Genomic DNA, 72,089 nt, shown 5'->3' on the forward strand with positions numbered 1-72,089 from the left:
TCAAAAGTTTGTATCTAGCTCTTATGCAGTATGAAAGAAAATTTTTTTTTTGCCTTTCAATGCAGTATTTGTGGAATAAAGCTTATTTTTAAATGGATTATGCCTCTACCATAAGTTACCTGAATCCTGTATCTGTGCTCTATATAAACATATTGAGATAAATTAGTTTAATAAGTTTAATAATAAATGAGTTTGAAACACGTATTATTCACCTTTTAAGCTAATGAGATAAAATTTAAAACTGACAAAAAAATAAAAAGAGGAAGAGCTGGGAAGTCACTGGTCTGAGGAAGAAAGACTAGGCTGGGAATCAGGAAGCTTGGTTCTACCACTAATTTTCTAGGCAATTTTAGCAAGTTATTTCACCTCTCTGGGCTTTAGCTTCTTCAACTGGATACAGGAGTACCAAGCTCATAAGTTCATTGCAAGGCTTCTGTGGGGGAAGGGGTCAAAGCCTGTGCCTGCCTGAGGTCTCCTGGAAAGTACACGCTCTAAGACAGAGCGTTAAGCAATTGTAACTTGGACCAGTAATGGTACCTCAGAAGCTGAAGGTACAGTCTCAATGGACTCCCCCGCTGCATTCTAAGAGGAGGAGACAGCAAAGAAAATGAGCAGAGCTCTGGAGCTAAAAATCTATAAAACATTGGGAGCAAAGTCCTACTGGTCTACACCCATGAAACAACACGGCAGTGAAAATCAGGGGTTTCCCCCAACTCAGCTGAGAGGCCAATTCAGGGCAGCCCATTGAGGGACTCCCACAGTGTGCACAGAAGAGGCAGGGCAGTGTCAGCTCAGTGTGGGCCTGGGCTCTGCAGGCAGCGGCAGCAGCAAGGTCCCAGATCTCTGTGGGCATCAAGCATTGAGAGTCAGAGAACCCTCACCAGAAGCCCTCACCACTGGCTCACCAGGAACCCTTACCACTGGCTCACCAGGAACCCTTACCACTGGCTCACCAGAAGCCCTTACCACTGGCTCACCAGAAGCCCTCACCACTGACCAGAGTCAGAGCAGGATGCAGAGGACCCAGGGGACCCTCAGAACTCGAGCGGATGAACTCCAGGGAGGCAGAAGGACCTGCCTCTGCAGGTGAGGACAACGCCTCTGCAGGTGAGGACAACGCCTGAGAAATACAATTTCGATTGTTACCTTTCTGTGAAAGCCCCAGATGTTTGTGGCCTGGCAAACGTAGGTAACAAACACAGGTGCAGGCAATGGTTTAAGAGAAGAATATGAAAATGATCCAAGGCAGACTATGGTGAATGCTGTGCCTTCCCCGAGTTGCACAGATTTAATGACTGTCCTGGCACATAGCAAGAGAAGAAAAACTTCCCCTGGGTTCGATAGGGAAGCGGCACGGGGAGGTAAGCTCTGCCTGGGCCTTGCAGGGTGAGGAGAATTGAAAAGCTTCCAGGCCAAGAAACAGCATGAGCAAAAGCACCAAGGCAAACAGTGGAGATACTTTCTTAGGAAACGTTACAGGCCTAGCCAGCAAATCAGCCAACAAAATGGGTATATTATTAGTTTCCAAAAGTAAAAAAAATATTAAAAGTTAATCTAAAATGCTAGGGAGGTTTAGGTTTAGAGCAGGGGTGGGCAAACTTTTTGACTCGAGGGCCACAATGGGTTCTTAAACTGGACTGGAGGGCCGGAACAAAAGCATGGATAGAGTGTTTGTGTGAACTAATATAAATTCAAAGTAAACATCATTACATAAAAGGGTACGGTCTTTTTTTTTTTAGTTTTATTCATTTCAAACGGGCCGGATCCGGCCCGCAGGCCGTAGTTTGCCCATGGCTGGTTTAGAGGATACATATGCCACACTTAAGTTTACAAAGCTCAAGCATATTAAAGGGTTTTACTTTACCCTCAAGTATCTTCCCCACCCTTGGGCTATTTCTGCATAAATGCCTTTTCACGAATGTCTGTCTCCATGGCTGCTGGCCAGTGCTACCCATTTTCTTTCTCTCTCTCTCTCTCTCTCTCTGTCTCTCTCTCTCTCTCCCTCTCCCCAACACAGTTGAAGAAGTGGAACTTCCCAGAATTCTGGAGAACTCTGGCGGCTGTACCTTGAGAGAGTTCCCGAGTGCACCTGTCAGGTTATTTCCCACTGCCAAGATGACGGAGTACCCATCACTCCAAATAAATGGAAATGGAAGCGCTGCAAAGTAAATAGCTGCAAATTTCACGTGTCATTCCCCATTCACAAAGACTGTTTTTAGACAACATAATAATCCACTACAACATTTATTCTGTCTGCAGGATTATTACAGCACAATTTTACCTTTCCATCTTCCATGGTGCAGTGTGATTTCTTTAATAGTCATTCTTTGTCGTTCCCAAGTTTTGGGGTCAGACTAATCCAAGTGATGACTTGGGGATATTGGAGAGGGGTTGTTGGCAGCCTGAAAATTCATGAGAGACTTTCATGCCTTCAGCGTTCCTGCACAATTTCAAATGAATGCTCTCTAACCGACCTTTTCCTTAGCATGATCTAGGGTTATTTACGTGCTCTGTCTCAGGCCTGCAATATCTCCCCTCTAGCCATCTCCCAAGAAAGTTCTCGCTCTTCCAGGAAGCTTTGCTTGACAACAGCAACTTACATTGCTCTTTCTCTTTTGAAAATCCCTATGGTGTCATTCAATGAGAGTTAATTGGGCTCCTACGGTGGGCCACGTGGAAAAAACATACCCTAAGACAGAAAGTTAAGCAATTGTAACTTGGACCAGTAATGGTACCCCAGAAGCTGAGGGTACAGTCTCAGCTTGTTGATATGGAAAGAACAGAGATCAACTCAATCTGATTACTGCGGGGTGGGGCGTTGGGGGTTAGGGGTTGTTGCTGCAAGAATAAATAAGAGGTAAGGAGGAGACAGGGATATCACAGGATCTCACTGACACTGAGCCATGACACAGCAGTCCTCACGGGATGGGAACTAAAGCCTTAAGGTGTTCTGGATTTGAGGTGTCTTTTAAAGACATTAGCAGCAGAAGGTCTCAAGCTCCCCCCTGCTGCTGTTACTCTCCATACGTCTGCTTCTTTCCACACCTCCCCAGCTGGACTCCCCTACTCACTCACAGTTTTGCTGGCTTCTCACTACAGTGATTTATCCATGATTTGGTTGGCCAGGGTCCTGGAACTACCATTTAGCATCCTTTGACATTCTTCCTCTGCTATCAACTGGCAACATGTTTCAGTGTTTTAAACTTCAAATTCCAAGTAAGAGCATCTGATTTGCCAACGTAAACTTTTGGGGACCGGCCATATAGGTCATAGGCAGCCAATGATTTAGTGGTCTTAGGTCAAGTGGTCTATCACTAGGTTGGAGATGCTGAGAAATTCTCCATGTAGAGACCCACCAGGGATTTGGTGAGGGTTCTAAGATTATGTTTGACCTTCAAATTCCAAGGATGGTAACAGCTGTAGGCTAGTAGCTGCATGGGTCTTCTTCACTCCCAAACCAGAGTAGAGGTGAGACTAAAGTGGTCCCCTAAAAACCTCTCAAAAATAGACAAATGGCCATTTGAAAGAATGCCTATTTCTGGTAGACTGGAGGGGACGTGTGCTATTTCCATTCGAGTAAAATAGGACGTATACATTGGCACAGGCTGATGAAGCCAGAAACTTAGAGGCACAGGTTACTTATAGATGACCAAGACTTCATGGAGTGAAGTTGCTGTTAGCCAGGTTTCTCCAGAGAAACAAAACCAATAAGATATATAAATAGACAGATACATATAAGAGGATATTTATTATAGGATCTGGTTCGTGCAATTATGGAGGTCAAGAAATCCTACAATCTGCCATCTGCAAGCTGGAGACTCAGGAAAGCCTCTGGTATAATTCAATCCCAGTCCAAAGGCATTAGAACTGGGGTGGGGGGGGTGGGGGGTGGTCAATGCTGTAGGTGTCATTCTGAGATGGAAGGACCAGGAGTGCTGGTGCCCTAGGTCTAGAGAAGATCAATGTCCCAGCTCAAGCAAAAAACAAATTCCTCCTTCCTTCACCTTTTTGTTCTATTCAAGCCCTCAATAGTTTAGATAATGCCAACTCACATTGGTGAGGGCTATCTTCTTTACTCAGTCTACCAATTCAATGCTAATCTCTCCTGGTAACACCTCTGCAGACACACCCAAAAACGCTGTTTTCCTAGCATCCTTTAGCCCAGTCAAGATGACACCTAAAATGAACCATCACAGAACCCCATCTAGAAGGGAATGTTGATATATAAAGAAATATATTTCAAAACAGGACAAGGCATTGAGGTAGCACAAGAGAAAGAGTGAGTAATCCTCTAAGAGGAAGTGAGATTGTGAATAAAATGTAGTAGGCAAGGAGAGCAAGACACCCCAGGCAGAGGTATCAACAAGGAGGAAGGCATAAAGAGCTGAAGTGTAGCACGCTCCAGGTCAGTTATTATAAAACAGGAAGGGGGTAGAAGTAGAAATTGAGGCTGGAGAGAGGTATACAGGGACCAGATCATAAGACATTTTCCTCAAAAAGGATTTTTCTACCAGAGTTTTAAGGAGAGAGGTAGAATTTTTTTTCCTCTTAGGACAATTACTGTGGCAGAAATGTGGAGGACATATTAAATTGAGGAAAGATTAGAGGCAGGAAATGCAGAGAATATATTAAGGAGAGATTTGTTATAATGCTATTAGACTTGTACCCAGCATTGGCAGAGGAAATAAAGAGGAGAATAAGGATCTGGAAGATCAAGAATGTAGAACAAGTTTGGGTGAAGGGAGATAATGAATATAGTTTAGTACATATTGGGTTTAAGATGCATCAGGGCCACCCAAGTAGATATTTCCAATATAGGTTTTTGGACAGATGGTCCTGGAGTTAAGGAGAGAAATTGGAGCTGAAGATAGAAATTTGCAAGTCCTGTGCATCCAAGTGGAGGCCAAAGCCATGGGCTTGAAGGAATCACTGAGGATGGAGGGTAGGAAGCAGAGGGGAATAGGAGGATGGAATGCTGGCAGTAATGCCAATAGATTATACAGTATCTTGTAACATTTTCTGAAGGTTTCTCTTCCCAACAATTAAATTCTCTATGTTATCTTCCTCCTGTACTGTTATCCCTGTCTTTTCAGCCTTCCCCATCCCAGGCCACTGTGAGCCTACTCAGTGTCTTTGTGCAAATTAGACAAGGGCATACCCTCTGGGCACTTGGCTTGGCAATCTAGCTTTGTGTAAATTAGATTAAAGTGCCCTTCCTTTGGGCTGAGGCAGCCTCAGATCAGTACAGAGGCAAGTAAGTAGAGCCAGGCTTGATTCACCACCTCAACCTGGCTTTTGTACAGCGCACAACGTGCTCAACCTTATCGGGCACTTCAGGCCCCTGTTCAACAAGGTCTACACAAGAAGATTCCAGACAAGGCCCATAAGAACTACCTGTAGATGACTCTTCAATTTCCTTGTAATTTAAATTTTTGAAAGCAGCATTTTATTTCCTCTCCTTGCACTAGACTGTGATCTGGCAAGTTTTGTTAAGGATGGTTCTTCAAAACTGTCCCCAGTTCTTAACAGGGTTGAGAAATAAAAACATCAGACCAATATCTCTCTCACACACACACACAGATAGCTCCTGGTCCTCATCCCTGGTTCTAGTGAAGAAAGGTCATAGAATCCCCCTTTCAAAGGATGGCAGCTCTGTGATGCCAGCGTCTTTAGACCCCATGGCTTTAGCTTGGCCTGCTCCCAGCCACAAGCCACACCTACCCCATGTCTCTTTCAAACCTTTCTTCAAAGCAGCCTCTTTCTTGCCTTTGTTCTCTGTCCTTTGGGGATGGTCTTTTTTTTGAAAAATTGATTTATATTATTATTGAACATAATTGAAGAATTCTCTATCTTTGAGATCCAACAGTCATCTTATCTAAAGGGATTTACTCGTGCTGCATATTGACCTGGAATAAGCACATTCTAACCCTTCAGGCAAGGTCCATACTTCTGCAGATGCTCCACCATGTTTAAAATTATGGTGTAAATAATTACAGGTTTCATTTCACTGATTTTATTAATAATAAATTTCTGATGTGAATTAGACTCTCAATTGCCTGGGGTGGTTTTGAATGAAAAAGAGAGATTAGGGGGAACTTGAAAGAAGACAGAACATTGGAATCAGCAAACTTTGAAATTAGAAAAAAAATACATTTAAAAAAAGGAAATTGAGAATAAAGGGGGAGAAATGGCTGTCAGTTGCATTGAATATAACTAGACTTCAGTTAATTTTATTGAATTGCCAACCTTAAATGGCGTCTAAATAAAAGAAACTCACCCATAGTTCTGCCAACCACCAAATTAAATTCGTATTTCTGTGTTCCTTTCTAGTGTGTGTGTGTGTGTGTGTGTGTGTGTGTGTGTGTGTGTTTGTACTGGGTTCAAGTTTTAGTACAGACCCTGGCTAATTTCACTAGATTTCAAACCCTGTGACATAAAATTGAATTCAAGTTAATAAGTCTGAATTGAGCATTTAATATCATTTAAATCTCATCCATAGCGAGAGCTACCAGGCAAGTGTGTCCTGTAGAGTTTATCTCCTACACAGGGGTACTAGAGACCAAAGCAAGACAAAATATAAAGGAGGCAGCTGCTAGGAGAGAACACCAGCATTGGGAATCTGAAGCTGTGCGTTCTAATTATTTCTCTGGCACAGATATGATCTTGGGCAAGGCTGCCTCTCAGGGTGCCTCAGTCTCCTCATCTGTAAAATGAAGGGATTGGACTTGATCAATGGGCTGCAAGAAGAGGCTGGGGCAGGAGTGTGGTGCTACAGGACTGATCTCTGCCCATCTCACTGCAATCAGAGCAGCTCCATCTTCGTCTATTTTTCATGCCCAGTATCTTGAGTCCAGTGTGTCTGACAACAGGACAGATCATGTGCTTTCAGGGCTCTTTCTGAGAAGCAAGAACATAAGATCACCCTGCTTATCAGCAATCCAGGCAACCAGAGTGCAGAGAAGGTCAGGGAGGCAAGAGCAGAAAGGGAAAGCCTCACGGAGGAGGCAGAGCCTGGGCAGACCTTGAGGGAAGGCGGTATTTGGAAAGACAGAGGGAAGAGGGAAACAGAGCATTGAGGAAAGGCACAGTGGTATGTTCAGGCACCCAGAAGACAGGACCCACTTGGGCTGGAGCTGGGCCTGGGGGGCAGAGAAGATTTTAGAGTAGGATCGGAATAATGGCCTGAGTGCTTAAAGGCAAGTAGATAAATACAAAGTTGACAGGGTAAGATCTAGTGAAGATTTCTGAGCATGCTGATTGACATGCTGAAATTGGTGCATAAGAAAGATTAGTCTGTCAGGTTTTCACAAGGCAAACATTTCTTGATGCTTATGAGGTGCCTGTAGGCACTGAGAATACAAAGCTGGAGAAGGCAGCAGCTGACCTTGAGGAGCCTGGCAGAGGGGAATGCAGAATGGGTTGGAGCAGAGGAGAACACGAGGTGGGACTGTATTAAGAAACTGGAACGGAGAAGAAAGGAGAAGGACAGATAAGAACCATCACAAAATAAAAGCTAGCAGGACTTGATGGCTGGCTGAAGGTAACTCGAGGAGAATAAGTAACAAATGACAATATTTTTTAATCCTGGAGCTCCAGTGTAGCTTCCTCTTCCTCTTGGGGCCACAGCTACAACACTTCCCCAGCCTCCCTTGCAATTGGGTGAACCTTGTAATTGAGTTCTGAGCAAAGATTATAAACAGAAACCATGTGTTCCCCATCCAGGCCTGGCCCATGAAAACCTCCGTGTGCTTCTCCACTCTCCTTCCCATCTCCTGATGAATGAAGAAGGCTCTGAGCCCGAAAGAGGAGGCCAAATCCACAAGACTGAAGAAGACCTAGGTCCCTGAATGACTACATGAAGGCACCTGCCAAACAGGAACACCACTTGGGTTTCACATGGCTTGTTATGGTAAATTACTGACATTCTGGACTCATTGGTTATGTTGTTAACAATAGTCATGCCATTTTAACAACAAATACAGGAAGTAGAGATGAGTTTAGAGAATGGATTAATAAATTCATTGTTTCATTTGGAGTTGTTTTGCTTTGAGGTAACATAATACCTGACCTAAACTAATTTAAAGGGGGATAAAGTGTTATTGACAATACTTCTGACTTTAGGCAGCTTAGAAGGTAGCCTTTTCCGCAGTTAGAAGTTTCACTCTGATTGGTCCAACTTGGGCCATGTGCCCCACGTAGGAACTAATCATAAAGGCCAAGAAGTGTGATGCCTGGTTGACTTGGGTGGAGTGGCATGCTCTTCCTTTGTACTAGGAGAACAATAAACTCTACCCAGAGCAAGGGTAAGGGTAATTCCCCAGAGGGAAATCAGGGCACCACAGCTAAAGAAGGGAAATGAATGTCGGGTATTTAAAAGCAGTAAAAGTGCTTTACTTTCTGTTATGAACATGCCTAAATATTTGGAATATCCAAATGGAGAGAACTTTGCAAATGGTTTGAAATATAACATTCAAACGTAGGTAGAATAGAACTAGCATGTAGTTTAATCCAGGCTGTCTGAAGAAGAGATTTCCTTCCTTTTTCTGACTTCCCAAATCATAGAAGATAGATGGGGGGAAAAATAAAAGAATTCCTTTTAGGAATCCCATTTGATAAGGTGGTTTCATTGTGTCCCTTGCCTCTCCTTTCTCCTGGGTCTTTATCTGAGATGTTTGGGAAGTAAAGAACATATTTTAGGGACACAGTTGAGGAATACAAAAGAGATCATATATAATTTTGGAGATTATACTGAAAACCTCACACTCCCACAGGCTTTTTTAAAATGTGATTTTCAGATTCCATCGATGAGGGCCGCCAAGTTGAGTCGCACAACTCCACAACTCCAGAGACAAGCTTTAACTGAGAATTCAGAGAAATATGCCATTGGATTTGTACAATATACTGGATTCAGGCATTCTTCACGTGAGAAAAGTCTTTACCTGGACATAGGAAATCTGACTATGGTCCGTACCCTACTTCCACAGTTTGGGACATTCCAAAGCCTTCCCCATCCTATTGTAAAATGTTTGATCTTACTTCAGGCATTCTATATTCTACTAACTTTCTTCTGGATCTTACTATGTCCTCCTGATATTCCATGCCCCCCAACTCCTCTCCTTAATCTGAGTTTGCCATCTTGGTTCTACCCTCTGTGGCTTCCTATGAAAATGATGCTGAAACCAAGCATCCTCTGAGCTTAACTTAACTTCACTGAAAAGTTAAGGTTGTCACTGCAGAAGAATTACATCACATACCAGACAGTAAACAAATTAATGAAAATCCCCATTAGATTTTTTCTTCTCGCCCCACAAATCCCTCTTTATAAGCTCAAAGCCACGATTTTGACACTCTTCCTTAAAGGTTTTCCAAAATCTTGTCCTGCTCCAGTCTTTCTCCAGTATCTTCTATCTAGACTCTTTACACCAGAACCATGCCATCCTGATTATTGTAACTTTAAAATAAGTCTTCAAGTTAAGTCATATAAATCTTTAAACTTTATTCTTCTTTTCAATATTGTTTTGATTACTGTAAATGCTTTGTATTTCCATTTTCAGGTTGTCATTTTCTACTCCCCCAAAAATCTGAGGAGAAATGACACTTTAACAAGATCAAGTTTCCAATCCATATGCACAGTATATATTTCTCCACTTATATAAGTCTTGACATTTCTCTCAGCAGTATTTTATCATTTTCAATGTTCAGATTATACACATACTTTGCTAAATTTAACACTAAATATTTCATATTTTATGCTGTTATAATTGGTGCTTTTTAGATTTCTAGTTCTCATTGTTTATAGCTATGATATAGAAATATAATTGATTTTTATCCAGTGACCTTGCTAAATACGATGCAAAATGATATAGTCACCTTGGAAATAGTTTGGCAATTTCTTATAGAGTTAAGCATACATTCACCATGTGACCTAAAAGTTTCACTTTCAGGAAGTGGAAATGTGCCCTCACAAAGACAAGTATGAAAATGTTCATATCACCAAAATTGAAAACAACCCAAATGTGTATCAACAGGTGAGTGGATAAGCAAATTGTGATGTACCCCTATAAAGAACACTACTCAGCAACAAAAAAGAACTAACTAGTGGTACATGCAACAACATGGATGAGTCTCATGGATGAATTTCACACTGAGTGAAAGAAGCCAGAGAAAAGAGTGAATATTATATGATTCCATTTACATAAAGCTCTAGAAACTACAAATTTAATATATAATGGCGGAAATCAGTGGTTGTCTAGAACAAGGGTTAAGGGAGGAATGACTGGGAAGGGGCACGAGGGAACACTTCAGAAAGATCTCAAAGTTCTGTGTCTTGATAATGGTGGTGACTACACTGTTGTTTACATTGGTTGAAACTACTAAATTGTGCATCAAAATGAATGTATCTACTGTTTGTACATTGTACTTCTTTATCAAGAAACTAAAACTGCTCAGGCTATCTTTTAGACAACACGAAGCATGGACACACCAAGAAACAACTGAACTTCAAAAACAGCAAATAGGGCAGAAAAGATGTTTCCTTAAACATCCCTAGATTGTTAGCCTCCATACAGTGTCGCTTCTAGCCAACAGAAATTGCTGATCTGTCACCAGGCATATATGGCTACTGACCACTTTAAATGTGTCTGGTGCAACTGAGGAACTGACTTTTACATTTTATTTAATTTTAATTAGTTAAAATTTAGCTAGTGGCATGTTAGACCAGTGATTATAGGAAATGTACCTCTTATGTCTCTATGTGTCTATTACCTCATCTTACACTTCACAGTTCAATAAAGGTTGAAAAAGGAAAAAAATATAAAAAGATCTAAACAACACACTGTATACATTAGCGTCCCCAGGCTCTCCCTCTGCTGTTGTGTCAAGTACTATAGTGGACAGAACACCAGACTTGGTCCTTTGTTCCTCTTTTGTGAAAATGGGGCATTTACTCTACAAGCTGTTGTTGTGAGGCTAAAGTGAGACGATGCAAGTAAGCTGGCTAACCTAACTGCAAAGTATTGTGCAAATGGGAGGGACTGGATGCAGTAGCGATGTGGTGGCCACATCTGGCACCACCTATGATTTTAAACTGAAGGATCAAGAGGGTCATGCTCAGGGCCACAGGAAGAGACTGCATCTATACCTTAGTTCCATTTTAGCTTTGACATGCTAATTCTGCAATCTCCAAGGACTATAAGCCACCTGCGCCTCATAAACCTTTCGATTTACATACACACGTGTGACCTTTCCTATCTCGGGGCCACTTTACCAGTATTGATCGCTGATTTGCAAGGGAGCGTGCTTTGCAACTGACAGGAAATGATGATGGCAGCGGTGGTGGCCTGCAAGGATAAAAAGAGAACCCCACGGTGAATCCAGGAGCAGAACCTGGAGTCCTCGTTTGCACTCTCCTCGTTCAAAAGTTCCGCTGTCTGCACTAACGGCTCGCTCCTCCCTCCTCGGCTGTCTTTTGTCTTTAAAAGCTGGAGACCGACAATGGATTATTATCTGTGCTTGCAGGTGTTGTTGAAGAGACCAATTTGCGAACAACGGCCCTTCCCACGTTGTCCAAACAGAATGATTGCTCCGCAGCTGTTATTTGCAGAACCCGTCACTATGCTCCTTGCTGCCGCTGAGCTGCCAGCTGTCCCGGAGCTGCTTCTCCGGGCACCGCCCACCACTGACAGCGTCCCCTGGCCCTCCCTGTGCTGCTGCCCAACGTGGCCAGCTCCTCACTGCCTGCTCTGCTCACCGGGCAAAGCAGGCAGCCTCCCAGCCGTGGTCTTGGCCTTCCCCCAGGGCTGATCCTCCCTTCCCGTTCCATATTCATTAGGGGCATGAACACAGAATCGATGGACGAAGTTGCTTAAGCAAGCCTGCTAGGACACAAGTTTAAAGAACAAATATCCATTTGGACATTATTTTAAAGATGTGACCCAGATGTCAGGTGCAGATCTCTTTGTCCTGTAAGATCTGGGTGAAGTGGTCTTGAATTCACCAGTTCTACCGTCTAAGGAGGTTCAAAAACCTCCCCCAAGACTCCCAGGGGGTCTGATGTCGTGCTGCCACCTGAATCCACACGCCATTCTTGTTCATTCCCCCACCACCATAATGCAAAATGCAGCCCTTTCACTGTTCCCAAAATAAATCCGCTGGCATGAAGCAGTTCCTGAGAGATCTCACTGAAAACAAGGAGGGGGTTTCCACCAGCAGGAGGGACACATCCTGGCGGACACTCTCAGCTATTCTCCCCACCCCCTTCCCATCCCTACATCCCTTATGTTTCACCCTGGAGAGCTCCAAATTCCAACCCACCAATCTCCAAAGCTTTGCTACCCAATTCCCACCGAGGGCCTTCCAGCACCGGGGCTCATTCTCTTTTAAGGAGGAAGCACTGTTTTCTTCCTGGTACAAAGACCTTCAGTTCCAGCTGGTTTCTTGCCGGTGTCAGCATGTCTGCTGGGCTGCCAGTTTCTCAGAAAGCTCCCTGGCCTCCTTCACTCCATTTGTTTCATGTTGTGAGAATTCACACAGAATGGATGGGGTGCTACCCAAGTAGCAGTATTTCATAATAGCTTTCAACCCTGACCTTCCAACAATGGTCTTAAAAACATCAACTGCTGAATCTTGCAGGATGAAGCAGCCATGTTTGCTGGGCAATAGATACCTAGATTAACATATTTACGCAGGCTGAATTCAATCTGCCTTATGCTTCTGCAAATCCCCGACAGGTGACGTCAGTCTTCCTCAAGGCTGCCCATGCAGTTGTGTGCCCATTACAGACATGAGCATATAGCACTGCTTAGGTTAGAGAACTATCAGTACCTTACAGTAAAGAATATGTCGAGTCTGAACTGAAAACATTTCCTAAATTTATTCACACACCAATTTCTAAGATGTCTGCCATCGTCAAGTATGGAGCTATAAAATAAATTAAATAGTCCCAGACCTCCTCTTAACCCCGTTTTATGCTAATCATAATGTTATCTAAAATGACTAGTTATGGAGTAACCTTAGGCCTACTTTCCTAATTTGTAGTTAAATAAATAAAACGAATATTAGAAGCATAAAATACTCTGTAGTTTCTTCTTCCTTCACTTTTCACCAAGAAAGGAGACATGGATCAATAATTTTAAAAAAAAAAGTTTTTAAATCCTGGTCTTAATTACATCTCCTAGTTTGTTTTGCAATGTTACTAAGGGTCTGAAGAAGAAAAATATTTTTTTAAAGTTCAAATCAGCTCCCCAGAAAGAACACTGAGAATTCAAGAGATTTCTCAGGACTCTTGAGAATTATGTCCTCTACAGCTGAATTCTCTAACACTTGGACAGCAATGCAGATTCACACAGAAGAGATGGGGCCTCCTGCACTCAAGGCAAAACTCATCCGGTCCAAGTTGGTCCACTCCTCAGCGGCATGTGGTTGCTTGGAATAGCAACAAGCTGGCGCCTGCACTGAAGTTCTAAGCTGGGGACGTGGCTGCTGCCCAAGCACTTGTCACGGAGGCAGGTTAGACCATCACTGCTGCCTGGACAGGAGAGCAGCTCTGTGCACGTTAACAAGCTCAGTGAAGAAGTCAAACCACTCACCTCAGCACCACATTAGGCTGGGGAAATGCAAACTGGACCCCATGCAAATATTTATCTTTGGGGACCTCCGAGAGACCTCTAGGGGAAAGCAAGTCAATCTCTATACCTGTTTACTCATAATGATTTCTAACAGTCCAGCATTTCGTTAAACAGACCTCTTCAATGGCCACGGAGCTGTGTAAATACATTATAAATAATGGCACAGACCCCCTTTGCAGTGGGGTTGAAGGTGTAACGTTTGAATACATGATCCCTGTCTCCCAAATTGATCCTTTCTCTGAGGGCCCAGGAAACAAGGAGTTTGCTGAAGGATTTTATTTTCATTTTCAATAGAGTTGTTTGTGGAGGTACTTCCATTTTAAAGGAGTATATGCTCAGTATATGCACAGTTTCGGAAAAAAACAGAAATTTGAAGAAGGGAAAAAGACCTGAGTGAAGGATTTAGTGTACTTCATGCTCACCCTTGACCTACCCAAGGAAGGAGCTAGGATTAGTAAGCTGAAAACATTCCTTCAACATGATTTGAAAAATGACTTCCACAGGGTCTGTTTCCTTATCTGGCGGAACAACAAAGCTAATGTTGGGCTCCGAGTTGACTCCAAGAAGGAAAAGAGCATGACCTCAGAGCACCCTCCCACAGCAAGGCCCCAGGTGATGCTGAGAAAGCACTTGCTTTTGGACAAGGCTCCAGCAGGCACACGCACGCACACACACTCCTTCTACACAATGACTTGGTATAAGGAAGGCAGGGAAATGGTTCTCCGGGCTAGCGATTCTCCCTTATTAGTCACCCTTCCCTCCTCCTCCCAGCTCTTACTGGCAGCTGGGCGGGGCAGTGACTCAGGAAGGCTGGCAGTGGGGAGAAGCTAGTTCACCATCACGGCTTAAAAAAATACTGAGGCCCTTTACAAGTATAATTAACTTGTAAGCTTATAGTCATCTGGGAAGAGAAGAAGGGGGCCAGTGAAGGGCTGCAGGTGTGTGTCTGGAGCAAGATCGGGAGGAGAGGCATTAGGACAATAGCAGGAAAATGGTAGCCCCTATCTTCATGAAGACGGTTCCTGTAAGCCAGGGAGTGACATTCTTGATAACCTCTGCACACTTCTCCTCCAGCTGTTCTGCGGTGGGAAACTCTTCAGTGCCCAACAAAGCCCCCTGTCACTGATGAAGCCAAGTCCCCTTAGCGCCACACATCACCTCCTAGAGGAGGAAGTCAGCAGCGTCCTGGAATACACTCGACCTCTAGAAGAAAAGGACAGTTGGCAGCACTTGCATGAAACTCAGACCCAAGCCAGCAGTGAGAGCCCAGTGCCAGGACATACCAAGGTCAGGTGCGGGGGGGGGGGGGAGCAACCGCCAAACCCCAGCATTTCTAGGACTAAAAGAATTCTTCCTGAGCATGGTGGGTCCTTTTGCTGAGTGTATCTCATGTGAACATCTTGAGGGATGACACAGGTCCAAGGGAAACCCCACTTAGAGCATCTGATTGTGTTTGGGGGCGACACGTGTCATTGTTCTGCTCTTTTTTGTTTTTGTGCATAAGGCAAAATACCTCTGCCCTCCGTCTGCACTGCTTAGCAGGGCAAACATAATCACATCACAGAAAGACCTCAGTGTCTGCCACCCTGACCCTTGCCTGGCCCTCCCTGTCCCAGCTGGCCTCTCACACCAGTCGTAATGACGTCATTGCACCACCACCGCTCCCAAAGCGAACCTTAGGGAGGATAACACCCTAAGATTCTCAACACTCAATCACATGCTCCCCAGTCCTAATGTTCCAGACCATGAGCATCCGATCAGCATGATTTGTAACTAAATTCTTAATCCGTGGTTGGCAAACCGCCGCTCGAGAGCCACATGCGGTTCTTTGGCCTCTTGAGTGTGGCTCTTCCACAAAATACCACGTGTGGGCGCACACGTACAGTGTGATTGAAACTTCGTGGCCCTTGCACAGAAGTCGGTATTTTGTGGAAGAGCCGGTATTTTGTGGAAGAGAGCCGCTTGTGGCTCTCGAGCCACGTTTGCCAAGCTGCAGTTTGCCGACCACTGTGAACCCCACTGCTTCTGGCTCTTACTCAGGCCCAAATACAAAGGAATGAGTAAAAGCCATTTTCTCCACAGCAGTATCTCGCCTCTTTGGTGGGTGGCTGGCATCTCCTCCCGCTCCTTGGAAAGGAATTCAGCACACACCACTTTAGTCAGCCAACCCACCAGTCAGCTGACTCTGGAGGCAGCCCCAACAAGGCTGGCCCCAGCTGCCAGGTGGAGGGGAATAAGCCCGACGAGGCAGGGGGCTGCTGCATTGGCTCTGCCCCCTCCTGGAATCCAAATCTGTGGCCCATGGTCTAGGCTTCCGCCCCCAAAACAAGCCTCCCCCATCCTTAAATGTAATCAATTAAAACATCACTGGAACTTTCTCGTAACGTCCTTTCTAAAAGCCTATCAGGTCCATTAAAGCCCGCCTGTCACACTTGGTGTCTCAGACACTTTTCATCATCTGGCCCCATTGTGACTCCCAAGGTTGTGTTTTGTTGTTTGTTGTTGTTTGTTGTTGTTTTGTCAAGCCTCACCTGAGGACATTTTTTCCATTGTTTTTTTAGAGAGAGTGGAAGGGAGGGAGGGGAAGAGAGAGAGAGAGAGAGAGAGAGAGAGGACATAGAAACATCAGTGTGAGAGAGACACAGAGATTGGTTGCTTCCCACATGCAACCCAAGTATGTTCCCTTGTCTGGGAATCAAACCTGAGACCCTTTGGGGCACAGGCCGACACTCTAACCACTGAGCAACACAGGCCAGGGTGATGACTCCCAAGGTTGAGAGGGGCCTGGGCTCAGTCTGACTGGGGAACAAGGACTTGTGTGAAGTTGGCTCTGCAGAGCACATACACATTGTGTTTACTTAGATTTAACACTGATGTGAAGAAGTTTAGACAGGAGCTCATGAAATCATGATAAGCCTCCACGCTGGAGTTGCAGCTGATCAGCCTGAGTGTAGCCACTGATTATGGAAACCCCAGAGTCTAGAAGGAGACTCAGAGGCTGGCCTGCCAGCTTTCTGCTTTCAAAAAGGAGGCAGGTAACACATCCCATTTCCACGGCACAGGGAAGTTTTAAGTGAGATCGGACTGACACACACAGGTGGGCTGAACTACGGTGTGCGGTGTGGATGTGGCGATAAGCACGTTCATCACTATCTGAATGCCTGGACTATCCCATCTCCCTTAACCCTCACTACAGCCCGTGAGGTAAACATCACTATCATTTCAGAGATGAGGAAACTGAGCCCCAGCCCCACGATCCAGCAACTAGCAGACCCAGGCTTTAACCCAGGTCTGTCTGGCTATAAAGTTTCCCCGTCACAATAGCCCGTCATATCTCCCAATGGCATAATCTTCACACTGGATTCCTGATTTCACTCCTGTTATCAGCCCTCAGCAGGAAGCATGAGGGCCATTTCCCAGATGAGGAATGTACAATAAACAGCTCCCTGCACCAATGAAGGACATTAAGCCAGGCCATAGACAACTGGCCAAAGCTAGTAGCGTTGATCCTCTGAGAAGAAAACGCTGGTTAGAGAAGGGGACATTTTCATTGCCCCCTGAGGAAGGAACGCAGGGGGACTCTTCATCAGGGATCAGCTTCTTTCTGCTTCCAAACACACTCCTTGGTGTCTTCACAAGCCGCCACACACACACACACACACACACACACACACACACACTCACACACACACACACACACACACACACACACACACACAAGGGCCAGGAAATGAACCCTGCCATCTTCCTGGAATTTGCTACTTCATTCCAGCTCAAGTCACTGGGCCCCATGGAACTAGGGTTGCCAGATTTAGCAAAGAACAAACCAACAGAATAAAGCCCCAGTTAAATTCAAATTTCAGATAAGCAAATTTTAGTGTATATCCCATGCAATATTTGTGAATAGTTAATTTAAAAAATTAAATTTGCTTAACTTGAATTCAAATTAAACCAGGGTCCAGTATTTTATCTGGCTCTACTCTCTTAAAAAATAAAAATAAGGATGTTAATAGAGGTCAGAAACTATCTCACAGATGAAGACTGGGATTTAACCAAGTCATCTCGGCCCTGAATAAGACCCAGAGAATCCTTACTGCACCCTCACCTTGAGGCTTGGTGAGAGCATCTTCCCACCAGGAAAGGCTGAGCTAAGAAGCCCGGATCCCTAAATACCCCAAGAGAGGTAAAGGAGTCGATGGTGCAGGGATCTCTTTGGTTGCAAGCGCACAGTTCCTGTCTCCTCGGTTCCTGTCCATGGGTGAGTGTCCCTGTAACAGTCTCCCCTTCTGGAGACAGGAAAGCCCTTCCCTCTCCTGCCCGGAGCCCATTTTTAACAAAGCAGCTAAGATCTCCCAGCTGGAACTCCTCTGCCACAAAGATTTGCTTGGGGGAGCAGATGGGAAGAATGGTGGTTACGTAGCCAAAAAAAATTACACTGGATGCCAGAGCAAGTTCACACTTGAAAACACCAGCTCTGTCCAATGTTTTCCTTTTTCAAGTGCAAGCATGTTGCTGAAATCTAGATGGCACTTCAAAACAAGATTCTGAAAGAGCAGCAAGTGGGTTTCACTGGCACCAATTTCTTTCCCTTCTTCCCTGCTCTATAGTGAAACAAACCTCACTGTTTCCACATCACCATTGATGGGAAGCCTGTTCCATCCTCCCTGAGAAATCCAGGGCCCAACCTACCAGGAGACCAGGCTCCCCAATGTAGTTCTGAAACCAAAATTCTGTATGGCCTCTCCTACCTGGTTCTTATCTCTACGTCATCTGGATCACACACCCACAGAAAGCGACAACTGGTTTTACAAGAATTTAGGACCAATAGCTTGAATTCAGCTTCCTCTGGACAAGACAATCACGCCCCCACCTCGGGCCAGGCTACCCCACCAGTTTCCTAACAGCTTGGCTCAGTGTGTCTGAGCCCCATTCCTGGAGGAAGATCAGGGTGACCTGTGACCTTGGCTAACCTTGAGGCAATTATAGTTACTCTTTTCTGGGTCCAGGACCAATGATTCTCGGTAGGATGGGGCTGGGGAGGGGCGGTTAGGAGGATTAGAGGGGCGAGTCTGCCCCCAAGAGGAGCTTAATGAGAATATCCAGGAGGCTGCTGGCTGGTGTAGTGGTTAGAGTGTGAACCTGCGAGTTCAATTCCTGGTCAAGGGCATGTACCTGGGTTGCAGGTTCAATCCCCAGCTCCGGTGGAAGCACATGTGGGAGGCAGCGGGTTGATATGTCTCTCTCATATCGATGTTTCTCTTTCTCTCCTCCCTCCCTTCCACTCTCTCTAAAAATCAATGAAAAAAAAATATCGGGTAATGATTTTAAAAAGTATAATTAGTATGCCATTTTATATTGAAAAACTATTTATTATTTTTGCAATATAAACTACAGAGTCTGGGGAAAATGTTGCCTAATAAAAATCCTAAGTGAACAACTATAGCAGAAGGAGGGTAAATTACCAACTTCTGGTAAATAATTATGTCCAGTCTCCATGTCTACAAAGAGAACATACACCCTAACACACTCTTGGCCTTGAATCTTCAGTTCTATCTGACAATCTAGATCTAATTGCTTGGAAATGAGCTTTGGTTCTTACATTTTTTATATATCAAAGACACTTTGGTTTAACTGATTTGGGTCATGTGTTCTATTATTTAGTGAGAATTTATGGGTAAAGATGCAAATAACTTGGGAAATTTTTGATACACCAAGTTTTAAAAAAAGAGTTATATATGTGCAATGGTATTACACTGCAAGTGTTATGAGTAACCAATAGGGTTTGATATACTATGTGCATTTCAAGTAAGGTTTGCTATATTATTCAAACTATGTAAAAATGGTGATGTGCAATTTAAAACAGGTGCCATGGTTTAGCAGAGTATGACAAGATCAAACAGCAATTTAGAAAGAGTGATGGGGAGAAATAGATTATTTTGATGGATTCTATTTTTAAAGTTATCTAATCAAAATCTAAGCCAGCTTTTTATAAAACCCTACCTAAGATAAGTTGCAATGAAGAACTGGCCAGTGAGCCTCTAACATATCCTCGAGAAATATAGTATGATTCAGGAATATTAAATAAATGTACTACTCAGCAAGAATGCCTTAGCTCTCCTATAGATTAGAAAATCGAACATGTTCAAGGCCATTACGGACAGCCCAGAGCAAAATAAAAGACAGTAAATTCTGGTACTACTGGGCTCAGAGACACCCTCCTCCTTTCAAACAAAAGGCAAATGGAAAAAGAGGAGTTTTCATTTGTACTTTAGCCCTGGAGCAAATACTGGTGAGGTTTGCTTTACCCCTCTCTCCCCTGGGGTAGGTGGGTACGAACAGCAGAGCTCCCCTGGAGGGGCAGCAGTGCTGAGTCCAGAGAGAGACTGAGGGGCAGGGAGGAACCACGGATGACAGGGCCCAGCGGAGCAGGAATAGAGTGACCGGCCATCCTGTGTGTCCAAGACTGAGGGATTTCCTGAAACCAGGAAGGTCCCGGGCACACTGGAATGGTGGGTCGCTCTCAGAGGCTGGAGGGACCGGCAGGAGTGGCTCTTGGGGGGAACTGAGCAGGTCAAGGGTTAACTACCCCAAACTGGGGGGAGAACCAGGACTGTGGAACTTGGCTTGGTCCCCCAGGCATCTGTGACATAGTTTGGCTCCCCAAGGGAATCGACTCAGCTCTACCTCTTACTTCCCTTGCAGTCCAATGGAAAAACACAACTTCACACCAACACGCATAGAGACACACACACGCAGACACACATACTATATGTTTTAGTTATGTGCTAGAAAATAAAAGAGCAATCTAGGATATATACCAGTAAGGGAAAGTAAAAGGAATGAACATTTCATTTCCTAGCCACGGAATCAAATTTCTTTTGATTAAAAAGGATTTTAATTACAAAAGCAATAGCCTCATTATAGGAAAAAAGATTATAGAAATTTTTAAAAAAGAGCAGACTCCCATTCTACTCAGAGACAACCACTCAATACCCAGGTGAACTTCCTGCTCTGCTCCTGGCCCACATCCTTGGCAGCACATGAGAATAACCTGGGAAGCTTTTAAGGAGTGAAGCCTGGGACACACCCCCAGAGATTCTGATTTCATTGTTCTGCCATCAGTACTTTTTAAAGGTGCCTCCAGGGATTCTGAGATTCAGGGAAAGTTGGGAAGCCCTGCTCTGGGCCCTTTTCAATGTGTGAATCCTCTCCCTGAACACAGTCACATGCACACAACACAAACACGCCCAGGCACACATGTTTATATGATATCTGGCATACTATTATATTTCCTGCTTTTCTCACTCAACAATATATTGTGAATAGTTTCTATTGTTAATAAATCAGTTTTGGTTTTCCAATGTGTGATTTAATTCATTTAACAAATTCCTATTGTTGCAACATTTTCATTGTTTCCAAATTTTGCTCTCACCTCATAATGATTAAAAGTCAGGACTTGGGAGTTGGACTGCTTTGGTTTGAGTCCCAGACGCTAGTGACATTGCAAGTGACATCAGACAAATCACTTAAGCTCAGGTTTCTCATCTGTTAAATGGGACAATAGTGGTGCCTAGCTTTTAAATGAGGTAATACATATAAAATACTAACCATGAGCTTAAACAGTATTCATTATTATATTACTATTCATCATTGCCCACTTCCCAAATTATTTTCTTAGGATAAATAATCATAATTTCAATTTTGAGTCTCTATGTCTTGTTATTGTTGAGGTGTAAGAGTTCTTTATATATTCTGCAAACAAACCAGATATATGATTTGAAAACATTTCCTTCCATTCTATGGGGTGTCTTATTACTTTCTTGACAGTGTTCTAAGAAGCACCAATTTTTATGCAGCCCAGTTTATCTTTTTTCCTCTGGTTGCTTGTGATTTAGGTGTCATGTCCTAGAATCTGTTGTTGAGCAGCCTTAAAGACCACAGCAGTATGTAAGTGTTGTGGCAAAATGTATGCTCGCACCTGGAACTTCCTTGTGTTTTTGATGCTCACATTTCATTGGCCATGCATGTCACATAGCTTCGTCTAATTTAAGCGGGCAGAGAAGTGCATTCTTACCATGTGTCTGAAAAATGTGGAAAATCAGAAATATTTGGTAAATAGCACTAATGACCACTATGATTTAACTTACACTTGAGAAACACCAAATTTGGGATTACCAAAAAAACAGCCAGATTTTATGTCTTTGCCTTTTCTCATATATGAGAAATGGTCACATGAAAAAGTTTTAACATCTTTAGCAAGTCTGGGCCAAACTATATTGTTGATTATGTTAATGGTGGCTTTTACATAAGGAAATGAATGTAATTCTTCTTACCTGGTAGACTTTAGTTAACAGGAAGACCTTTATTTATAGATAAACTAATGCACTTCCCTTTTATTTTGGAATAAGAAATGTTTCTATTTTTTCTTGTGTTGCTAGGAAGCTCAGAGCTGAAATTAATGACCGCCTCTTTTCCTCCCAGTATAACTAACACTCTTTTTCAAATAAGATATTTTTTCCAAATGTTTATTTTAGCCATCTTGTGTCATGTTCTTTTTTTTTTCCTGAACTACCTCACTTTTTCCAGGCAGTTAGGAGATAAATTATAAATAAATTGCAGATTTTTTCCAAATATAGTACTCAGGGGAATATTATGCTTAATTTTCTAATTTTACAGATATTTCTGTCTTGTTTGTGCATCAAAACTACAATATCTAATATCGTAATAAACTAATGATATCAAATTGGTGCAACATGAGTAAGGGTTTCAGAAAATGGATGAAGGTTCCTTTTTACTCTTAGAGTAGACACATTGGTAACTGCATGATACTCTCCATTTACACTATTGTGTGAGGGTAGTATGGATATTAAATCCCAAGGCTCAAAAACACCCAACATAAAAATATACAAAAGATTTAAAAAGACATTTCTCCAAAGAAGATACACATATGGCCAAAGGCCCATGAAAAGATGCCCAGCATCATTAGTCATGAGAGAAATGCAAATCAAAATCACTTCACAGCCTTGGCCAGGTAGCTCAGTTGATTAGAATGTCATCCTGATACACCCAGGTTGCAGGTTCGATCCTTGCAGGGCACATACAGGACTCAACCAATGAATGCATAAGTAAGTGGAAAAGCAAATCGGTGTTTCTCTTTCAAAATAAACAACAACAACAAAACCCACTTCACACCCACTAGGATGGCTATAATGAAAAAGAGAGACAATAACAAGTATTGAGGAAGATGTGGAGAAATTGAAACCTTTGTGCACTGCTGTATATAAAATGGTGCAGCCACTGTGCCAAACAATTTGGCAGTTCCTCAAAAGTTAAACATTAAGTTATCTTACAGCCTGGCAATTTTTCCCCTTAGGTGTGTACCCAAAAAATGAAAAACATGTTCACACAAAACTTACACAAGAACGTTCATAGCAGCATTATGCACAATAGGCAAAAGGTGGAAAGAACCCAAATGTCCATCAACTGGTGAATGATAAACGAAATGCGGTATATCCACTTTCAAAGGAATATTGTTCAGCAATAAAAAGGGAATGACGTTCTGATACATGCTACAACGTGGATGAACCTTGAAAACATGATGTCAGTTCAAAGAAGCCAGACACAAAAGGCCACATGTTGTATGATTCCATTCACATGAAATGTCCAGAATAGGTAAATCCACAGAGACAGAAAGCATATTAGTGGTTAACGGAGGCAGAGGGGGTAGGGAAATAGAGAGTGACAGCCAATTAGCACACGGTTTGGGGTGATAAACATGTTCTCGAATTAGGCAATAGTGATGTTCGCACAACTGTGTAAAATACTAACAACCACTGAATTGCATACCTTTAAAAAATATGTTTTTATTGATTTTAGAGAGAGATGAAAGGAGAAGAAGAGAGAGAAACATCAATCAGCTGCCTCCTGCACGACTCCCCTTCCTGTACACCCCCTACTGGGGATAAAGCCTGCAACCCCAGCATTTGCCCTGACCAGAATCAAACTGGTGACCTTTTGATGGATGGAACAATGCTCAACCAACTGAGCCACACTGGCCAGGGCTGAATTGTATATTTTTAAGTGGCATAATGTGGTGGATGTGAACTATATCTCAATAAAAAAAAATCTTTTAAAGGATGCTAAAATCAAAATGAAGCCTCATTCAGTTTAGGTCACTGAGCAATACCCTCTCAACTATTGTTGAGTTAAAAGACTGAGATTTTAAAAATATTGCTGTGTAAGTTCACCTATACTTACTTAAATTGCTTTTAAAAGGAATAAGTTTGTATGGACTCCAAAGTTAATTTACATTATTTCCATTATTATGTTACGTAGATAGATGCAAATATAAATTTCAGTTACGGTCCTTGAGCTTATGTATACAAACAACAATAAAGTCAAAACAAGCTTACAGATTAAACACATACAAAATTACAATTATCAACAATAAATCAATGTGGGAGATGATGCTGTTTGCTGAAACTGAATCACACTTAAATAGACATTGACGCCAGGGTGCAAGTCTCTCAAGTCTGACAAGCATACAGTGTCATACCATTTAACACTTCAGTTCTCCATCACTTAGCACAGATGCCTCTCATTAACCAGCAATTCTATATTACACCAACACAAAAGCAAATACCACACAAATTATGGGAAAAGAAATATTATGGCAATATTTATTTATAAACTGATAGTGTAGGTTACCTAGAATATAGCTATATTCGCTTTTTTGGATTTTCACCAAAATAAAACATTTCATTTTTTATTCTCTTAGCAAAATCTCACGTCTCCAAGAATGCATTTGCTGACCCATAGAGGCTTTATAACTGCTATAACCTAGGCCTGTGGTTGGCAAACTGTGGCTCTCGAGCCACATGCGGCTCTTTGGCCCCTAGAGTGTCGCTCTTCCTAAGCCTTAGGAGTACCCTAATTAAGTTAATAACAATGTACCTACCTATATAGTTTAAGTTTTAAAAATTTGGCTCTCAAAAGAAATTTCAATCGTTGTACTGTTGATATTTGGCTCTGTTGACTAATGAGTTTGCCGACCACTGATAGGCCACTGGTTTTCAAATTTGAGCGTGCATCAGAATCACCTGGTTGGTGGGCCCCACCTTCAGAGTTTCTGATCCTGCAGGTCTGGGGTGGGGCCCAAGAATCTTCATTTCTAACTGTTCCCTAAGTGTAATTGATGCTGGTGCTCCAAGGACCACTCTTTGAAGTTCACTGCCCTCTATCTTTCAAGTATTAGGTGGCTCTCTAATAACCATCAGTTCAAAACAGATTTCTATGGAAGGAACCAGACAGCAATCAATTCAAGGATACACTCTCCTTTGAGGCCTGAAAAAAAACATTCTGTAATAGTTAATTTTATGTGTCAACTTGACTGGGCCACAGGGTTCCCAGACATTTGGTCAAGAAGAGTGTGTCTGTGAGGGTGTCTTTGGATGTGAGTAACATTTGAATCAGTAGACTGATTACAGCAGGTTGCCCTCCCTCATGTAGGTGGGCCTCATCTAATCAGTTGAAAGCCCGACTAGGACAAAAAGCCCTCCCCTTAGTAAGGAGGACTCCTGCCTTGAGCTGCCTTGTCCTGCCTCTGGACTCAAACTGCAAGTGTCACACTTTCTGGGTCTCGAGCTTGCTGGCATTCAGGCTGGAACACCATCCCTCTCCTAAGTCCCCAGATTGCTGACCTGTCCACCTCCATAGTCATGTGAACCAATTCCTTAAGAAAAAATCTCTTTATCTATATACATTCTATTGGTTCTGTTTCTCTGGAGAACCCTGACTAATACAAAAACTAATGGGCCTTGCTTGGATTTTCACTCAGACTGGGCCCAGAGGTAGAATGGGAAAATTCTCATTAATAAACCTTCATGATCCATTCACCTCCCATCAAAGGTTTCTATAGCAACCTGAGTTCCCAAGCAAGGCTCAGGCCACATTTTCACAAACTGCAGCTAGATGAGTGGAAATCAGTAATCCCTTATGATCAACCAAGAAAATGGGGATTAATAAAAGGCTAGCCACCAGTGCCTGAGTTGAATTAAATCACCAAGATTTAGGGCTACAGAACACAGGGCACACACCACATGACTACCTAATTTCTTGAGGTAAAACAATGACTTCACACCACTACCACTGTTTTATACATTAAAAATATTTCTCTTCTTCCTTTCTCTTAATTTTTCCAGTCTGAGTGGCCACATAGTGTCATTCTGAATATCAATTTCATCATTTGCTAGCTGTGATGACCTTGAACAGGTTACTTTACCTAGATAAGCCGTGGTTTACTCATCAGTTCACTAGGAATAAGAATTACAACCTGCCCGGTGAGGTCGAAACGGCCCTGGTGAGGTTGAATCAGACCCGGTGAGGCTGAATCGGCCCCGGTGAGGTTGAAACGGCCCCAGTGAGGCTGAAACGGCCCCGGTGAGGCTGAATCGGCCCTGGTGAGGCTGAGGCGGCCCCTGTGAGGCGGGGATGGTCCCTGTGAGGCTGAGATGGCCCCTGTGAGACTGAGATGGCCGCTGGGAAGCTGAGAAAAATACCACATGAACTCACTCATTTACGGATAATAAGAAACATTATAGACTGATGAACAAAAATGGATACAGAGGCAGAGCAGCATTGAGCAGAATGTCAAACTACAGTGGGAACCCTGGGGAGGGTTGGGGGGAGTAGGAGATCAACCGAAGGACTTACATGCATGCATATGAGAATAACTAATGGACACAAGACACTGGGGGGTGGGGGAAGCCGGGGGAATGTCAAGGGGGAGAAAAAAGGAGACATGTGTAATACTCTTTGTAATGCTTTAAGAAATTTTTTTAAAAAAAGAATTACAACCTGGATCTAACCCACACAAAAAAACAACAACACAAAAACAGAAACCAATTTTAAGCATTCATCACAGAAAGAGCTTAATGCAGGGAATTATTTCCACAGATGAAGCAGGAGCTGAGAGGAAGGAAACCACAATGACCCTGGGGTGGCAGACCAAGAGAGGAGATGAAATGATGGAAGTTCAGGGTCACCTCAGGAAGCTGGGTCTCTGAGGGCTTGTCTGGCAGCTGCCGCCAGTGCAGCCACCTGAGGCAGAGGCGGAAGCGAGGTCCTCTCTGACTTCTCCCATCCCCTTATCTTTCAGTCCTACCAACGCCTTCCACTGGGCACACCATCCAGATATAGCCTGGGAAACACATATACGAGCTGGCTTTTCTATGACACAGAGCAGGGGCTCCATCTGAGGACCAACAGGCACAGGGCCAGCAAAGCCTGCAAGGATTAAGTGACAAAACACGTAAAGTCCCCGGTCTACTGTAGAGGGCAGGGTCCTGTAAGTCATGGATTTTAAATTGGGGTTCTTATGTCTTACTTGCTTTTTTCTTCACCCCCTTCCACAAATTTTCCATCCTCACGGATTCTTTGTCCTCCTACTCTCATCACCCAGTGCTCTCCTCCCACCTCCTCGCCTACACTCAGCAGCAGACAGCAAGTTGGCTGGCCTCCCAATGAGCCTACAGACTCCATGAAATCCTAGGGATGGAGGATTCATGGTTTAGCTGCCAGATTCAATGATGTCCTCCTTTTCTCAGAGCCTGAATCCCCTGCCTCCACACACGAGGTCACAAAGGCATGACCACCACAAACAAGGCAGTGGGATGTGTTGGCCCTTTATCCTGAAGTTCTCCCTCCACCTGGACCCATCACCAGTTGCCACATTGGACTGTGCAGTTTGCCACTGAGTCACCTCCTTCCAACACTCTGGCTGGGTCTAATTATCTGAAGAAGGGGCAGAATGAGAGAGATGACCTCTGGCCCAGGTGACGTGGCTCAGTGGTTAAGCATCAACCTATGAACCAGGAGGTCACGGCTCAATTCCCTGTCAGGGCACATAGAGCACATGCCCGGGTTGTGGGCTCCATCCCCAGTAGGGGGCGTGCAAGAGGCAGCCGATCAATGATTCTCTCTCATCATTGATGTTTCTATCTCTCTTTCTCTCTTCCTTCCTCTCTGAAATCAATTTTTAAAAATATTTTTTAAAAGAAGATGACCTCTGAGTCCCCTTCCATCCCTATCATCCTATGATACTACTGATAAAGTTAAAAGGCAACCACAAAATGAAGGCCACCCCAGTGGCCCTGCCCATGCCCCAAATCGAAGCCTAGTCAGCATGTGCTTACCAGAAACACCTCAGTCAAGGAAATCTAACACCAATTACAATCCTGCAACTCAGCTTTAGCTAGAAAATAGGACCTGCTGACCTTGGAGGAAAAATATCCGCCCTCCTAGCCAACCACGCTGTTTCCCCGTTGCATCTTCTAATTCACTATAACACTTACTCTTGTCCCAATCCCTCAGGGAGAGTCCTCCACTGCTTGTGAGGCACTGTACTCCCCCAATCCATGGAACGGTTTCCCTTGAAGAAAGGACATCAAGCCTGCTATTTGGGTTTTGTCATTGGATACTACTCTGGTTTGCATTTCTGTAAGGCTGGGCTGAGGCATATTCCCTGCCTGTCTGTGTGACAGCCAGAAGCAAAAGTGCCAAAATTCTTCGACCTGATGCACAGTGATTTTCTGTTAACTGAAGAGGCATTTAAGAACAAAAGATCACTATGCTTATCCGAGGAGCAGCATAATATTCTCAAGTCCAACCCTCCTTATGAATAATCTGGAGACCCGGTGCACAAATTCATGCACCAGTGGGTTCCCTTGGCCTGGCCTGAGGGATGGGGCTGAAACTGCCTCTCTGACATCCTCCAAAGGGTCCGGGATTGGGAAAGGGTGCAGGCCAGGCTGAGGGACCCTACTGGTGCCGAGGAGGGACACAGGAAGGCTCAAGGGCATGTCCGGCCCATCTCACTCAGTCCCGATCTGCCAGACCCCAGCAGCAAGCTAACCCACCAGTTGGAGTGTCTGCCCCCTGGTGGTCAGTGTACATCATAGAGAGCAGTAGAGCAGCCTTAGCATTCATTAGCATATTACATTTTGATTGGTTGAACAGATGACCGGACGACCGGATGACTGGACACTTAGCATATTAGGCTTTTATTATATAGGATTATTTGAAGATTCAAATAATTTAAAATTATGAAGGGAAAATTAAGGCAAGAAAAATTATTCCATTGCACAAGGCCTATAATGAAATTTTGTGCCAATTTCTATCTTTACATTCTCAAAACCCTTGCACATTTTGCCTTCACATCTCCTCCCAGAGGTATATAAAAGAATCATCCATCTGTCCTTATCTTTAACATTTGGAACCCAGATGTTGATCAACTTGACCAACAAACACCAGTTGTTGTGTTAAGTCCAACGAGGAAATGGCTGGGCAAATACTCAACTTTTTGCTTTGTGCCAGATTTGATACAAATCAGGGCAGCTTTATAGACACCTAAACCACCCCTGCTCCCCCTGTGGTTCTCCCAGTGTAGTCCCTGAACCAGCAGCATCAGCAGCACCTGAAAACCTGTCAGAAATGCAAATTCCCAGGCCCCATCCAGCTCTACTACAATAGAAACTGTGGAGGGTAGGGCTCTGCAATCTGTGTTTTTTAAAATATATTTTTATTGATTTCAGAGAGGAAGGGAGAGGGAGAGAGAGAGAAACATCAATGATGAGAGAGAATCATTGATCAGCTGCCTCCTGCACGCCCCACACTGGGGATCAAACCCACAACCTGGGCATGTGCCCCAACCAGGAATCTAAACCATGACCTCCTGGTTCATAGGTCAATGCTCAACCACTGAACCATGCAGGCTGGGCTACAATCTGTGTTTTAACTAGCCCTCCTGGTGATTCTGATGTATGTAAGGTCTGAGAAACACGGTTCTAGGGGGGGAGAAAATCAGACAGAAATAGACAGATTCAAGTGAAACATATTATTGGTTATTTTCTAATGACCTAAATTTGAATTTAAATCCCAGATCTCCCCACAATCTGAAATCTACAGTCTTTCATATGCCTATTTTATTCAGTGCTCATTGTACTGGGAAGGCTTTGATTATTAAGGGAGGTAATTTCAAGTAAGAATACAATGGGATTTAGAACACGGCTACTATTGTCCTGTCAAAAGGAACAAACCCCCCTCTCCCAAACTGCCATTTTATGTTTGGGAGGAGAGGAAGGTTGTATGCCTTTTCCAAGCGTGCCTCGCTTTTGCTGGTAAATGCCTCTCTCCTATAATTGGATGAATGTGCACAAGAGCCCTCCTGTACCCACCGAGAAATAGCAGGTCCTGACGTGGAACGGAGCCATATTTCCTTGCTCTTTTTTCCCCCCAACCTTGTAAAGCTCTTCATTCTTTCCAAGTAGAGAGGAGTTTGGGCAAAGGATTCTGCAGGGTGACAAAAAGCACTTTCTCTTCACTCTTTTGTTGTGCTGTTAGGTTTTAAGTCCTTTTGACCTGAGAACAATGCGCTACAGAGTCACTTTGTTGCTGCTTTCCACTGTGCTTTCTCCGACCCTTAGAGTAACAGGCCGCATTTTAACCTCAGAGAACCCGCAGCTGCAGGGAATCTAAGTTTTAATGTAAGTCAGGCAGTAGGTACTGTGACTCCTCCTCTTAGCTAGCCTGCTCTAAGGGGGTTAATTTTGAAAAAAGCAATGTGGCACTCCAGCTAGAAGGCCAGTTGGCAGGAAATGGACTCCCAAATCAATAGAATACTAACCACCCTGGAGGGCATACAACCCAGAGGTAATTTGGGAAATTTAGGAAGTCAGAGAAGATGACTAAATAAGAGAAAAAACAGCTAATTTCCCTTTTTCCTTTTTACGAAGACTATGATTGTAGACTGTAATCTTCTCATCACTAATGAAATGAAAAAAAGGGGAAGTTTAACATCTGTAGTAGTGTTAAATAACCATAACTGAATGTATGGGTAACATCAAAAATATACATCTGGAATGGAAATGTGTTGGGGACCTAGACATTTTATGTAGGATTTTTCCTAAATACAACTCCCTAAAGAAAACTCTAAACAAACAAACAAATGAAAACACACACACACACACACACACACACACACACACACACAGAAACTCCTCTAGCACTAAACCAGAAATATACTATACGTTCCTAAGCATTTGCTCCCAGTGATATACAACCAGCTATAACTCATTATAGCCTCAAGTGAAATACAGATTTGCTGGTTAGCTTGACAATTAGATTATTCTAGACAGTCAATCTGGGGAAATCATGTCCCAAAGCTAATGTTTCTCCTTGTAATTATCTGTCTGTCTACAACCATCAAATTAACCAGATAAACGCAGAGTCTCCAACATGATGCGCAGACAAGCTACAGAGCCTCTGCTGGGCTTCTCCTCCTTTCGTACCTTCTCCTTCCTCCGTGTATTACTATTTACTCTTCCTCCTTTTCCCTTCAAAAGTTACTTGGGTAACTGACGGAAGTAGGCCACCTGGGCCTATAATTTATAGAATTTATTTGCAATGTTCCAAACCTGGCTTTTGTTTTAGCCTCTAACAGCTCAAGCATTCCACCAAAAAAGGCTCATCTTTGGAAAGGAAACCAGAACACAGAGATTGAGACACACAGACCAGTGCTTCACAGTGTTCAGAGTGCTGTTTCATTGCCTGATGTGTCTCCTCCCACAGCCCTGAGAGGTGGCAGTCATCTTATGTGACTTACCCAAGGCTATTAAAGGCAAAGATGCCCTACAACTTAGATCTCCCTCTTCTGAATGATGAGACTGGGCTGGAATGTCTTTATTTATAGGAGTCAAATACCAAGGAAGGCCTAATTCTGATTCCCTTAACATGAGGGCAGCATACAGAAAAACGCCTGCAGCAGGATGGAAATGGACAGGTGTGTCTGAGCTTGGCATCTATATTTGTGACGTTGCTATCTCTAAACTAGAGTGTTCTAACCATGTCATTGACACCCCCCTGTCCATGCCTTCACAATGCCACTAAAAATCAGAAAATGAAGAATTTTAGTCCTCAGGTATGGCAAAAACACAATGGCAACTGAAGAATTTCTCAAAGCCTTAAACCAATATTTATTATAGGTTGGTAATTATAACATTTTTGGACATGAGATTTGTTTTATTTCAGAAAACCCAGACCTACACTTATTTTAAGTTATAATGTTCCAGAATTGAGAAAACTTCCAGATTCTCCCTTCAAAATCCCTGGAGACAAGAAATCCAATAACTTAAAGAGGAAGCTTAGCCTAAATGAGACTAAGGTCTCAATGCGTACCATCTTTTTTCTTTTTTTTAATTTTAGAGAGAAAGGAAGGGAGAGGGAGAGGGAGAGAAAAACATGGATGTGAAAGAGAAACATTGTTTTGTTTCCTCCCATACACACCCCAACTGGGGATCCAATTCGAAACCTGGATATCTACTCTGACCAAGAATCTAACCTGAGGACCTTTTGGTATACGGGACAATCCTCCAACCAACTGAGCCACCTGGCCATGGCTCATTTTCACAGATTGGGGGATTGTTCAGGACTACAAATTCAAAATCTCAAAAGTCAGCTAGCTTAACCATAGTAATTAAGCCCAAGGGAAACTGTTCATTCTAGCCAAACTGTCAACACTGTTTTTTATCTAAGAGCTAATTTATTTAATTAAACGGAGTAAAACCTTCCCTGTGACTAGAGACACTTCCATGTTCCAGCCAGGACACCCCTCTTATATATAGTGGTTTTTAGTGGCATTATTGAGAAAAGGTGGACATTTGAGAATGTTAGAACAAGTATTATATGGAAACTTAAGTGTGGGATGGCTTTAATGCATAAAGCAAATAGAAAGGAAGTTCTAAAATGAAAGGTAGTTGATAATTCAAGGAGAGAAATTTCTCAATATGCACAGAGAAAGGTCCAGGGGAGAGAAATACTTTTATCTGGGATACTGTAGAGTAACCTGAAGACCAGCCACCTAAAGCATCCCTTAAAGATTTAGAAATAAAGAAGCCAGTCAAGAGGTATTGTCTCTGGTCACATAGTTAAGAGGTGAACCCAGCTAGTACTTATCCTGTGCTCCTTAGTATCGTTTATTGTAAGAAACAATAAACTCAAATTGGCTAAAAACAAAACTGACTTACTGGTTTCTAGACCTGGAGGTCAGAGTTGGATGTGATTCAGTCACTGAACTACATTACCAACGGTCCAGGTTCTGTCGTTCCTTCTGCTCTGACACTGTAGAGGAGTTCCGTGGGGACTGTCCACTGGACACAGACACATGGCCTCTCCATGTGCCTTGGATTTCTCAAAGGGTAGCTAGATTCCAAGAGGGAATATCCAAGGATTGAGTATTCAAAGGGACCCAGAGAAAGCTGCAAGGCTTCTTATGACCGGCCCTTAGAAGTCCCAGGATGCCATTTCTACAACATTCTGTTGGTCAAGCAAGTCACTAAGGCCAGCCCAGATGTACAGGGAAGGGGAGTAGTCGCCACATCTTGAGACAAAGAGCAATAGGTGTACACAGGGAGAGACTGAAACTTGGAAACTCTGTACTACAACACAAAATGACTGGGATCATACAGGCAGTCCCCTATTCAGAAACCTCTGATGAGCTGTTACTGCCGTGTGCTAAAGACCAAACTCCTGGCCTTTGAGACCCTCTGCTTGGCCCACTTTACTTTTCCAGGCTCATTTTCCACTGTTCTCAGTCACTTGTTATTGCCTAGATCAACTCTGTGTTTTTCCACCTCTGTGCTTCTGCTTATGACATTCCCTCTTCTGTAAAAGCCCTCTCCGTTCACGTTTGAACTAAATCTTATCTCACTAAGGCCTAACTCAAATCCCTTCTGCACCTGACCTGACTACCTCAGGCTTAGATTTCAAACCTTTCTGAACTCCTCCCACCACACCAACTAGACCTTCCCCAGGGATCAGTTCATTTAGTAATATACCATATGATAGCATGGCCAGAAAAGGGTATGGATGAGTTTTGCCCATTATTTTCTTGGCTTAATCTTTTGTGTGTGCTTTAATATGTTTTTATTGATTTCAGAGAGAGGAAGGAAGAGGGAGAGAGAGATAGCAACATCAAAGATAGAATTATCAATAGGCTGCCTCCTGCACACCCCGTACTGAGGATCAAGCCCAAAACCCAGGCCGGGAATCGAACTGTGACCTCTTGGTTCATGAGTTAACACTCAACCACTGAGCCACACCAGCTGAGCACAAGCATTTAATTTTATAATATGAAAACAAACTTAAAATTTTACACAAAGGATAATAGAAATACATTAGAACAATTGATAAGAGCTAGAATAATCTCCAAAGTTTCATAAAGAAACTTACTCTGGAAATACTAAAAAACAAACAAACAAAAAACTAAATGAAATAAGCTCATGGCTCTATCCACTATTAGTGTTCCACTACTCCTCTGTGTTTTCCTCTGGTTTATCATTTTCATATTCCAATGTTTTCTCTGAGACTGTTTAGCAAGAGTGAGGAATTGGGCGGATCAGGAAACTTTGAGAGCTGCTCGGCACTCCCTGTAACCTGCACAACATATTTGACAATTGAGCCATCGACTCAGAAGTCAGCCTTAGCCTGACCCTGGGCTCACCATCCTTTATGAATGTGGAAAAAGGAGTCAGATATGAATCAGACCAAGGCCACTTCCCTTTAGGCTATTTCACAATGTATAGCCTGGAAAATTGCCATCCCAGAAGAGAAAATCTGCTCTTTCCCTGCGTCTGTTTTTCACAACATAAGCTCTATAAATAGATTTTTCTGCTACCTCAGCCTTTGCTCAATGTTAGCTTCCTTAAGTTAAAAAGGAAAAGAAAAGACACAGGGGAGCAGCCTCCACAAGGAGGCCCTGTAAGCCTTCTCCCAGCTTTCAGACAGGAGTACACATTCCTCACTGATAGTAAGATCCTCTATTTGTCAAGGCCACAGAAAAAGACATTTACAACCTCTTCAGAATTAACAACCCTGAATGCATCCTCCTTCTAACCAGAAATCCTTCTTGGTGGGTCTGGGATTGGTCTGCCAACTCCTTCATGAGCTCCAATGGAGGGAAAGTGCTGTGATAACCCCTGGTCCTTCTCACATGTAGCTGGTGGAGAAAACAGGTGGTAGATGAGCCTTCCTTGCCTTTCTAAAGTAGCTTGGAAGATAACTATACACTGAGATGCCCTTGATATCTATAAAGGATGAAAGTGGGTGTTGCCCCTGGAAAGAAAATTAGGTAAAGAAATAAGGATGAAATGGGGTCCCTGAATTTTCCATGTGACTGTATCTTAAGGAGATATTCTTGAAGTGAATATTGTGAAAGATATCATTTCTCCCTCTTACACAAATCCATCCCCATACAAGATGTCACCTGCTACATGCAACTACCAGGAAAAACCCCCATCAAGTTCCCAATGAGGGAACAGAGAGAGGGACAGGGTGGACAAGCACAGCTGACTGTAAGTCAGGGTTCCAACCTGTCCTCAACGGTCCAAATCCTTCCAGCTGGTGCGGAGAGGGAGATGGCAGAGAGCTACAGAACATTCTGAAATAGAAATACTTTGCTGTCAAAATGCGTCAGAGCTGACTCTCAGAGCCTACAAGGCCACCCTGCCGTCATCCATTAACCTCCATGGCCCAACCCTCCTGTGTGATTACTGAGATGCGAAGCTCAGGGAGAGGGGTGTTACGATGACCCAAGCAGTTGCCAGCTGAGTGCAGGGCCATTACATGGTTGTCTAGACTTTTACCACTTGAGTTATGATGAAACAGATGGATAAACCTCACAGAACTCCCTCAGCAGTAAATTCCTCTCAGAGAACTTTATTTGCAAAAACACTTCACATGCTAGAAAGGTGCCTTAATTGAAGCTAGAAGAGCTAAGTGATTTATTCGCAAGCTACTGTATAAACAAAGTCACTTGTAACTCCAGACAAGTGCATGGCTTTCTAATGCCATTTAACCTAAGTGCCATTGAGGGAAAGCTTGAAGTGAAGGAGTGAGCTACAAGGGTATCAGGGTGAGGAGCTCTGCAGATAAAAGGAATGGTCAGGCTAAGGGATCACAAATAGATTTCCCCTTTCCACATTCTGGAACTTCACTCCTATGAGCAATGTCAAAGGCCAGGATGAACCAGAGGCAGGGAGACCAGAGCAGGCCAGCATCAGTGAGGGAGGCCCCGGGTTACCCTTTTAGGCCCTTGGGATGATGGAAAGAGGCCCTTGGTAGTCCCAGAGGCTTGGAATCCTTCCCTTCTCATCCCCACTTCTCCCCCGAGTAAGCCCATATTCTCCTCCAGCCCAGACCTTCCCCTGGTCCTTACTCAAAGATCCCATTTCTGCGGGACATCTCCAGATGGATATCCTACAAGCATTCCAAGTCCACATATCCCAAATGGACCGCAGCATCTTTCCCCAAAAGGCTGTCTTTCTCCTCCTAGATTCGGAAGTCCACCCTATTACCCAAGCAAGAAGCCTGCTTGCCTCTTTGCTCTCCCTCATGGCCTATAACCAATAGGATACATTGTCCTATTAATTATTTTTTATTGTCCATTAATTCTATCTGCATGTTATCTCCAGAATTCCTCCTCTTTTCTGTTTCCTCTGCTAGTATCTTACTTCAGACTTTGATCATATCCTAACCAGTCTTTAACCTGACCAAAATGATCTTTCCAAAACCAGATCTGACTGTGTCACTCCCTTGCCTAAAATTCTTCAATGGCTTCCCATAGTATAAAGCCCTGACTTCTCAGAAGGACATATACGGCCCCATGGCCTCAGCCTCATCTCTGACCATTCTCTTCTTGGACTCTGTGCCAGCCTTCCCCACTGTACCACTAGGGGTCCCACAAACCTGCCTTGCTCTCCATCATTTCCTGCCTTTGCATGTGCTAGCCCCCAGCTTATTCTCACTGATTCTCCATTACTCATCTGGGACGTCACCGCCTGTGAGGTTTGGGCAGGAGACCGGAGAGCTTCAGCTTAGAGTAGGATACCTGGATTAAATGTATGAGAATGAGTGAGGTGGTTTTCATTAAAAGGTAGTGTGTCCGAGATAAAATAGGAAGTAGTAGAACTGTTACAAGTCCTAAATAAATAGAGTGAGAAAAGGACCTCTAAAATGTTAGTTTGGCTATTAAAAATATCTTCATTTATGGGAAATGCTGTCTTCCGTGGAAGACAAAATCGTTTTTTATCATTGAGCATGTATCAGATTAATTGGGTTATAAATGTAATTACAGCAGCAAACTCGATATATGCAGATAAGAGAGAGCATCACTGTTTACTGCACATGAGAGGTAAGAAGCAGAGGGAAGCTGACCCTTTGATTACACAGGGGCATGACCATGACTGTCCTCACAGAATGTCTCACTCATAAACCAACCATGGCTGAATTGTACATCGTTCCTTACATCTTATATTACATCCTTTCCTGCCAGCCTTACATGACCCAACCCACCTCCAGTTCCGTCTCCCAATTACTATTTAAAAGTTAAACCAAACCAAACTGTAACCTGAATCAAGATTCTGTAGTGTTTAGATAAACAAAGCAGAGAACCAGGTAGAAATGTTATAAAACTTAGTTACATTTCTATTTCAAAGAAAAAAAATTAAGACAAACCTTTCCCTTTGTGAAATAAATTTCTGAAACTCAAATAGTATTGCAGCAAGGCAAATACAGTGTCACATGCTAATCAATTTGAATCAATATTTCTTTTGGAAACACGTTCTAATAAGTCAACTTCACGTGAAAAAAAAACAAAAGGATTTCTTTTGGAGGCCTGTGGGGGATGGATGGAAGTATTTTTTATATAAATTTAATCTTAATTGGGTTCATCTTAATCTTCATAAATTTTCTAAATGGTCTTCGTTGCATATGAAGCATAGTAAATTCCATCTTGTATAAAACTGTTTGAATTCTCTGCTATTGTTAGATAGTTCCTAGTCCTGTAAACTCTGTCATTGTAAACTCTGTCACTTTAAGACAGTCACTTATTCTATAAAATGATTTTGTTTTTAGTTCAAATAATAGAAAAAGATAAACTTAACTGTCTGACCTTGCAAGCTAGCTATCCAATGCAATAGACTAATACTGATAATAATTCCCATTTATGCCAAGTACTAACTCATTATGTATTCAAGGTTACAAACTGACTGTAACAATAACCTACACAGAGGTCTTTGTGAAACCTGAAGACAAAGAGACTCGAAAAGTATAAATACGGGAAACTTCCTGTATGTGGGGCTCAGAGATTTGAAAGAGACACCTCCCTCTGGCCACGCGCAATGAACAACTCCTAATTAATTGGCTCATTAAGGCTTCTTGTATCTCATTCGCTGATTTACGATACAACCCATAGTTATGGTGGATTTTTCTATGTTAAAAATAAAGAATGACTTCTGGACAGACGCCTGGCTGGATGCAAACCTGATGAGTAGGGGGACATGCACTTATCTGCCACAGATGCAGCATCCCTTGCTTTTCCTGGTAGTGAAGGTGGGTCTGCAGAGAGCCACTGCCACATTTCTGCTGCCTTTCTTGGGATCAGGTGAGTTGTGAGGTTCAATTTATGACTTGAAACAGAAACTTTTCCTAAGTGTGTAACTAACCAGATGATATAGGAATTAAATTCATGAGCTTCAATTTGTGGATACTAGAAAATCAATCCTATATTTAGCAGTATGCTATGGATTACATTAGCCTAGACCAGCCGTGGGCAAACTACGGCCCACGGGCCGGATCCGGCCCGTTTGAAATGAATAAAACTAAAAAAAAAAAAAAGACCGTACCCTTTTATGTAATGATGTTTACTTTGAATTTATATTAGTTCACACAAATACTCCATCCATGCTTTTGTTCCGGCCCTCCGGTCCAGTTTAAGAACCCATTGTGGCCCTCGAGTCAAAAAGTTTGCCCACCCCTGGCCTAGACAGTACAATTATCCCTAAACCAATGAACTAATCTGCAACTATTTATTAATGACCATCTACCATGTTTCAGGTGCTTCATTTCATAGTGATGTCTAGAATTCCAAACCTATAAGATCAATTATTGTTTAATGCACATGCTGAAGAGTGTTCTACTCAAAATACATTAATTGATTTTATGTGCAAGTTGAACACTTTGCAGAACTTTAAAGTTCCACTTAGACTTCTGTCCTCTGGGAGACCAACCCTGACCCTCTCAAGCTGGGGGAGCTGTCCTTCTACTTAATTGCCCTATCTGCATATTTCTATGATATTTTATAGTTCTGACCTCATGTTTTATAGTTTTCTTGTGGGTCTGTCCCTAAACTCAAACATGACATTCATGAGGGCAAGAGACTCTGCTGGCAAAACCTCACAACTGCACCTAGCACAGTGTTGCTATATGATAAGCAATCAGTACATTTTCGTTAAAGATATGGGGGCGGGGGAAGCAAATGAATAAATGAATGGAGAGAGGCCATGTCCATAACCTGGGACCCAACTCAAACTCCAAGGCTAAGGACTTTTCAAACTATGGTAGTGATTTTCAAATTAGTCCAGGTAGTACTGCCCCTACAATCTGTGATGCTCATTTCTTCCTTCCTCCATTTATTTAAGAACTACCTATGTCAAGAACTGTGCTAAGTATGCATAGATAAATAAAAGATGGAGTACCTAGCCCTGGGGAACCTGTGGTCTAGCAGTGCTCCTGGAACAACACCAAGCCATACCTGGCCTTTGGGAAATGCCATGTTTCATTGACCCATCTAATTCTATCATGTTCTAGAAAAATCATTCTACTAGAAAGTAGAATGGCAAAACCTCACAGCTACACCTAGCACAGTGCTGCTATAGGATAAGTAATCGGTATATTTTCAACATCCTGAAAGCATGTCCTGAAAAAAAAATTAGTAAACTAAGCCTTATACACTGGTTCTGTGCTTTTCCATTAAGTTTAATTTACTAGATGTTCATATTTATTGTCAGATAAAGAGCAACAAAAAACAAGAATTAACAATCTTATGGATAGCAAGCTTTCACCTGAGAGAACTGAATGCATTTTCTGTGACCTGAGAATTGACCATCACAGTTTGATTTTAGTGGGGAAACACCACAGTGTTCTATACATAGCAGATTACTGTTGAGTGAAGTTAGAGATTAAGCAACATACTGGCACCTACTGGCAGGATATCACACTGCAACTCGGTTCTATTAAACATTACAGAATACACCAAAAGAATCACAATAGAAACAATAGTGTTAGTTTGGCACTTTTTTCTTCCTCAACCTGCAAACCCTCTATCTGGGTGGAAGACTGCAAAGTAAGAGGCCCCAACTTCTACTATATAAGCTAACTGGAGAGACCCTCCCTCCCGAATCTTGGCCTCAGACAGGATCACAAGTGATTTTGAAACTTAAGTAAGAGACCCCAGGAAGAAGGAATGGGTGGCTTGGGGTTGCAGCAGTGGAAGAATCCAGCAGTGGTTTCTGGAACAGGCAACAGGAACAGAATGTTCTGATCAGAGTATTTCTGCTGCTTGACTTTCCTTAGTTCCTACCTATTTTCAGCATCTGCTTTTCCAAACTTCCTATTAATTTGGTGAACTATCCAACATCTTACCAATAGTTGTTTTCTACTTAAAGTAGCCAGAATAAGTTTCTGTTGCTTAGAACCAAGAATCCAGGTGGATGTGCTATGTAACGTTTACTGGGTGCCTTCTCTGCGTCAGACATTGTGCTCCCTCACACCCCCATTATCTCATTTAGTCCTGCCCCAACAAGACCTATGAAGTAATAATAGAGGGGAAATGGGCAAAAAGACTAATTAACTTGCCCAAGTCATACAATTGGCAGATCCAGAAGACAAAATCAGGCAGTTTGATGCTAGAATTCATTCTCTTAATTATTTCACTACCTCATAAAAGAAAATATTCTGAGGCTTTTGAAAGTATGAAATTGGAAGATAAGACTTGAGACATGCTTCTAAGGTCTATGGGTATTGTGAGTTAATAAACTGCAGAGAGAAGTCCTGAAAAGGTATAAGGAAAATGAAACATTAAGGTAAGATTGGAGATAGTGTAACCATGAAGCAAATGAAGTTTCTGTGCTCTTCACTTGCAAGGGTGTCCTTCCAAAGCCCTAAATTTAATTTTGCATTTTTAAGTTTGGACTCTTCTTCTTAAGGAAGGTTCCCAAAATGGTATAAGCTCCAGACTCCACAATACATGGATCCATTCCTGGATGAGACCATGAATTTATCAGATTAGAGACTCATTTTCTAGTCCCAGATTTGGAGATCAAGCAGAGGATTTTTACAAAGAGACATAGACCTACAGAATATGGATGAAAGAACAGGCAACGTTTGAGGCTCTCGTGCCCTCAGGAGAAAAAGAGAAAGTTAAGAGTTATTTCTCACCACTCCAGAGAGCATTCAGGGCACTCAGGAAGCCAGCTTTCCCCAGAAAGTTGGCTCTTCCCTCGTCCAACAAGAGGAAAGACAAGACCTGTGCACCCAGCAGGTTCAACAGTAGCAGCCAAGGATGGCTGAGTCCTCCTTTCTCAGGGCCAGTCATCAGGCCCTCCTTCTTATGGAACCAGCTGGATGTGGTCCTGACTCTCAGGAAGAGGGGACAGACAGCCAGGCTGTATTGGGGAGACTAGAGGATACTGTCTTTATTTAAAACGACATTTTGGAGCCCTCTAACTAAGAATATACAAAAGAAAGAGGCCAAAAGAGACTGGTAAGAGGGGTAAAGATGCAGAATGGGCTGGACCCACACCCATGTGTGGCAGTTAAAAATCAGGAGGGGCCCTAACCGGTTTGGTTCAGTGGATAGAGCGTTGGCCTGTGGAATGAAAGGTCCCAGGTTCGATTCCGGTCAAGGGCATGTACCTTGGTTGTGGGCAACATCCCCAGTGGGGGTGTGCAGGAGGCAGCTGATCGATGTTTCTCTCTCATCGATGTTTCTAATTCTCTATCCCTCTCCCTTCCTCTCTGTAAAAAATCAATAAAAGATATATTTTTTAAAAAATCAGGAGGGATACCTTGGCTGTAGAGGTGCCCCCTGAGGAGTGAGGAAGGTTCCTCAGCTCCACACCGGGCCTCCCAGCCCAGGGGTCCAGTGCCAGGAAGAGAAGTTCCTATAACTTCTGGCTGTGAAAACCAGCAGAGACTGAGGCAGAGTGAGATGAAGGGCTGCTGGAATCCCAGGCATTCATTCCTCTTAAAGGGCTCAAGCATGAACTTACTCGCTGACTGACTCACGTGTTCTGAGCTTCAGCGCTGAGACAGCAGCTCAAAAGGCACCAGGGACATACGGGGAGGAACTGAATTATCTGGCTTTAGGACAAGGGCTAGAAGGGCAGCTTTCTCCCAGACAGAAGTGCTGGTAGAAGCCATTGTTCCTTTGTTGAGCCCTTCCCCTGCAGGTGCAGGAGGTGTCATATCTGAGTCTCCATCAACCTGGCCAACACTGTTCACCCTGACCTGGTGATCCTTTGAGTGAGTCTCTGCCCCACCCAAGTTGCTTTCAGTGGCTTTTCCATACAAACTGCCTGTCTTGGCTCATGCTATAGATTTTCCTAAAATCTCTCAAAGGTTCATAAACCCCAAATAAGCAATGTCTGGCCTCATCGTGCCCCATACTTCTTGCTAAGCCTGTCACTAGTGCCAACCGACCTCAGTTCACAGCTTAGCCTCTCTCAGGCATCTCCAAGCCCAGCACAAGTAGCAACCATCTGCAAATCACTTTGGGTGGCTCATACCAAGTAGTACCAGGCAGGAGATGGCACAGGCAGTGAGTGACTCTGGTCTGTACTTCCCAAGAGGCCTCAGAACCAACACACTCAGTGGCCAGCTTCAAATCACACCAGAGTATTACCCAGCCACCTCTACAAATGATACACTCAAAGGTCAGTCTCAGCAGGCATCAGAGCCCTGCTAATGTGAATCCTGCTCCATAGGGTCAGCCCCTACACAACAGCTCCTCCACTGTAGTCACAGTCAGTCCTCATAACCAATTAGTGAGGGTCAGTCTCTCCCAATGACATGCCAACAGCAATCAGGGCTCAAATAACAACAGAAGGGCACACACAACCCATACAAGGAACACACCTGGAGCACTCTGCTCAGGTGACCAGAAAGACATTGCCACTGGGCCCCACAGGATACCTAGTAGTAAGGCCACTCTACCAAGACCACAGGATGTAATAGCTCTACCTAATACATAGAACAAACACAGGAAGATAGCCACAATGAGGAGACAAAGAAATATGTCCTAAATGAAAGAACAGAACAAAACTCCAGAAAAAGAACTAAACAATGGAGACAAGCAATCTACCAGATGCAGAGCTCAAACACTGGTTATAAGGGTGTTCGATAAATATAGGAAAAGAATAGATGATTTCACTGAGAAGTTCAATAAAGAGATAGGAAACACAAAAAGAACCAGTCAGAAATGAAGAGTGCAATAAATCAAATGAAGAATACATTAGAGGGAATCAACAATAGATTAGATGAAACAGAGGATTGAATCAGCAATTTGGAAGACAAGGTAGCAGAAAACACCTAACCAGAACAGCAAAAACAATCAAACCATGATCTGATTTTTAATTGCATTAAAATAGTATTTATCTTGATTAGTGAGTTTTTTCACACCCTTTAAATTTTCACACCCAAGATGAGTGCCTTGCTCGCCTTACTCTCATCCTAGCCCTAAATAGGCATGTAGAGATTCACCCTACAAAGGCTGGGCTTTCCCCCCAAAATATCAATAACTCATTTAGTCATTCACCTATACTCCCAACACAGCACTGCCACCTAAATTCAGATTGCTGTATTATAATCTGGATGCATCATCCATCTTCCTATATAAGCCTTAAGGGATGGGCAATTATACCAAATCTCATTACGAAATATTGTTTGAAAGATTCTTGGCCCTACGGCAGGATTATCCTACCAAGACAAATCAAGTTTATGCCAGTGGTTCTTTGCCCTGGCCGCACATTGAAATCAGTTGGGGCGCTTTTTAAAAATTCCAGTAACCAGTGTTCTACTACCAGAAATTCTAATTTAGTTGGTCTGAAGTGACACCCAGGCAGGCTTTTTAAAAAGAGCTTTTCTGAGGAATAATTTACATTCCATAAAATTCATCCACTGGTACTTTCAATGATTTTCTTTTTTTAGTAAATATATATGATGGTGCAACTACCACTACAATCCAGTGTGGAATATTCCTTTTACCCCAAAAGCTCCCCAGTGCCAGTTCGTTGTCAGTCCCTGTTCTACCCCAACCCAGGCACCACTGGCGTTTCAAGCACTGGTATTTTTTAAAAGCTTCCCCAGTGACTCTAGTGTGCAAACATGGTGAAGAACTATCATTTCAGACACCAGATTGTTAAACTCTCTCCTTAGTCCTGCCTCACAAAATTTGAACATTTTCTATTAGAAATTGTCCCTATGGAGAAATAAATCTGATTTCATATCAAAAAGTCTTGGGAAACTAGCCCTGCCCCATATGGCTCAGTTGGTTGGAGCATTGTCCCATACACCAAAAGGTGGTGGGTTCAGTTCCCGGTCAGACCATATACCCAGGTTGTGGGTTCGATCCTTGGTCAGGGTGTTTGCGGGAAACAACTGATCAATGCTTCTCTCTCTCTCTCTCTCTCTCTCTCTCTCTCTCTCTCTCTCTTTCCTTCCCTTCCTCTATCTAAGATAAATTAAAAAATAATTTAAAAATGTTTTAAGTCTTGGGAAACTAGAATAACTTTTGTGACAAATAGTCTAGTAAACTTCACTGAAATACCATTAAGTGAAAGATACCTGTATGCATATCTCCTTCCCCAATATATGAAACGCCACATTTGTACTCAGGCCTAGAATACAAGGTTCTTCTGTTCTGTGGTAAAATTAAAGCCCACTGTGCTATCTTCAAAGTCATATTTATTGCCTGAAAAATTAACAAAGAAACATTTACCTCAGACGAAAAATTATGAAGATCACAAAACTTTTTCTTTAGATGTTAAAAATTCCTCATGGGAAATGTTCTAGACAAGTACAAAGTATCTTTTTTATTATTTTTCACAAACATGGAAATGATAACACACTAATGCAGGAAAACCCTAGAGAAAATACACTGACAAGTTATCATGGGGAGTTGATGTCCTTCTGTCATTGTAGGCATGCAGGGCAAGCAAACACTTGTAAAGGGGTGAGCCTGTGGAACAGGAATGAACTTGAAAGAATTCACAGAAATGCCAGCCCCAGAGGTCTATAAATGCATGAGTCTGCTGCGTGAGTCAATGCTTTTTCAATGCAAGCAATTCTTTTGCCTTCATTGGCCAGAACAGTGAACCGCAGACAGCACCAGCTATCAACACGGCCAGTTCATGGGAAATGTTATGGGGTGCGGCTGGAACGTGACCCACCCAGACCACTCCCTGAAGTTGCAAAGCTTCAAAACAGTGTCCTCAGCCAAGGAGGTACTGTCTCCTTTTAGGCCACCAAAGTTCTCCAGCAACAAGGTTGCCAGGAGTCAACAGAGCAGCTTCTGAGGGAAAGTGACCCTTAACTATGGATAAGGGAAGTTTGGATTTTAGTCAAGTGGATGGTTCAAAACTATGCTTTCTCTGTATTTAGGTTTTAAATTCCCAACATCTATTACGATATTGGGAGGCAAACATTAAGCTATTTCCTCCTCGATTATCAATTCTGAATTCTTAGTCCACAAGAAAAACCTCAAATTACTTCAAAAAACAATAGCTGAGAAGACTGGATAAAGAAGGCTGACATGCTCCAGCCAACCTTCCTCACTCCAAATCATTAGGAATGACGGAAAATAATTTTAAAAAACGAATCCAAACAATGAAGGTAAGCAAAGAAAGACAGCCTCTGTGGCCAGTAATAATGAGTCACCTCTGAAAGACACATGGAATCAGATTAATGAACCTAAAACACACAGGAGAGGACAGTGGCGGGATGGCTCCATGGGCCCTAAATCAGAGGGAGAAGTCTGTGTGGACAAGGGAGTTCTGGGTCATCTCAGTAGAAGCGACCTTTCAGGTGGCTCCCCCACATCCACCCAAAGCTTGTAGGAGCAGCAAGCCTAAGAGACATATTTTGGGCCAACATTTGGGCCAGAGAATCAAGGTGATGCTTCCAGTAGCTGGCCTCACCCAGGAGGAGTGGAAGCATCTTGGCTAGAAGACTACTGACTCACGCTGCCCAGCCCCACATCCTGCTCCTGCCCTACCACCAGAGGATAGTACATTCTCAGACATACCATCCAAACTCTCAAATTAGAAATGAACACACAATTACAAACCAGCAAACACTTGAAGAAAACCCTTACTGTGACAGAGAGACACCAAATACCACTAAGAGAAGAGCTAGTTCTCAAAAAAAAAAAAAAAAGTAGTCTTTAAAACTCCAGTAATTAGGCTGACTAGTAGAATGGACACAGTAAAAGACAGATTTAGAAAGCTGACAGGTGGAATAGAGAAATTCTCCCAGAAACAATAACAGGATAAAGAAATGAAAAATATGACAGAAGCATAGAGGGTACTTCAAGAATCTAAAAGAGAAATCTCTCAAAGAAATGTTAGAAGAAAACTTGCCAGACCTGCAAGATTATCTTGAAGATAAATTTAGGACTGTTTTTATTTTCTTTAAACTTTTTGTGTTTTTCTAATTTTCTTCAATGAGCATACATTTTTATTCAAAGGGAAATTTTTTTAATTATAAGGTCTGAAAATAATAAATAAAAAGAAAATCCCTTAACTACATGATGGGTTTTCTAAGGGAAATGAAGAAGGGGAAGTCAATTAGAACTTCACTAAGGGGAGAGCTAGCATAAATAAAAATTAGTTACCAAACAGATGTCACAGAGATTTTGCCAGACATCTTTGAAAATAGAAATGCTGATCTCCATTTAGGAATAGGAAATGGATTTTTCTGCAGCTTCTAGACTTACCATCCTCACCTATATTGGAGCCAGAGTCAGGGCTGGCCTTGCGGGGCCTTGAAAACCCACATATAGAAGTTGAACTGTCTTCAGAAGATGAAGAAAAGGCAAAGACAGGTTGTGCGACATGTTTTAGGCAGAACTGCCATCATCCAGAGAGGAGAAGGAGGTGATATTCCAGGACAGAAAACCAAAGGAGTAAATGTCTGCTTAACAAAGCCTCAAAGGCTGCTATTTACATCTGAGTCAAGAAACAAAACAAACAGAATCTTCTTTTCAGAGCACATTCCTGTACCCCAAACTGATGTGAGCCTCTCTGAGTTCTTTGTTCTCCAGGCCACCCTAGAGAGGTAAAATAGTGCCATTGTACTTGTAATTGCAGGTTCTTCCTTATTTTGGAGAGAGATGCTCAGGAGAGTTTCTGGGGTCCAAAAATATATCGTGGCAATATAGAGAGTGTGCCCAACTCCTTGCATGACAAGACGCTATTTTCTGAGGTCTTTTTATATTTATTTTTTTTCTTTTTCCTCTGACGTTAGAATTTACAAAACAATTTACACTTACATACAACCTGTCCCTATGCAATTACTTCTCCTAGGATCTGACAGTTTTAAGGTCTACTAGGAGACTAAGAAGGGGAGAGTTTCCTTTTAAAAATATAAATATGTCTTTTTTTAATGTTAAATCATCACCAGAACGCAAACACTAACAAAGGGAACAAATACCTAAAAAAATGTTATTAGCGCTTTAATTGTAAAACTAGGTCCAAGTTCTTGCAGCAGATCTTGACCTAGACAGATTCATATTTTCAACAAGCATATTAAGCACTGTTAACATAAAAACATTCAAACCTGTAAAGAATTTTTGTGAGTTTATTTGAGCCAAACTGGTCAACAATTGCCAGGAAGCAGAATCTCAACGGATTGGGGTAATGCTCCCAAGAATGGCGGTTTTTCACCTTGTTTTATATATTACATCAAAGGAGGAGATGTACTAGTAAGTGGATTACATGAAATCCATTGGTGGTAGATTTGGGAGGCAGGAGAAAGCAAAGTCGGGGTGGGGTGAGGACTCTGGGATTGGATAAAAAGTAAAATGATAGACACATACTTCTTTTACTTAGGTGGGTACAGAAACGTTAACAGTCAACAATTAACATAACAATAACAATGAAGGAATTTATGGTCTCTGTCCTGGTACCAGGCGCATTTGGTTGTGCCCCAAGGAGTCCAGAAAAAGGGAAGTTACAAGTTACTCTGACTTTTCATAGGTATGTTATCTTAGATGCAAAATTACAATAGGCTCAGTTAAGGTAAAGATTGACCTTGTCAGAGAAGATACTGGCCTAGGACATGACTACCCACCATAACTGCTTTTAGTTAAAGTTTTAAGTTCAGACCATCCTTTGTGGTACTTTAGGTCTTTGAGTTTACAAGACTGCCATGCAGGCCTTCCCTGAGCTTGTCAGGTTAGCATTTGGCCCCCTTTGTCAACAGTACCTACTATGGACCAGGTGTCATGATAGTTGCTAAGAATACAGTGCCTTCTGAGCCGTGAGGCGGGAGTGGAACAGTCTGGTATGGAAAAAACAAAGCTTACCTATCCCAGCACATCAAAGCAAAGGTCTTCAAGAATGTCCAGGTCCAGTAAGAGATACAGTGGGCAGGTGGCACATGCAGCAGAGGTGAGGGACCCTTCCCACTGGGATTACCAGAGATCCTCATGGTGGTCTTAGAGCTGCGTCTAGAAGTATAAAAATTGCAATAAGCAAAGCCATACCAGGGGGGTGGGGCAGTAAAACGCAGAGAGAGAAGTCTGAGAAAAACAAGAGGGAAGATACATTCTGGTCTCATATTGTAGTTCCTATGTCATTACAACTCTGTTGCCATTCATCTGGCCAGAAGATGCCAGGGGTTGGGGCAGTGTTAAAATATTACAGCATCCTTTCCTTTGACATGGAAGCTAAGGGAGTGAAGCAGGAAGAAGTACGGGGGAGAAATACCAGGAAGAAGAGGCTGGGGAGGAGGAGAACCAAAGGCTTTTTCTCAGAGAGTTAAGGATGTCTCCTTAGCTCGTTTGCCTTTAGGTTGTCCTCTCAACCTATCCCAGTCACTGGCCCTCCAACCCAGCCTGTCTTTCATGACAGCCATGGTAACTCAGCAGCAAGAAACAGACAAACACTGGAGGGAATTACATCTGATATGAGCATTTCCAAATCAGACTTAAATTAATTGGCTGTGATTGACCATAGCCCGGGAATATGTGCTGATGTTTGCAAACCGATAAAGGATACCAAGGAGGCTATTCAGGGGGCCAGAGAACAGAGGCTACCCAGGAATCCTGTGAAAATAGTGTCAGTCCCCTTGGTGGCTGTAAATTAAAAGAGGAAGTCATTACACCCTTGCAATTTCTCAACTACCTGCCAAGCCACTCAACAATGGGCATCCCTCCTGGTTAACCACAGGGAGGGGAGGGTGGGGCAGTAACAGGACCAGAGTCTGGCTCTAATTTAGCCCTGAGGGAATCTTGCTCCCTCGGGGAAATCCTTGATGGCATCATTGCTTCTGCTGCATCCACATTAGTGGGCAAGGCCTGGCCCACCTCTGAGCCACAGGTGCTCCAGCCACAGCATATTTCTTGCAGGCAGGAGAGACCTAAGAGTAATGGTTTGTAAAGGACCTTAAGATCCTCTGGTGACAGAGCAGATGGGTTACACATCGATACTATGGGCGATTGTGCAGCTGTTAAGAGGAGAAGGAGTTTTATCTGTACTGACAAATGACGATCTCCAATACACAGCACTCGGTGAAGCAAGAAAGTTGCAGAGCAGACATACAAATCATCCTACCTGTTTATATAAAATAGATGTATATTCTTGCAAACACATAGGAAGGTTCTAGAATGAAACAAAAGAAACGATTTTTTTCACTTTTATATCCTTTTTAAATAATTTAAAAAATACTTTGAAGACCTTTCTACATTATATGATTAAAGAAGCCAAGGAAAACTATTATAAATACAATGACTCTGTGCTAACTAAAACTAAAAAAAAAAGTTCACTTATCACTTTGATCTCTCTAACCTGATATACATTTCATTTCTGTATTAATACCTCATCTTTGCTAGCCTGACAATAGTGCTGCTTCAGTTCAATGGAGCTTAAGCTTTATAGTGAAATCAAATAAAATGTGAGCATATGTAGAAGTTATATTTACCGAGAGACAAACATGTCTGAATACTGAACAGATCTATAGCTAGTACACTCATACTTCATCCAAAGGCTTTGTAGTGTTAGTTTGGCCTGTTTTGCTCCCTTTGCTCTTTGGAACACAACTATCCTAATCTGACTTCATTGGATCCTCGTAGGGTCGCCTATCATGGTGTCCCAATCCGCCCCTGCCAAAGAGGTATGCTCAGGAGCTTCGCTGGCCCATCAGGGCACCCCATGCTCTAGCCACATTATTTATTCAGGGATAAATAAGTGTCCCAACTGGACCAATCAGGGTCTTCCCTAAGACTTGACATGTGGGCATTAAAAGAGAAATGTTGTCTCTCTTACACTAGGACTGTAAGCTGTAAAGACCATGAAGTCCCGGAGAGGTAAACAATTGAAAAAATAGAGAGGGAAATACAGAGCTGACAGAATTACTTCAATTTCTGGATTCAGCCATGTTTGAAGCCACAACTACCCCACCACCACCACCACTTTGGACTTCCCATATGTATAAATCAAAAAATTCCCCCTTGTGGCTTCAGCTGGATTTTGTTGGTTTTCTCCCTCAAAACCTAAGGGTCCTAGATAATTAACATCACCATTTTCTCACTGGAGGTTTAACAACCCTTTCTCCATGATTGTGACAATCAGCCACATTCAAGATCCAAAATTAAAGTCTATAATCTAATATTCTGAATGTCATTGTTAAATAGGATATTCTATTTATTCTCCAGAGGGGGGAAAAGGCACACAGAACTTTCTCTATAAAATTTCTGCCAAGGTCATACAATTAATCAGAAACCAAGTCCAAAGCAAAAATAACTTCTCGGAACTTTTCTTAAAAATATATATATATATATATATAGGACATGACTACCCATGCTTCTATGTCAAAAGCAAAGAGAGAACTATCTGCCAAATCTCTGAGGAAAAGGAAAAGAGAGATGGATTCTGTCCTGATGATGTCTTAGTCCAAGGGACAGCAAGGACCAAAGCAAACCAACTTCAAATTCCCAGCCAGATGAGCTTTATCAGACTAACCTTGCTGACTTCTTGTCCAAAAAGATTCTCAAGAACTGATGCCTGTAGCAGGTGTGCAGAAGCAAAGTGTTTTTAACTATACTTAACCTCAAGCCAATTAGGTAATAGACTCCAAAGCTTTCATAATGTTTGTCTAAAGCATTGTTTCATAGTGTAAGTGAAAGCCCTTATGAAGAAAGTTCACAATAAGTTCTGCTTTCTCAATGAGAAGTAAAATAAAAACCTGATGTGTATCCAAGGCAAACACCCAGCGTAAAATAGGTTAAACTCTTCAGGAAAATGATAGACAAGGAAGGAAATTCATAAAGGAACCTTTTCAGTACAGATGTAAACACAGAGGAGAAGGTAAGAACCTGTATGTGGAGTTGAGATTTCCTCCTCAGCCAGGCATTTGGCACAGTCAGGGTTCTATACAAGTGTGCCCCATTCAGAAATTCTGTAATCACAGCTAGGAAAGGCCAATTCACCTAAAAATTGGCATTAAAAAATGTACAATTCAGATAATGGGCAACAACAAAAAAACCTAATATGAATCCTGTGCCACCTCATGCAGCTGAGCTGTGTCTTGGGCAGGGTACATAAGATCTCTGAGCCTCAACTTCCCCACCTGGGACAGGAAAGGACTAGATTAGATGGCCTCTCATCTTCTTTCCAGACATACAAATAATAATGCTTATAGTTTCCTACTCTGGTCCTTAGAGATTCCATACATATATTTGAAAAAGGAAAACTGCAATTTTTAGTCTGTCAGGTAAGTAATGCAATATGAAAACTCTAAAGAACTGGATTGTTGACATGCTTCTTCCTTTATGTGCAAAAAAGCATGAATACTTCCCAAAAAGATATTAAAGGAAGGTACAGACGCTGTGGGGTCTTGGCATACTATAACTAGAGATTAACTTGGTCATGTGCAAAAAGATACTTAGGAACAGGCAGGCTCCATCTGGAAGCTAAATCCATGTTCTCCTTTCTTTGTAGTGCATTGTATACTTACAGAATTGGCTAAATTAGAAGACAAGAAAAAGAGAGACGTGCATATTAACACTACTTCTTTACAACAATGAAAAATTAGATGCTGCCTAGCCCTAGCTGGTTTGGCTAGGTGGGTAGAGCATTGGGCTTGCGGACTGAAGGGTCCCAGGTTCAATTCCAGTCAAGGATGGGCTCGATCCCCAGTGGGGGGTGTGCGGGAGGCAGCCAATCAATGATTCTCTCCCATCATTGATGTTTCTATCCCTCTCTCCCTCTCTCTTCCTCTCTGAAATCAATAAAAATGTATTTTAAAAAATTAGATACTACCTAAACTACAACTGGTGTTGGTTAAACACTTTTGTTACTTACTAGTATATAATAAATAAGTATTCAATGATTAAAATCATGTTTAGAAAAATATTTGATATCCTGAGAAAATTCTCATAAAATATTGCTATATTTTCAAAAGTAGGTTACAAAATATAAACAGTATAAATATATGTATATAACATATAAATGTCATTGTTTATCTCTGGTAGAATTGTAGGTGACTTTAATTTCCTTCTTTATATCATTACACATTTCCAAATTTCCTACAATAAAAATACATAATCTTCGTAAACGGGGGAAATGCTAATTTTTAATATATATCTATTTATTGATTTCAGAGAAAAAGGGGGAAAGAGATAGAAACATCAATGATGAGAGAGAACCATTGATCAGCTGCCTCCTGCACGCCCCCTACTGGGGATCGAGCCCGCAACCCAGGCATGTGCCCTTGACCGGAATCAAACCCGGACACTTCAGTCCCCAGGCCGATGCTCTATCCACTGAGCCAAACCAGCTAGGGTGGGAAATGTTAATTTTTTATAAGACAAACTACTTGCTTAACTTCAAATCATATATTTTCCCCATGGAAAAAATAATATTCCCTCCCTTTTATTCAATCATACAGTAAGCTCGTCCTGTTACCTGGGTCTCTTTGGAGAGATTGCCAGACTAAAACCTGGGGGCATCTGAATACAATATTTGTGTCTCTCTAAGATCTCTCTAAATAAATAGAAAACCCAGCAGCTATAAAGTAAAAGACTGATACGTTTTACTCTATAAATATTAAAATTTATGAGTGATAAACACTGCAAAAGAAGCCAAAAGACTGATTAGATATTATAGCCAAAGATCTAATTTCTTTAATATATCAAAAGCATTGCAGTCCCTAAGAAAAAGCTCAAAATTCCAATAGAAGTAGGCAAAGCACATGAACCATCCGCTCATAGAACTCAAATAATTTTATTCATGTGAAAAAGAATAAACCTCATTCAAAATTTAAAAGATGCAAATTAAAACAATGACATGCTACTTTTATTATTTTTTTTAGTAAGGACAAGTGTCATGTTTAGATTTTGTTTTGTTTATGGGGTTTTTTAATTGATTTCAGAGAGAGGAAGGGAGAGAGAGATAGAAACATCAATGATGAAAAAGAATCATTTATCGGCTGCCTCCTGCAGGCCCCCTACTGGGTATATGTGTTTCTCCATCCATATGTATGTGTCTCTCTCATCCTCTCCCTTTCTCTCTCTCTAGAACAGTGGTTCTCAACCTTGGCTGCACATTAGAATCACCTGGGAATCTTTTTAAAATCCTGATTTCTGGGCCTCATCCTCTGAAAATTCTGTTTCTTTGTTACTAATGTCATGGCCCACCCCAAACAAAGAAACAGATTTTCAGAGGATGCGGCCCAGAAACCCAGGATTTTAAAAAGATTCCCAGGTGATTCTAATGTGCAGCCCAGGTTGAGAACCACTGCTCTAGAATCAATAAAAAACATGTCCTTCAGTGAGGATTAAAAAAAATAAAAATAAATCTTTCACACTGGCAAATACTTTAAAAGTTCAATAAATCTAGTGTTAACAAGATGGGGAGTGGAAAGCAGTCATTGATGAGAGTATGATTTGGTAGTACTTTTAACTGGCACGATCTATAAAATTAAAAATGCAAATATTCTCCATTGAGACAATTCCACTTCTAGGAATGTATCCTATAGACAAAGTTGCACATATAGTCCAAGTCACATACCCACACAGATGTTCACTGCAGAACTGTTTGTAATAGCAAGAGACTGGAAACAACCTCAATATCCTTTAATAGAGGGCTGAGTGAAGAATTCTGGTGTGCAGCACCATAGAACTCCAGGCAGCCGTTCTGAAAGAATGCCGGGATCACATGGGCTGATGTGAGGCCATCTCCAAGATGTATTCTAAGGGGGAGGGGTCACAGATGACCTAATTTTTTAGGTAGGGAGGGCATTTCAAATGAACTATCTGTATACTGTGTTCTGGAAGAAATTAAAAGAAAGTATTAGCAGTGGCTGCCTCCGAGAAGGAGGCTTGGTGCCATGTAAAAGGGAGCGAGGCTTCTGTACTGCTTAAATTTTCTATCACAGGCATTTATTATTTTTCCGTTTTAAAAACTAGCTCATTGTTGTAAGTAAACATTAAATGAATATTTAAGCAGGGCGGGGGTGGGGGGGGGTGGGCATCCATGGTGCTTTGAGCTCTGTTGTCTGGAGGAAGGAGATTCCACATTCCACCCAAGCAATGGGCACCCATGAAAACTCAAATGCTTAAGGAAGAAGCAAGGCAGACAATCTTTTAATAAAATTTAAAAAGTAAAACATCGTGTAGTCGATAGAAAGAAAATTAAAGCACTGGAGTCGTTTCCCCCAGCATACTGCGCGTCAGACGAGTGTGGCCTTGCCGGAGGACACCCGCTTCTCTGACCGCAATTGGATCCCGCCTGGCCCACTCTCCTCGGAGCCACTCGTTAGTGTCTCCGGACCGGGCGACAGCAAGTGGAGGCAGCAAACTCCCCGGAGACCGGGACACCGGGTGGCCCGGAACCGGCGCCCTTCCCCCGAGGGTGGGTGGCCTGTGTGGCTCCGCGGGCAGGCGTGGTCCAACCCCTGGGATCTGTGGTCCAGTGCAAACTCCGCCGGGGGTTAGAGAGCCGCTCCTGCGGCACAGCCCCCGGAGGCAGCGCGGCCGCCCGCCCAGCCCAGCGCCCCCACCTGCGCCCGGGGCCAGACCCAGCCGCCGCCACTGCCCCGCCCAGGCGCGCATTCGTGGGGCCACAGTGCGACCCAGCGGGCCGTGGGGAAACTGCGCCCGCCCGCCCGACGGCCACCCAGCGACCAGCGGGGCGCAGACCCAGAGGGTCACCGCCTCCCACCTGCTGGTTTTCCAGGAAAGGCTGACAGGGAAGCGGTCTCCTTCCTCCCTGGCGAATGGGGGGAGTCCATCTGTTTGCCAAGACAAGTGGCTGAACTTGGCATGTCACTCACCGTGTGGGTGAAAACAGACTTGCTGGAAAGTTCTGGTTTGAGAGACTTGGGTTTTTTATTCAGAATTCCACACAACTGGTTAATTGATGAAGTCCAAGGAAGAAACTATTCCTTCCTATCTGAAGGATGACTCTAAGGATCTAGTAAAATCTAGGACAGTAGGTCTGGCTCACCTGAAACGCCACCTCCTCCTGAAATCTCCGCTGCCCAAGTACAAGTGTCCCCTTACTTGCTGGCATTGCCTGTGGACTGCCTCCGGGCTGTGAATTCGGATTTGCACATCGTCCCCTTACTGGGCCCTCACAAGCTCCCTGAGGCAGAGAGGGAGTGCTACTCATTCTGTGTTAGGAGTGGGGGAAAGACAGAATAGGAACAGGAACAAAAACAGGAAAGAAGCCCTCCGCAGCAACAAGACTCGCCAGTTTCATTTGTCATTTGAATAGCTTACTGAACACCAAAATACTATTGAACACCAAACTGCTACTGATTATGCTGATCCTTGATCCAGCAGGCCGGCATTTCTCAACGGCCACCTTTTGCACATTCGTTTCAGACCACATTAACACCATATAATTTGAATATCAGGGAACTCTGAATACAGGGTGTCCCCAAAAATGTATGTGCACTTTAATAGCTGATAGCTCAATTCTGAAAATGAAATGTATTTTAATAAGCACTGCCTGTATAATTATTCAAAGTGTGTTATACATTTTGGGGGGCACTCTATATATGGCGCTGTCACTGGGCATTTTTAATACCAAGCCATAATTATATAAATTCAGGTGTTTTTTTCAAGTTTGTGCTATAGGTGTAGATTTGTGATCTCTCTGACATATCCACTAACATAGTGCTTTTTAATCATTGCTTATTTACTACACATCCAATACTTGCATAGGGAGGCCATACCCTGCATCAGTAAGGGCCTAGCTGCAGAGAATCTGTTCTGGCTACTTTCAGCAAGAGGAGATTTGTTGCAGGGTATCATATAGCTTCCAGAATCATTCAAGTGGGGGGTAGGGAGACGGTTTGACAAGAAACAGACTTGTAGGCTGAGCTTCTAGGAAAAATTCCAAAGCCACAGAAGAGGACTGGCCAGAGAACAACGCACCACAAGCCGAATCTGGTTCTACCACTGCACCATTAACACTGTGCTATAATCAGGAAGTGGCCAGCCGAGCTGAGATGCTGCTGCTGCTGCATATCACCTCTGCTCCCACCCACACACCATCCTGCTACCCATATCTGGAACTACTTGACCAGCAAATAGAAGAATCAATAATGGTAATAATGGATTCTAATATAATGAGTTGTTTTTTAAGAAATAACCATGGTACATGGGGATACTCAAAAGAGAGGGAGAAAGAGAGAGATTTTCCTTATGAAGGATGTCAACTAATAAATATAGAGAAATAATAAAGTTTTAAAATGACCATTTTGCAACCTTTGGTGTAATGATCAATTCAGGCAATATATACTAAAACTATAGGGGGGAACAGTGTTTTTACATGGACTCAAAGTATCACTACACAGAGAACTTAACACTTATAAAGGGGAGATGGAGGGATAGGGAGACACCCACTAGCTGGTGATGGCTAACTGAGTGACCACATGAGCAGCACATTATATGCCTCATGGTGTGATGCAAAAAGAGACACACAATCTTACCTACATAATAGTTTTACCCAAAATGTTTCTCTAAAAGAAATCACTGAGAAAACAGGCAATGCAGAATATGATACATTCTACAAGCCAACTGGCCTGGTCTCTTTTAAAATCGAGTGTCATGAGGAAAAAAGGGAGGGGCAACTATTCTATACTGAATGATACTAAAGACATAACAACTCAATATAATCATGACTCTTGTTTGGATCCCAGATTTGAAAAAAAAAAAAAAACAGCTACAAAAAGATGGAGGAAATTGAATACAAATTATACATCAAAATAGTGTTACTTTCTTAGATGTGATCATGGCATTGTGGTTATGTAGAGGAAATGTCATTATTCTCAAGAGATGCATGCTAAAGTGTCAAAAATGTTAGCAATTAGTTAAGTCTAAGTGAAGGGCGTATAGGTGTTAATGGCATTATCCTTTCAGCTTTCCTATAGACATTTCTAACTAAAATGTAGCAGGTAAAGACTTGAATATGGTCTCCATATTTTGTTGTTGTTTTTCCCCCCTTTGTGATCCTGGATGGTATAGCATTCCCTATGTCTTTGTAGATTATCTTTGGTCTCAAATGCCTTCTACTCTGACCCTCCTGAAACACACAACCTGAACACACACCTTTGCCAAGCAAGCGTTGTTTCCACTGCCAGAAAGTGTGCAGGGTGTTCCTCTTCACAGCTGTATTGTTGGGAGCATTTTCTGCATCAGTATCTCACCTTTGTCATTTTCTCATGAATGTGTGCAGCTTTAGGAATCGGTCACAGTCTGTGACTTATCATTCTCCCATTCTCTAGAGAAAAAGATCCCATATGACTTCCTCAGTGTTATGTAGCAAGAGGCGGGCCACAGCCAGAGTCTTCTGCTCAGATCACCACTGGCAGGTTGTAACAGACGCCAAGGTGTGTTGGGAACACTAATGGGCAAAAATTTGGTCTCTCCTTGGAAAAGTCATTTCACCTCTCAGGGCTTCAGTTTCTTATTTAAAAGAAGTGATTAAAATGAATGTCTTTAAAGTTCCCTTCAAGCCCTAACAGTTTATTCTTCAAGTCTCTGCTTCCTGAGACATATCTATCACCGTGGCCCAGAAGGCAAAGCTAGGGTAAGTCCTCCTCCTGGAGAACAGTCCTCAAATTCCTGACGTTTCCATGGTGATGAGCACCCTCAGCTTTTCTCCTAGCAAAACGGAAACAATTTTAAGACTTAACCCATCTCCACACCTGGCCAATACTTACCTTCCTTCTGGAAAAAAAACGTGTCAGTTGGCAACTTGTAAAGCCTCAGAAGGAAAATTAATTTCATATGTTCTTAGAACACTTTATAAAGAGAGCATCAAAGGAGGGCACTCTTCGAAATATGGTTATCCACTCCCTTTATTCTCCAAAGCCGAACACTGTCTGTTAGCTATAGGACCCCTTGGAAAATTCTGACAGGGCAAAAAGAAAGAAAATGATGGAAGATTTGGGCAGAAATTATAAATGAAATCAGCAAAGTTTCATCCAGGGTGTAACTAGAGCAAACAAAGAGATGGGTAATAAATAGAGAAGAAAACACGTGTTAAAAAATAGCATACTGGTGCCAAAACCGGTTTGGCTCAGTGGATAGAGCGTCGGCCTGCGGACTGAAAGGTCCCGGGTTCGATTCCGGTCAAGGGCATGTACCTGGGTTGCAGGCACATCCCCAGTGGGAGATGTGCAGGAGGCAGCTGATCCATGTTTCTCTCTCATCGATGTTTCTAACTCTCTATCTCTCTCCCTTCCTCTCTGTAAAAAATCAATAAAATATATTTTAAAAAAAAATAGCATACTGGAGCCTGGAGGGTGTGGCTCAGTGGTTGAGCATCAACCTATGAACCAGGAGGTCATGGTTCAATTCCCAATCAGGGTACATGCCTGGGTTGTGGGCTCGATCCCCAGAAGGGGGTGTGCAGGAGACAGCCGATCAATGATTCGCTCTCATCATTGAGGTTTCTATCTCTCTCCCTCTCCCTTACTCTCTGAAAATATTTTTAAAAAGAAAGAAAGAAGCCCTGACCAGCTTGGCTCAGTGGATAGAGCGTCAGCCTGCGGACTCAAAGGTCCCAGGTTCAATTCCGGTCAAGGGCATGTACCTTGGTTGCGGGCACATCCCCAGTAGGGGGTGTGCAAGAGGCAGTTGATCGATGTTTCTCTATCATCGATGTTTCTAACTCTCTATCCCTCTCCCTTCCTCTCTGTAAAAAATCAATAAAATATATTTTTTTAAAAAGAAAGAAAGAAAATAACATACTGGAGACTAATTCATTTCTACACTCATTTCACCACCCTATGTTTCCATGGCATATTCTATCCTGTAAACTTTTATAATAAATAATGATGCAAAAAAATACACGGTGGGATAAAAGTAAGTTGACAGTTGTTCGTATGTATGGAAAATAATGCAATAAATAATAATACAAAAGAATAAATAAACTGTGTTTCTCAAACTCACAACTGTAAACCTACTTTTGCCCCACCCTGTATTTAAACTACATCCTTCCCATTCAAGCCAAGTAGAGATCCACAAAACTGTGATAATCAGTCTTTAGAGTCAAGAACCAACTGCATTCTCATGATTAGCTAGTAGAGTTAATGGCTAGCATGAAACCCAGAAGTAGGCCTGCCCTATCTCTAGGGGACACAGGCCAAATCAAACCTTGGGTGACATATGCAAGAGTTCATTGAGACAAAGTAAAAAGAAAAGAAAGAAGATTTCTTTTAAAGGAAAGAACCTAATACTTGGGGAACCCATAGCTGAGAGCTAAGGTGATTTATGGTGCCTCTGTTTGCATATTTTCCAAGTTAATTTAAATTAATCATTCATAGCTTATTCAACAATTTTGCTAAAGTCAATGCATTTGTAGTCAACAAATGTCTGAGTGGTTCAGAGAGCTAAATAGGGCTCTGTTAGAGAGATCTCTCACAGAAGTCAAAAGGCCATTTCTCTTGGCCATATATGAGCTGTATTTATGTAAATAATTGTTTTGCTTATTCTTTTATCACTCATCTCTTCCACTCAACTGTAAATTCCGTAAGGGGACCATGTCTGTGTTTTTCACCATTGAATTCTGAGTGGAGCCCATAGCACAGTGAAAATGTGGTAAATAATTAATAAAGGAAGATATAAAAAACATTGGTAATCAGAGGAAAAAAGCACAGTATGGTTCTATATGAATCACATCTTTATAAATTTCAGCAGATTTTTTGGTTTTCTTTACATAGATCCCACAGCACATTTCTCATTAAGATTATTCCTGGGTAGTTTGTGAGTTTTGTTTTTAAACATGAAATCTCTCTCTCTCGCCCCCTCTCTTACTATATTTTAAAACCCATCAACGTTGGCAAGTAGGAAAGCTTTTGATTTAAGTTTATCTATCCCTCTTGCAGCCGACACACTAAACTCTCTTATTAAATCCCATGGTTGGGGGTTCAATTTGCTTGATTCTCTTAGTAAGCTAGGTATGAAATCCTATCATCTGCAAATAATAAAATTTTGTCTTTTCCTTTCCAATGATCTAAATCTTATTTCTGTTTCATCTTTAATTGCACTAGCTACAAACTGGGAAAGACATCAAATGATAATGGTAATGGTGGGTGTTCTGTAATCCATTCATGGTTCTAATGAGAAGGCCTCTGGTGTTCCCTCATTCTGATTTTCACAACTGGAGCCCAGCAACCTCTTATGTGCTCACTTCCTTTCACTTTATTCTTATTACAGACCACTTAAAATAATCCTAATGTAATAATGTAAGTCTTAATAACATCAGGGTGGTTAGCTCTCAAAAAAGTTTCTTTTCTGTCCTTAAACCACAATGTTAGAGCACTCCTTTGCCTGTTACACACACACACACACACACACACACACACACACACACACAATTTAATCTTTAGAGCATTCCTCTGAGGCAGATACTACTATTATCCCCTTTTTATAGAAAAAAAAAAAAAAAACTGGTACGCCAGGAGATTAGGTGACTTGCCCAAGGGCACATAGTTTATAAACAGCAAAGCTGAGATTTGAATCCTGGACCTGCAGTCCTAACCTCTGAGTTTGTACCAACACTGAGAGTTTTCACCCCCTCTCCGCAATCCAGCCTCAACCTCACCCCCAAATTCTCCAGATCTGACGGCAGTCTGAGCTCTTTGATAATGCAGCTGGGCCCACAGCCTGCCACCCAGAGTCAGAAGGCAGAGTCTGCCTACCCTGCCCCATCAGAGGCTCTCCTGACATATCCTTTCCTGCCCCACAGACAGCAGCAGAGCCCACGTCAGTGAGAAGTTCATACTGAGCCAGGCCAAGGTGGTCCAGCCATGAAAGCCCTAGGGAGACTGGACATCAAAGCATCCCAGCTGCTGATTAACATGAGCTCCAGAAACTAAGGACACAGCTATGGCACCCCAGGCCCACCTTTCAGGGCTGCAAAGGATGCTGCCCCAACAAAGGCATTCCTGTGTCTGGAAATGCCTGTGAAATCCAAGGAGTGGGCAGTGGAAGGAGCCAGGCGTGGGAAGCACAGAAGGCTTGGAGGGAAGAGCATCCACAGGAAGGAGGCCTGGACAGCGGTTTTCACTTCCCCTGCAAGAAGCAACAGTAAAAACCACACACTGCCATTCCAGCGAAACCCTGGGCATTGAGTTCTCTGAGCCAGGTGCCAGCGATTCCAGATGCTGGTCCACAACCTTCTGGACCAGATTCTGCTCTCCCACTTTATGTGGCTTTCCCTCACAGACCTGCTTTTATTCTCCAATTGACTTAGTATCTCTCAGCTCCATCCTGTTTCTGCCCCCACACGTCTAGCACTTCCTAAGGCATCCATCACTGTCCTTTATTAATAGTCAGATGTACAATTTGTTTAGAGTTTACAGGAATCAAGCTAACTCATTTAGTTCTTTGAGGTGGGTATTACACTCATGTTACAAATGGAGAAGCTAAATCCTAAAGTGCATTGCCTCAGGGCAAGCCACTGACCTAACTGCATTAAGGGGGTCAGTTTAGAACAAGTAATTGTACAATGCTTTTATGGAGATCGAGGTAACTTTGCTGAGCAGACAAAACTTACACCTAGGCTAGACCACGTCTCTATATTTCCTTTATTCTTTGTTAATCCACCAGACCTCAACTGAGTTGTATGGGAAAGGAGGCAAAGAACCAATATTGAAGAATCCCCAATATGACTCAGAGAAAAATTCCCACCAACCTCCACCACCGTCCAAACAACTCAGATATTAGACAGAACCTGGTAGTCCCAAATTTATGCACGGTGTTGGGGGAAGAACCCTACCTAATTCTTGAAATTCCAATATGGGACATCTCCAAAGAGTAACCAAATTTGCTTTAAAAATAAGAAAAGCCAAAGATGCCATCAGAGTCATTTTATGTCTGTGTCATTATCTCATTAAGACAATGCTTTCCTGCCCCAGTCAGGGACAGGCAGAAGGAAAACAACAACAAAAAAGAACAAACATGAGACATGATCTAGGGAAGTGGGCTCTAACCTGAGGCCATGGAATCTTCAGTCAGTTTCAAGAGGTGCATGAACATCTTGGAAGCTCATTCAAAATGTTGTGCGTATGTAAATTTTTCTGGGGGAAAAAAGGTTCCTAGCTATCATCAAGAGCACCCCCAGTCCCCCCAAAACACTAACTTATTACAGAAATAAATATCTTCCATAATCCAACAGTGTTCTCTCAAACCCAACTGTCCCGCTCTCCTGAAAAGAGCACCCTGGCACCATGGAGGAACTGGTGGACCCAGACACTTGGAGACATCAGGCCTGGTAGCCCACCTATATAGTTCCTGTCATTTCCGTGCCTGCCTAGGGAGGCTGGAACCCTCTGCAATGGAAGGCCAACTATAAACCCATAGCACCCTAATTAAGCCAAACTTGGAATATTTAAAAGAGACAGAGCACGGAAAATAAACATCCCAGTTCGAGCAGCCTTTGGAATCACTCAGGGAAGACTGGAAGGGCTGGAAAGGCTGGAAGCACTCAGGGAAGCAGATGCGATTTCTGAAGTCTGGGGAGGAAGAGCATATTACATGGGTTGGGTTTGCAGGTGTAACAAGCACAGATCAGAGGCAGGAACAGATTAAAGCGACAGAGATGCTGGGGAGGAACAGATGGACTGGTCCAGGGCCAGGGAGGAAATGAAAGGCAAGATGAAGGCCATCTCATTAAGCATCACGGAGAGATGAGGTTTGAACTTCTATATGGAAGATGTCAGAGATTAGGCAGATTTCAATGAGGAAAGAGACCACGTGACTAAGCTCTAAAAGATAAGAAGACTCACTAGTGGGGTTTAAATGAATAGAAAATAAAAGATATGATTACTGAGAAGAGAAATTTACCAGCACACGGAGTGTCCGGGATTAATTTTGAAGGCACATGGTAGATGAATCGACCAGTCAGCAAGTGTATCACATAAGAGCACATACAGTTGTGGATAAATGGGCTGACCTGAGTCAAAGAAGATAAGGGGATCCTCCCCACATGCCTGTAGCCTGCCTCTGCAGAGGTCGACTACCCTCAGCTCTACGACCTGACTATTAATGTAGAATTACCGTAAGTAAATGTGATCGTCCCAGCATCCATCTCTGCCCATACCTCACCTGAGCAACCTTATTCTACTTGAGTAGCCAGGATTAAAGAAAAATATAAATGACAGCACAAGAAAGTCAGAAAATGACCAATCGTCTCCTAGTCAGTTCTGGAACAAGTTCTTCTCCCTGAACCTGGTGTGCATTCTATTCCTTGATTTGTTTTTCTGGGAAACTGTGAATTTCTCAACATCCTAATGGCCATCAGTAAATGACTGGTTAGGTAGATTAAGGTTTATCTACACTCTGGATAACTATGCTGCTGCTTAAAAGATTGAACTGCCTCCAGATATACTAACATGAACAATATCCAAGATGCCTCTCTGGGGGAAAACAAAAAACAAGGAGATTGCACATATAATATGATCCCAGTTGGTAAGATATAAAAATAAATATGTACTGTATAACTGTGCTTAATATTCATCCATTCATTCAAGAAATATTTATTGAGCATCTTCTGTGTATCAGGCACTGCATGAAAATCCCTGCCTACACAAACCTTAACTAATTCCAGTAGGGGAGACAGATAATAAACTAGATAAATAAGCAAAAGAAATGTAAAAAAGAAATCAGGGAAGGGAAATAGAAGCCTGGGGTCTGGGGTCGGTGCAATTTTCAATACCACCTCTTGGAGGTATATTTGAGTAAAGAACAGAGGAAAGTGCTGGGACAGTCAGGCTGCTATCCGAAGGAAGAGTCTGGGAAATAGAAGCAAAGGCTCTGAGGCAGGAGTGTGCCTAGGGGATTCCAGCTGGTGGGGAGAAGAGATGGAGCGAGCAGGAGTTAAAGTAGAGGCGGGTAAGAGGGCCTGCTGCCCATATGAGAACACTGCTTTTACTCCGAGCAAGACAGATACACGTGCAAAGCCTCTAGGACAGTGATGGCGAACCTTTTGAGCTCGGCGTGTCAGCATTTTTAAAAACCCTAACTTAACTCTGGTGCCGTGTCACATATAGAAATTTTTTTGATATTTGCAACCATAGTAAAACAAAGACTTATATTTTTGATATTTATTTTATATATTTAAATGCCATTTAACAAAGAAAAATCAACCAAAAAAATGAGTTCGAGTGTCACCTCTGACACGCGTGTCATAGGTTCGCCATCACTGCTCTAGGAACATGTTAATTGTGGTTAATTAAGGCCTGGCCCAGGTGGCTCAGTTGGTTGGCGACGTCCCATGCACCAAAAGATTGCTGTTTTGATGTTTCATTGTCACATTGATGTTGTTTCTCTCCCCCTCTCCCTTCCTCTTTGTGGTTAATTTAAAAATGGGATTAAGGGCCCTGGCTGGGTAGCTCAGTTGGCTAGAGGGTCATCCTGAAATGCCAAGGTTGTGGGTTCAATCCCTGGTCAGGGCACATACAAGAACCAACTAATTGGATCAATGTTTCTCTCTCTCTTTCTAAAATCAATCAATAAATAAAGACTTTTTAAAAAGAGATAGGATTAAGAACAGTAGTGAAAAATTTTTTTTAATTTTCACATTATAAACTTTTGTACAGGTTTAAAATTTTATTTTGAGTATCTATGCCTTTTATTAATTTTTAAACTCATTTCCAAATTTCTACTTTGTTAATGTTAAAAATCATAATTCCAATAAATGCATAAATGTGTTTTGTTAGATTCTGTATTTATTTGGTACCCATTCATTATAAGGCCAATTATATTAACTATATTTTCTGTATATATTTTTTTAAGAATAGTTTTAGAGAGAGGGGAAGGGAGAAAAGAGAAACATCAATGTGAAAGCACAACATCGATCTGTTGCCTCCCACACGCTCTGTATTCTTGATACTCTGGCATTTGGGGCCCTTACAGTCCCAGAGAGAAACTACCCCTCCCAAATCTGCTAATCCCTAGAGTTAATAACATCGGCCTAAAAGCATGCCTTTCATATGCAAACCAACCAGTGCCCCAGCCTACACCCCCAACTAGTTCCTTATCTAACTCTCCCACAACCAAGCCAATATGTCTCCTGCCCTAAATCAAACCCAGAACCAGGTTTGGAACTCGGGACAGTTCCTATGCCCTCCGAGGCCGAATAGAATTATTCAAACTAGCTAATTCTAAACTGTTTACTCTGCCCTGCCTTCCATTCGAGAAATCCCAATAAAGGCTCTGGTCCAATGATTTTCCCTCCCTTCTGTCTCTTGCCTCCTAATTATCCTGTGTTTCCCAGGAGTGACTAGTGTAAATCTTCAGTCAATGGCATTGACCTCTCCATGTCCTCACTTACTCAGACCTCTATAAATTAAATCCTGTGTAAAATAAGTAGCTACACACACATGTAGCTATGTCTTTAAAAGTTCCAAGATTTCTATGCAGAAAGGAAGTGCCGATATTTTCTTTTGTTTTGTTATTCATTTTAACTGTTGAATTAACTCATTCTCCAGCTCATTCAGACCTCAGCCCACATTCTTGAAAAGTCTAAATGAAGACCACTGAAAACCATGAAGTGACAAAACTGCAAATGTAAAGTTGTTCTAATGACTTAGCTGAGCAGACTATGCCCTAGTTTTTAAAAAGGGGGAGAAAATCACATCTTTCTCCTGCCACTGTCAACAACTGCTATTGGTGAGAAGGCCTTGGAAATAGAAAGTCCAAGAGTGCAGGTGGTTTTGAATTTGAGGAAGTCTATAGCATAGGAGAAGCCAGGCTGGGGCTTTCTGCTAGACATGAAGAGGGATGGGCGGATCACAGAGGAGCACCTGGTACAGCCTTCAAACGTTCACAGGAGATTGAGATGCCTCATTAAAGGTGTCAGAGTAGAGACCTCCGTTTGATATAAAAGAAAGGTTTGAAGCAGAAGTCATTAGAACCTAAAACGAACCTAAAAGTTGAACCAAAAATTGAGTCAGAGAAGATATATAAATGGGTGGTTTAGGATTATTTGTTGACTACCTTTGAAAGCACAGCCATAAAATGCAAATTGTAGGTTTATATTAGGGCAGGGGTCTGCAAACTTCTGTAAAGAGCCAGATAGTAAATATTTGCAAGCCATACTGTGTCTGACATGTTAATTTAATTCTGCCTTCGTACCATAAAAGCAGCCATGGATACTCCATAAAGAATGTGTCTGTGTTCCAATAAAACTTTACTGATGAGCACTCAAATTTGAATTTCACGTAATTTTCATGTACCACAAAATATTATTCATCTTTTGTGTGTGTGTTTTTCCGACCATTTGAAAATGTAAAAATAGAAGCAAGGGCTTTATTCTTAGTTCACAGGCTACAGTTTGCCAACCCTGCCTTAGTGAATGGAGTTTGGAGAAAAGAAGTTGGGCTTTGGTTCTTGTTCTGAACATACTTGCTGGTGTGAAAAATCTTCGAAAAACCTCTTGACAAGGGGCTACGACACATACTTCATTACTCTTCAATCCTCAGTCTGCTGTGGTGTATCCAATCCTTACTCTCCCTCTGACTAACCAAAAAGGGTCCTAATCCAGGTTTCCACATTTCCATTCCACTACTTCATTTGCACTCTCAGGAAAAAGTTATGGAGTTTGCTAAGATATTTGGAAGGGAAGGTGTTCTTTAAACACTTTTTAAAATTTTTTTAATTTCAGAGAGGGAGAGGGAAAGAGAGATAGAATCATCAGTGATGAGAGAGAATCATTGATCTGCTGCCTCCTGCACACCCCCCACTCGGGATCGAGCCCACAACCTGGACATGTGCCCTGACTGGGAATCGAACTGTGACCTCCTGGTTCATAGGTCAACGATCAACCACTGAGCCATGCCAGCCAGACCTTTAAACACTTTTTTAAAAGAACATAGAATGCCACTACCACATCCACAGAATATTTTTGTACTGCCAGTCCCAAATGGGATAAGAAGGGAGAAATTGTGGAGCTCAGAGAGAGAGGGGAAGTTGAGAATTATTTGCAAGAGATCCTCAAATACACTCCTTTTCACTAAGCATTGTCTACACACTAATAGTAATTATATCTTTCCACACATAAATAGTCTACAGCAGTAGTTCTCAAAGTCTGGTCCAGGAACCCACAGGGTCCCAAGACCCTTTCAGATGCTCCTGGAGGTGAAAACTATTTTCATACAAACACTAAGACGTTCTTGTGTGTGCCTTTTTCACTCTCAATTTCTCAAAAATGTATGGCAAAGTTTCCAGAAGCTGTATCAGTGGTTCTCAACCTTCCTAATGCCGTGACCCTTTAATATAGTTCCTCATGTTGTGGTGACCCCCAACCCATAAAATTATTTTTGTTGCTACTTTATAACTGTAATTTTGCTACTGTTATGAATCGTAATGTAAATATCTGATATGCAGGATGTATTTTCACTGTTACAAATTGAACATAATTAAAGCATAGTGATTAATCACAAAAACAATATGTAATTATATATTCAATATGTGTTTTCCGATGGTCTTAGGCAACCCCTGTGAAAGGGTAGTTCAACCCCCAAAGGGGTCACGACCCACAGGTTGAGAACCACTGAGCTATATGGTAATATTGTACCAGATTAAATACCAAAATATATAAAAGAATTCAGTTGGCTTCTATCAAGCAAGATATTATGGAGATTTGCAAAGATGTAAAACAATATCACTCTTCCTACTAATTTTTTTTTTTTGTTTTGGAAAAAAAAATTTTCTGACAAGTATATTATTTGTGTTAACATCTAATGGATTTATTGTCTTAAAATGAATTAAATATTTTTAATTGTTTTAATGTCTGATACAGTAAATATCAATAAACAAGTGGCTTTTAGAGTACTGTGGCTCCTCAAGAATACTAAGAGTATAAAGGAGTCCTGACCAAAAAGTTTCAGAACCTGCTGATCTATAATTTCGCAGCTGTTTTGCCCCCAAACACAGGCACACACACACATGCACACACAAAGTAATTTGAAAGTGTTACTGCATTTATAGTAATCCTTTGTCATTGTGTATTTTCTTTTCTTTTTTTAAAATATATTTTTATTAACTTCAGAGAGGAAGGGAGAGGGAGAGAACAAGAAACACCAATGATGAGAAACAATCATTGATCAGCTGCCTCCTGCACACCACACAGGGGATCAAGCCGGCAACCCAGGCATGTGCCCAGACCAGGAATTGAACAGGACCTCCTGGTTCCTAGGTCGACGCTCAACCACTGAGCCACGCTGGCTGGGTCATTTTCTTAATCAAAGGTTGCTAAAAGTACTACTAATATCACGATGGCCTTTATTACCACAAAAACTAAAATTAGCATCAACACAGGAATAACATAAAATAAAATACCTAAGATAAGAAAACTCTACTGCTGCCAGAGCCGGTTTGGCTCAGTGGATAGAGCGTCGGCCTGCGGACTGAAGGGTCCCGGGTTCGATTCCCGTCGAGGGCATGTACCTGGGTTGCGGGCACATCCCCTGTAGGAGATGTGCAGGAGGCAGCTGATCGATGTTTCTCTCTCATCGATGTTTCTAACTCTCTATCTCTCTCCCTGTGGGAACCTGATATAGGGTTAAGCCTCAGACTGGCCTGCTGGCAAAGTCACAAACAAATCCTAGCTTAAAGGGCACAGTCCTCTTAGCATAATTAGTCTTGACCTTATAACACTCCCTAGATCTTATCTGGGAAAGCTAATGGGATGAGGAAGTGCAGGAAGTGTAACCATGGTCAAAACAAGTGAAACTCACAAGAACTGTGTAACTATGGTAATCACTACCTTGTTTACCTCTCACTATAAAAGCTTGGTGAGGCCTGAGCACAGTGGAAGTCCTTCTCCCTGAGTTGGACTTGCTCGCCTGGTCCCCCATATTCCCAAATTATCTTGTCTTTTCTATTTCATTTGTGTGCGGCTCCACTTCCAGACCCGAACCCTGAACCACGCAGGACGTGGAGGGAAACACTTACGACATCTGGCGCCCGTCGGGAACTCTGGAAGTGAAGGTTTCGCTAGAGCGAAAAAACGAAGTTTCACTGGCAAAGTGAGGAACAAAGAATTCACCGTAAAGGTAGGAAAATTCACCTTAAAGGTGAGGGGTTATTTCACCGCACACAAACGCCCACAATCAGCTACAGTGGTCCGGAGCTGTAGGCGGTGTGGGAACGTTTTCTCAACCAGGCTAACGGGGCAGGATTCGGCTTTTAAAAAGTAGATTGGGCTTTAAAAAAAAAAAAGTAAGAAACTTTATTATAGACTTTTGAGTTGCATGCTTAAGGAGTTAAAGTTTCAGAAGGTAGTCTCTTATAGTTTTTGTATGTTGTTATAGAATATAATTTTTGGTTTCTTGAAAAAGGTACATTAGATCTTAAAAGTTTGCCAAAAAGTTAGAACTTGAAAAAAGGTCATCAGCAGGGAAAAACTTGCCTCCAAACTGTTTTTCCTTGTGAAACACAGTATTTCATTTACTAGAGCCTTTGAGAGAGGCCAAGGAGGATAAATCTCCTCCCCTTACACCCTCCGCTCCTAAAGAGGAGCAGAAAGAAAAGAAAAAATGGGAGGAATGGCCTTCATGGCTCCCTCCACCTCTATGTACTAATTAATTCTCCGTTAATAGAATCACCTGTGCAAAACCGCCAAATTATAAAGAAATTGGAATATTAAAAGGTACTCCTTTAAATCAGGCTGGAAAAAAGAGTGCCATGGTCATCTCAATGTGGTTTCTTGTTCAAATTAAAATCTTAATTTGTATTTGGAATTTCAAATCTGTAATAAGAAATGAAACCCTGCTGCAGAGTCCGCCTCTGGTGTGGAGAGATTCAAAGGTGGCAGGAAAGGGCAGAGCTATAAGCTCTCCCACAATGAGATTACTTAATGTTTTATTTAAAAATTACCGGAGAACATCTTATGACAACCAAACTCTGGCTAAGATAACCTTGGGTGCTAGCCATAACTTTGGAAAGCGAAATAGGAAAAAATTTAAAATGTCTTTTTCTATTAAGCATGACTTTGGGAAAAATACGCCATCTGAGTCATTTGCTGAAACTTCCCCCAAAGCAGGATGTGGGGGAAGGGAAGGGAGCACATGGCGATCCAATATGGACGCCCCCTCCCCAACTATTCTAATTGAAAAGTTTTACAAAATTTAAAAATGCGTCTGGGATTTCTGTGCACGTGTAAAGAGAAAAACTGGCTTGGAACTAACGCGCGCATCGTCTGATTTTGGACATTTAGATAGAGTTTTGAGCTGAAATCTTACAAATGTACAGAATAAAACCCAAGACTGATTATTTCCTAAGAAAAATGGCGAATTTGACCCAGGGAAGAAATGCAGGCTGGTTCTAGCAACAAGATTGTTATTTTTGCATAATAAAGTGATTTTTGAAATGTTAATAAAGCCTGTTCCAAAATTAATCTTAAAACCTCAAGGAAATTCAGTAAAATTGTCTCTGTTACAAAAGTTTGCCAAAGTAACTGCCTTAAAATAATAATTTAGATTTGAATCTCAAGAATTACTGAACTATATTAATTATAAAACTCTAAGTAGCCCAGGTAAAAGACGGCTACGCCCTTTAATTAAGGCTGGCTTCCCAAAGCAATTTCTAATGGAGGAAGGGCTAGCCTCCCTTCCCCCAACAGAACAAGCAGGTAGGCAAAAATTTCCCGCCTGTGGTAACTTCTAAAGAGAGGCTTGCTTCCCAGTTTCCCATCCTTGGGAGCAATGGCAGCCTAAGGCTTTGGGAGTTTGCTAAATTGAATTAGATATTCTGAAATAACAAAATGCTAAAATATTAATCTAAATTTCCCTCTTGAAAAATCTAGAGGACAGAATTAAATCTGTTGGTTGATTATGTCTTGTATTTTTGAAGTTTATTCTTTAAAATGTTACTGATTGAGAAATGCTAAATATTTGACTTGCCAGCTAAAAGTTTAAGGTTTGGATTGAATTGGGAAAAATTGTGTAATTGAGGTAGCTAAATGCCTAAAGTATAGAGATTTATCTTTGAAAAAATAATTTTTGTTTTCTTTAAAAAAATTAGGAATTCAAAATATGTTACTCATTGGTCTAATTGAAAAAAGAGGATAAATTCTGTGATCCCAACTGAAATTTTTCTATGCAAAGATCAGTTTTAATTTAATTAATATCTCTTAATAATTATAAAAGGTATATAATCTTTAAATCATATATACACATATATATTTGATGGTCTTTCAAGTTGGATTTCAAAACCATAACCAAGGAATGACTTTGAGACATTTCATGGGCCCTGAAATGTTTTCAAAAGTTTATTCTCTCTTCTTAAAGGATTTTTTAATAAAGCCAATTTAATATACTTGAAATCACATGGAAAGCTTTATCAAATATAAATTAATAAATATATTTTAAGTTTTTGCCTCTAAGAAAGGGCAAAACAAGTTATTTTGTTTGATATTTCTTAAAATACAGCAGTAGAATTTTAAGATGTAATTTAAAATAACAAAAGCTCCTCACCGCTGCATTTTAAATTAGGCTGGAGGTGGGGCAGCGTTTACACCTCGTGAATCAGACATAAAACTTTACTAAATTTACTAACTTTATTAATAAACATACCTGCTATAAGAAGCCAGCATCCTAGTAAAGTAAAATTCTTTTAAAAAAGTTACTGAAGGCTTCCCATGATTCCTCTGTATATGCAAATAAGCCAAAAGGGAATGCTTTTTAAAAATGTTACCTTAAATTTAATAAAAAGGAGAAATTTTAAAATTTTGAAATATCTTCCACTAATATTTATAGGATAATCTAATGATTTGCTGTTAAAATACCAAATCTGAAAGTACAGTCACCATAAATGTGTAATGACTTTGACTTGAAACA

Source organism: Myotis lucifugus, unplaced genomic scaffold (assembly GCF_000147115.1).
Source record: "Myotis lucifugus unplaced genomic scaffold, Myoluc2.0 scaffold_5, whole genome shotgun sequence".
NCBI lineage: Eukaryota > Metazoa > Chordata > Mammalia > Chiroptera > Vespertilionidae > Myotis > Myotis lucifugus.